This window comes from Pristiophorus japonicus, chromosome 18, assembly GCF_044704955.1.
Source record: "Pristiophorus japonicus isolate sPriJap1 chromosome 18, sPriJap1.hap1, whole genome shotgun sequence".
NCBI lineage: Eukaryota > Metazoa > Chordata > Chondrichthyes > Pristiophoridae > Pristiophorus > Pristiophorus japonicus.
This window is the reverse complement of record NC_091994.1, coordinates 14077529-14149617: the sequence shown is the minus strand read 5'-3', so window position 1 is coordinate 14149617 and position 72089 is coordinate 14077529. Positions and strand designations below refer to the sequence as shown.

The 72089-nt window shown below is 45.8% G+C and overlaps 1 protein-coding gene across 1 annotated transcript; it reads right to left on the bottom strand.

The window, feature by feature from the left end:
- Window positions 1–16316: 16316 nt before the first annotated feature.
- LOC139229385 (serine/threonine-protein kinase PLK2-like) lies at window positions 16317–66212 on the bottom strand. Its single transcript, XM_070861085.1, has 15 exons — window positions 66090–66212; window positions 65335–65442; window positions 64140–64256; window positions 59989–60118; window positions 59012–59093; window positions 56691–56786; window positions 51527–51725; window positions 47420–47564; window positions 46863–46978; window positions 41719–41872; window positions 38464–38544; window positions 36050–36209; window positions 30071–30200; window positions 27582–27692; window positions 16317–16885 (listed from the first exon to the last, which is right to left on the bottom strand). Exons 1-15 carry the CDS (start codon window positions 66210–66212, stop codon window positions 16700–16702), a joined length of 1938 nt encoding a protein of 645 aa, XP_070717186.1. The 3' UTR covers window positions 16317–16699.
- Between the last annotated feature and the right edge of the window lie 5877 nt (window positions 66213–72089).

The following is a 72089-nucleotide window of genomic DNA, read 5'->3' as shown; positions in this document are numbered from 1 at the left end:
AAGGGCAGCAGGTGGATGGGAACACCATCACCTCCAAGTTGCCCTCCAAGTTGCACACCATCCCGACTTGGAGATCTATCGCCGTTCCTTCATCGTCACTGGGTCAAAATCCTGGAACTCCCTCCCTAACAGCACTGTGGGAGTACCTCCAGCACATGGACTGCAGCGGTTCAAGGAGAAGATCCATCACCACCTTCTCAAGGGCAATTGGGGATGGGCAATAAATGCCCATATCCCAGGAATTATTTTTTTTAAGTTGTCTAACTACGAGTAGATTTAACATTAGCATGTATCTTGCAGCTTCCCAATTGTACTGTCACACCTGCCAGTTCTCAAGACCAATGAGAGACATGTGGCTGGCTTTTGGGGGCCCAGCACTCTCTGGGATCTGTAGCTGAACTTTCAAAGAAATAAGTTAATTTTACCGTTGTGAAAGTAAAACATATGATTCCAGGAAGTGGTGGACTTACCCAACAAAAGGAGACCTCAGTCACTGGGTAAAGGATACCTTAATCGTCACGCCCAAAGATCTGCTCGTATGGATATACTTGTCATTTAACAGGATATAAAGTAACTCATTTTACAAGTGGGAATAATGAAAAATATACTTGTGTGGTCCAAATGATAGAGAAAGTAACGAAGATCTACTGTTGTGTGGAACACGCTATAATCATCTATTTAGAATTGAGTGTGTTCCACTTGCGTCATAAAGGGAGTAATGGTTTGCAACAGCATTCTTTCTGCTGTACATCCCTTCATTACCATCTATTCCAGGTTCTATTATAACAGGACAGAAAGATATTTGTGGCTGTATCAAGAATTTCAAATATTTTCATTACTTTGTTGTGTTGATCACAAGGTACTGGATGCACCATCCCAATTGGAATGTTCTCTTGAATGGCTTGAAATAGTAAAATGCAAGGGACCGGAATTTCCTTCGAGGTTGTGCTTGCCTCCAGTGGGGATCTGGCAGAATGCATCGGAAAACGGCAGGGTCCCCACCATTTCCAGGATCCTCCAGTCAGTCCTGGAAGAGGTGGAATCTCCACTTGCCCCTTGCACGGCCAAGAACATTAGGAGGACGGTCCCAGGTCAGGGACAGGGGCGGGGACTCCCTACATTGGGAAGTTCCACCTTCCTTGGGGGCCAGCATGTTGAGTGAGCATGGGCACAAGTGGGCTCTTACTGGGAGGTGGAGGAGGTTTCAGGAAGGCTGCCTGGACACCCAAAGACTGGCAAATGTTTTTTTGCGAAAGATGAAGCAAGACCTGATCAGGCCCCTTTAGACAGGGGGCCAAGGCCAAGCGCGGTCCAGGGGAGGGGATACCGGGGGCCAGGGCAATACCTGCAGCGGCATGGGATTGGGTGGAGATGCATCTATAATGGCACGGTTGGCCCATGCACATTGGTGCCCTACCGCTGACCCAACAAACTCCGGAGGGTTCAATCCTGGCACAATGGCAGGGATCCATGGTTTTTCAGGACCAGGATGTTGTATATCTTCAGCTCGAGCATCTTCAAAGAGACAGTGAGCTAGACTTTCGGCACACAATCGCCCATTTAGGGCTGAGATTCAGGTTATCGCCCATATTTGATGATAAATGGAAACTAGCGCCCGATTATCACCCATTTATCGCAACTTTCGGCATGCAGGAATGAGCTGAATCACCCGGCCTATTTAAAAAAAAAAATGACCTCATTAGTCGTGCAAGGCCCAGAATACTGGTTATAATGGAAACTAGTGCCCGATTATCGCCTAGCGCTACTTTCGGCATTTCGTCCATAATTCGCCCAAATAATCACTCGCCCAAAAAGACGCTCAAGAAAAGCTGCACTCACCTGACCTTAACTCGGCACTATGGATACCATTTTTGTAACTTGGAGGAAGTTTAATAAAAGGCTGCTTGAAGTGGATGGGAGCATTGAACTAATTCTTGACTGATTTTAAGGACGTTTTTGAATCTTGCCAATCATCTAATCACATTGTGGCTAATTTCCATTTATATTGTATTTGCTGAGGATAATTTAAGAAGACAGATTAGGGCATTTATAGTGATTTATAGTGATGGGGTCTGTAATTTCTCAACCAGCATTGATGACTAATCACATGCTGCAGAATAGAGATGGGAGAAGGTTTATTGAAGAGCATTATGTGCCCAATCAAAGAGATGGCAGATTGCTCAAGAGGAGGAGATGTTACATCCAACGCATTTACAGGGATAAGCGATCATACCTGGACTTGTTCGATAACACGTGTGTTGTTAGAAGGCTGCGATTCAGAAAGGAGGTCATCAGTGAGATATGCCAGCTAATTAAGGGAGACCTGCAGCCTACCAGCATCATAAGGACTGCACTGCCCGTTGAGGTTAAGGTTACAGCAGCACTTTCCTTCTATGCATCGGGCTCTTTTCAGGCCTCAGCTGGCGACATTTGCTGCATCTCTCAGCACGCCACACATTGCTGTGGTCAACAGGTGACTGAAGCTCTTTACGCACGCAGGATGAACTTTATAAACTTCTCTATGACCAGGGAGGCACAGAGTGAGAGGGGTTCTCAAGAATAGCAAACTTCTCCAAGGTACAGGGAGTAATAGACTGTATGCACATTGCCCTGTGAGCACCTTTACAGGATGCAGAGGTGCTTCGAAACTGAAAGGGATTTCATTCCCTGAATGTGCAGCTCGTTGTCGACCACAAGCAAATAATCATGGCAGTAAATGCAAATTTTTCAGGGAGCATCCATGATGTGCACATTTTGCGTGAGAGCACTGTCTCTGACCTGTTTAAGAGTCAGCCACAAGGTCATGGTTGGATGCTGGGGGATAAAGGATATGGCCTTGCCAGCTGGCTCATGACCCCTCTGCGTAAGCCCCAGAGAGAAGCTGCGAAGCGCAACAACGAAAGCCATATAGCCACACGTAATATCGTTGAAAAAACAATTGGAGTTCTTCAGATGCTTGGACCACTTGGGAGGCAACTTACAATACCACACTGAGCAGGGCGCTGAGTTCATTGTTGTGTGCTGCATGTTGCATAACCTAGCTATCAGGAGAGGGCAACAACTGCCAGATGGGACTGCCGGTCCACCTCAGGAGGGAGACAGAAGAGGAGGAGGAGGAGGAGGAGGACAATCAGCCTGGCGATGAACCCATACCCCCACCCCCCCACACACCACTGGAAAAGTCCCATGGTAATTATGCAGCTGCAAAACTTGCTTCAGCAGCTCATAAATGAACGCTTTGCGTGAAGTTACGTTGGTGACAGTTGCGTTTCATCCTGGCCTGGCCAGTGTTTGCAACCCTTGTATTGATGTTTAACTTTACGTTATTAGAAAACATTGCACAACAATTGTAAAGTTCAATAAAAAAAAAATAATAATTTAACGTGACGTAAAAAGTTTCAATAAACTATAACAAACTATATAACACCCATCTCCCCCCCCCCCACTCCCAACAGTCAACAAATGTTTTCAAACAACAATAATTTTTAATTAACGATAATATCCTTCCACAACCCCCAACATTCAACAAATTTTTAATAACAAAAATACAGTAGGCCCCCCAGCTACCTGCGGCCATGCTTCCCTCCTCTACCTTTACCCCCCACTCATCATAACACCCTCCCCCCCCGCCCATTTCCCACTTAGTAACGGGGCCAAGTCGTCTTGCAGTAGAGCACCTCGAGGGCTGCTGCTGTGGGGGTGGGGGGAGCGGGGGGGGGGGGGGGTGACGTTGGCAGATTGACTTCAGGTGGCCGAGAAGATGTTTCCGAAGAAACTTCTTCCAAGTCAGAAGCAACTGCTTCCTCCTGACCCACATCTGTCCAAGTTGATGGTGGTACGGCACCTTGGGATGCAGTGCCTTATCCCGAAACTATCGCCTGCCGCATGGCATCGACGGAATCGGCCATTCGCCGCATTGCCACAACCATCTGCCCCAGGCCCTCCGAGATTGGCGCAGATAGTTCGGCAATGTTGCCGGTCAACCCACCAATCGCTTGGATGATCTCTCGACCAATGTCGACGCTCGCCCTCGACAGAGACACCATGTCTTCGTTCACATCTGCCTGCCTCAGCGCGTGCCTACCTCGTCGACCCCACCTCCGTGGGGTCGGCGTGGGCACTGGACGGCTCAGTGTGCCCTGCTGCGAGCCGCTTGGCCGCGCTACTTCATCCGTTGAGGATGACATGGCCGCAGGTACTACAGATGACCCTTCAGGCTCATCATCCTCCCCCGTCGTATCTTCTTCTTCCCCCGTGGTCGGCACGAACTGCAGCGATTGGGGTGGTGCTCCAGGGGCCTCCCGTGGAGCCTGGAGAGCCTAGGGACCTGGAAAACATAATTGAGGTTATTAGAAGAGAAGGGGAGACATGAGAATGCTTGGACTGGATGTACGAGGAGCAACACTACTGCAATAAATGTGAATAATTAACATGAGAGTACAGAAGCTGCATGCATAACATTACATCATTCATATATTATAATCAAATGGCGTTAAATTAATTAAAATTATCACTGGTTTACACATCACTCACGTGGTGCAACAATGGGATCTGCACCACCACGGGTGGCAGAATGATTACACTTGCCCACTAAGGCTGCGGCATGCTCCTTGAGATCGGTCAGCAGACCCTCCTCCGGTCCGCTTCCAGTCCGCCTGATTCTTAGATGTCTTTCTCTGCAAATGTGACAAGAGCATGGCATTAGCTAATTGCCTAGGTCCTATTATGGAAGCACAACAGATATTGTAATCCACAGTCACCCCACATGCTATTCATCATTAACGTTATATGCTAATACGGTTTGTATCCAATGGATGCATGGTTATAACATCTACGTTCAGAGAAAATATTTAATAAGATTGTGCTTAGGAACTAATGATTCACACCAACCCTCTCGCGTACAATCTCCAGGAAAGGCCCCATTCGGCACCTGAGGGGAGGGAGGCGGTTTATTGGAATCGACGGAGGTGCCCGAGGGGTGGGGGGGAAATCAGGACTGCTGTTGAGCTGGTGAGCTCGGCAATGACAGGACTGTAATGGGAGGGGGCACCGTGTCCCTGGTCTGTGCTCGGAGACTTCCGTATGGCCAGAGCTAATGCCCCAAAGTGTCCCAGGGCAGACAGTGAGCCAGGGCAGCTCTCTCCCAGTCCAGGCTGGGTCACTGTGTGAGTGACAGCAGCCGGAGAGACTCACACAGTCTGGGTAAAGGTGACCGGACCCTTCAGGGCTCAGTCGTGCCCCAATCCACCAATCTAACCAAAAAGGAGACAGTGCCCAAGTTGCTCACAGCACACAAGCAGCGATATAATTCAATAATTCTCCTTCTAAACATAAAGTGGTAGAAATGCCAAGTGTTTGTAGTCTGTCTGTTTCCAGTCATTCCTTTGGCCATAATTTTCGATCAAAGCGTTTAAATAATAATTAATATTGTCAATTAAGTTTAAGGCATCTCAGCAACATTAGAGTAAAAGGGCACAGGTTCCGACCCCAGTCCAAATCTTAACAAGGAAGCTACCCAAGATTACGCAGCTTAATTACAATCCGGCAGATTTACATTCTAATTAATGAGGCAGTGCGTCACTACAATTATAAGTTTAATAATTTAATGCTTACTCTTGCCGATGCAATAAGACTGTTCTGCCTCTCTTCTATCGTGGGCTACTGATGAGACTATCACGGCGATATCCAACCATATTCACTGGTATACTCTTGGGGGGGGTTTCACATGCCCACCTTGGGTTTATTGGACTCGCAGACTAAGGCCTCGTTCACCTCTTCGGAGAAGGTTTTGGCCCTCCTTCTCCCTGCAACCTCCTCAACACTCCCTCCTGACTCCTCTTGCTCCATCTTATCTGGTTATTCCTTGTATCAATTCCTTCAAATGCACAAGACTCCACAAACTTCCTTCTCTCTCTCTCCCTCCCTTTGCCTTCTGAGCATGCGCAGATGACCCCTGACCTCCCAAGTTGCGGGAAAAGTTCTTTGCCTGGAAAAAAAAAAGCTCATGCGCAGAACAACCATTGCTAAGGACGACAGCCTTGCATGACTGAATACATCGCTATAGCCCATTTCACATCGCTAAGGCTATCGCCCAAATTAAAAAGGCAAAACTAGCGGTTTTTAAAATGGGCGATAGTCCAGCGATCCTGAAAAGTAAAAAAAGCACTAACGGCGGAAATATGGCCCATTTTGGGGCGATAGCGGTCATAGTGGAAAGTCTAATCCATAACACCTCAACCTGCATTTGGCTGATATTACTTTCAAATTTAAAAGGCATCAAAGCAGATCTACATCAGAGAAAGAGACCAATACAATGACAAGAAAAGCAGTGAGCAGATGGCAGTAGAATTCTAAAACAGTAATCACATTTCAGGGCTGGAAACAATCCTCCCAATAACTCCCATTCCAGTCCCATGGTTAATGACTCTGTAATAGTAAAGCAGCTGCTTCATTCAAAATTTTTCAAAGAACTCATTTTGCAATGATAATTGTACAGATTTCTTGACTATAAAATTGTCCATCAATCAAATGAAGGATACCATAGATCACTGGGCTACAATCACAGACGAGCATCAGTTTTCTTTTATGTCAGCTGGGTGTCTGATAATCGAAGAAACCCATCTCAGGGGTGGACTTCTAAAAACATTTGTTCATGGGATGTGGGCGTCGCTGGCAAGGCCGGCATTTATTATCCGTCCCTAATTACCCTTGAGAAGGTGGTGGTGAGCCGCCTTCTTGAACCGCTGCAGTCCGTGCGGTGAAGGAACTCCCACACTGCTGTTCGGGAGTTCCAGGATTTTGCCCCAGCGACGACGAAGGAACGGCCGATATACTTCCAAGTCAGGATGGTGTGTGACTCGGAGGGGAATGTGGAGGTGGTGGTGTTCCCATGCGCCCGCTGCCCTTGTCCTTCTAGGTGGTGGAGGCCAGGGGTTTGAGAGGTGCTGGCGAAGAAGCCTTAGCAAGTTTCTGCAGTGCATCGTGTAGATGGTACACACTGCAGACACGGTGCGCCAGTGGTGGAGGGAGTGAATGTTTAAGGTGATGGGTGGGGTGCCAATCAAGCGGGCTGCTTTGACCTGGATGATGTCGAGCTTCTTGCGTGTTGTTGTAGCTGCACTCATCCAGGCAAGTGGAGAGTATTCCAACACACAAAATTACAGCACCTTTTCTTTCCTGGTGACAGCCGATAAATTACCAGATTTACAGAACTCAATTTCACAACTTGCAGTGGTGGGATTTGAATTTCTAACGCCGGGGTTTGTGGAAATGTATTTTTATCTAAGCTGATACCATACGGTATTTGTGTACCCTTTGCAATATATATATATATCAAAATGGAGTCCTGGTCCTTCCAGAACTTTCTGCACAAAAACAGTCAGCTTGCATAAACAGCTAAACCTGGTTTGAGATGGCTGATGGCCATCAGACAGCTAGGAGACAAGTCATGCTGAGACAAGCACCGCCCCCCCCCGCATGGTGTTCTCCTATTGTCTACACGACAAGAGTTCCATGTCACCCCACCCTTTTCTTTGTACTCAAATCACCAGCCATTATCTCTTGTAGAGACCTCATCCATTTGATACAAACAGATAAACTGACTAGGAAACTGAACAATCCTGACACAATGCAAGACAGGTAATAGCTCATTACCACACTCTCATGGAGTAATGGCCGGCTGGCCAACTAATAACCCTGACAAAAGGAAATATCTGGAAACCATGTCAGGACAAGGATGTAGTAATTAACTCTTTATCTGTATTCACTGACTGCGAGACAGAGCCAATACACAGGGAGAGGCCATAACTTGGGTTTTACTGTATAAATATCTTGTGAAGCTGTACCATTGCGGAGGTGTTCGCTTAGCCCTTGACTAAGTGTAACCTGCCCCTTGCTAGCAAGTAAATTAAAGAAACTTCTGCCGGAGCTGAAAGTGTCGGAGTCATTTATTTCGGAGGTCAAGATTTCGACAGTTACTTCTTGGAGGTTCCGCCGAGATTGCATACTCTCTGTCCTGTGAGTAAAACGGATACAGGCATAGTGCCTCTCCAGTGAAAGGCTTCAGTGGTCAAACAAGGTGAGCCTTTTGCTCACAAGAAGGTTTCTTCACTGTTGAATCGCATATGTAATCTGTTGTCCACAGGGGAGGTACTGCAATCTACAAGACTCGACATTTAAAAGCTAAAGTTATTTTTTTTTAACCATTTCTTTCTCAGCTTGCAAGCAGAAGGGAACGGGTTCTGTAAAAATCTCGAAACAGCCCGGGGAAGGTTTCAGTAGGTAAGGTAGAAACAGCGCTAGTCGATCGAAAAAAGTTCCTGAAGGTTCTTATGTGATAAGATTAGGAAAAAAAAGCGCTAATCGATCGAAGGTTCTTATGTGATAAGAGTTTTATTGTTTTTAATTAGGAAAAGGTTCTTATGTGATAAGAGTAGGAAAAAAAAGAGAAGCGCAATCGATCAAAGCTTCTTATGTGATAAGAGTTAAGGTATGGAACCATAAGTTTTATCAGTTTTATAAGTTTTATTAGGATAAGTTAAGGACTTGGTCTGTAGTGGCGTACAACGCAGATTGAGAATTGATTATTTGTTTAGATAGAGTGTAAGGTTATGATTTGTATACTCGCGTGAATATTGTTTGTCCTAGCTGTCCTTGTTATACTGTCATGTGCAATACCTTTGTGCGACATTGCCATTAGAGAAACGGGAAGAGTCACTAGGGAAAATTGTGATTCGGGGAAAAAAAACAAGAATTGATTAAGAAAAGAAACAGTAACTGATTGATCAACTACGGTTGGTTCGTGCCAACATCTCTCACACACCCAGACTGAGCCCGAATTAAGAGCCTTTTCAGGCCACGTAACGGCCAGGAGAAGTGGGCGTAGAGAACTCGGTTGGCCGAAAGGATTGTGAGATCAGAAACTGTGGAAAATCTTAATCATCCAGAATGGGGACTGGAGCAAGTAAACCACCACCAAAAGGGACCCCAGCCCATTTTATGCTCCAGAATTGTGGTCAGTCTTCAATTGACCACCTAAGAGAATGGGTAAAATGGACTAAGGGTGAAAACAGGCCATTTCCACCCAATGGTTCATTTAATTTAGAGAGAATAACCTGTCTAGAAGAATGCCTTATAGACAGAGACCCAGGTAGAAGAGGGGGAAAAAAAGTGAATTGGTCGGCGGTTGGAGATTGGAAAAGGGAAGCTGAGGAACGACACGAGAAGAGCCTAAGAGTTAGCAAGCAGTGTACTAGAGGGAGAAAGCAGGGGGATGAACGGGTAGAGCAGGTGAATCGCTCTCGACATAGCAAACATCCATCTGTTATGGTTGCTAAAGAGACAAAGACACACTCACCAAGTGCCCCTAAGGGTTGGGAAAAAGATGAGGATGAGGAATGGGACGATGATTGGACTCCCTACAGCCATCGACCACCGCCGTATGTTCCACCCCCGGGGGGTGCTCCAAGCCAACAAGGAGGAGACGATCCTCGGGCCGGAGCACAGGGAAATGGAGTAACACCCGCTCCCAACAATGCAGGTGCGGCTGCAGGAAAAATAGATCAGTCACAAGGGAATCAATACCATGACGGCCCTGCAGGTGGCACACGAAGTCTTACCTGTGGACAAGGGCCTGGTGCCCTGGAGCCATCATCATCTGCATACCCAGTAAGACTTTTTCCCAGTCCACTCTCTGGGGGGGCTCCGGTCCCTATTTATCGACCATGGTCACCAAGTGAGTTAAGAATAATTGTGGAAGGATTGGCAGACCCTAAAACCAATATTGAAAAGGCCATAGACCAGTTAAAAGTGATCATCTTGTGCCACGAACCCAGTATATTAGATGGTCAAATCTTACTGAAAGCATGGTTAAAGGACACGAAATTTGCCGAACTTGAGATAAAATTCAAAAATGTTAAAACCCATCGAGAGGCTCCAGATGCAGATCCCAGCATGAAGCCAGGAGAGGGGTTCTGGGAAAGATGTTGGGAAGCCTTGCATTCAGTGTTCCCAAGGAAAACGAATTGGTCCAAAATTATGGAAACTACACAAAGAAAGGAGGAGGATGTTGAGGATTATGTAGAAAGAGTGCGAGAGATCATGAACCAATGTTCAGGCATGAAAATAGAGGAGGTAGAAGCTCCTATGATCAGCGCCGTGGTAAACGGGCTACGACCCGAACTCAGAGATCCCTTTAAACTAGTTTGTCTCGGATGGCGACAGGAATCGCTATCCAAGGTTGTATCTATGTAAAAGGATATACAAGAGCGAAATAGAGAATCTAAAAGCAAGGTCACCGTGTTTGTGGAACAAGCAGCTGCAACAACACCCACCCCGGTGACACCGTCCTATGGCCCCCTCCCCCACCAGGGTAGAGGAAGAGGGCGAGGCAGAGGAGGAAATTTCAGGGGAGAGGGAGAGGAGGTGCAGGGCGGGAACAATACGGTACCTGTCACAATTGTGGTCAGATTGGACACTGGGCTAGAAATTGCCGGGCAAAACAGCAACAACCAAATTATGATTGGACTCAACAGGCAGGTAATAGAGCACCCCCTCCCCCTCCAGGACCCAACCCGAATGCGACCCAAGTCCAGGTACATGCTAGACCTCAGACTCATTTCTTTGTTCAAGATCCATTTGGATCACAGAATCAAAAGCAATTCGGCCAACAACCAAATTGCCCGTATAATGGTCAATGACGCCCAATCCCAGACCCGAGTGCTGCGAACAAACAGCTACCCGTCGTTTTGTTAAATGCCATAAGAGAACCTGATAGTGACTTATGGATTAAAAAAAAAGAGAAGCTTTATTGAATGGAGAGAGACTTTTGTGAATGTCTTGTCTTGTCTTGTCTTTGAATGAGGGTGCTTCTGTGTTTTTTTTCTTGTGTCTGGAAACCTGTTTGGAAAGGTTGTGGAGCTGCCTGTTTGTTTTAGTTCCACCCACTTTTTCAAACAAAGTGAAGTTTTTTAACCCTTCATAGTGTTGTCCTGTATGTGGGAAGTTTAAGACATTTTAAGTTAGAAGCGCAGGTGTGGATTTATTCGGATGAGAAGTTACGGAGCTAGGAAATGCACAAAGGATAGGTTTGTTGAGACATGGTCCCGGTGGTTAAAAGTTGTAATGCCTTGGGAAGTTGTAATGCCTTTTTTTTAAAAAAGCCTTTGTGGATCTCTCGAGGTGCAGGCTGGGGGAGTACACTCTCATTGTCCTTGGTGTAAAATCTTGGTACAAAAGCTTCTAGCTCAGTAAGAGGATTTGTTTTTTTTGATAAAGAGTGGCAGTACAATAGTTGAATTGGGATTTTGAAATATTTCAGGTGATCTCCTTGATCAACATTTTGGGTGTATTGGAAAAATCTTGGGTTTGGAAGCCTTTTAATAAGATTAGAAAACAAGTACTTTACGTTCTGTGATCTGTGAATCACTATAAGCATAAATGAGAAGTCCGTGTAACACACCGATTCTTCCGGTTCAGAAGCCCAATAGTGACAAATGGAGGTTTATCCATGACCTACGAGCTGTGAATGAATCTACTATATTCTCACAATGCTTAAAGAAGGATTTGGAATGAAGTATCCCAGAATGCTTTCCAGAGTCTTAAGCAGTCCCTCACTTCAGCACCAGCCTTGGAATTGCCAGATTACACTAAGCTATTCAACTTATTTGTGCATCACAAGTCGGGTTTTGCACAATCTGTTTTGACTCAGTTACATGGGGACAAGCAGCGACCGGTAGCGTATTTCAGTACCCAACTAGACCCAGTGGCACGCGGACTACTAGGATGTCTTCCTTCGCTGGCAGCAGCTTATTATGCTGTACAACAGGCTCAGACAATAACACTAAATCATCAGACCATTCTATACATCCCACACTCTGTTGAGATTTTACTTACTAAATGTGCCACCCAACACCTAACCTCCACAAGAACCACTAAATATGAAGTCGAACTGTTATCAAATCCGAACCTTATAATTGCTCAGACCCGCCACCCACTATTAATGACATGCTGACCTTTCAGACACAGGCCAGTACGGAGGAGGTGGTGACCTGGACGAAGGATCAATGTTATAAAAATCCAGAAGGAATATGGGTTCACCACGACGGCCGCGTGATGGCGCCCAGATCCTTACTTCCATGGATAGCCCGATGTGTTCATACATTCACACATGCAGGCAAAGGGGGATTGGCAGATTATATTTTAGCAACTTGGTATGCACCAGGTATTTCGGCAATTGCAAAACAAATCTGTGAAAATTGTGTTACCTGTCAGACAATGAATCCGGGTAAGACGGAAAAAGTAGAATCTGCCTCCCACCCAAATCCAGTCGGACCTTTTGTACATTTACAAATGGATTTTATTGAATTATCTATGTGTATGGGATTCAAGTATGTATTAGTTATTGTAGATGTGTTCTCTAGATGGATTGAAGCCTTTCCATGTAAAAAGGCCGATGCCACTACTGTTGCTAAATGTTTGTTAAAGGAAATCGTACCGCGCTTCGGAATCCCTGCTAAGCTTTCTAGTGATAACGGGTCACATTTCACGGGAACTGTTATAAGAGAAATGTGTAAAGCTTTACAGATTAATCAACGTTTTCATTGCAGTTATCATCCACAATCAGCTGGACTTGTTGAAAGATATAATGGAATGCTTAAAAATAAGCTGGCAAAACTATGCAATGACACTAGACTGAAATGGACAGAACTGCTGCCCTTAGCTTTGATGGTAATGCGATCTGCAACCAACAGAACAACAGGCCTGTCACCGCATGAGATAGTTATGGGACGTCCCCAACGACTACCTTTTACAGCACCATTTACTGCAAAACAAATGGACATCCACAAAATGGAGGAAAATATGTTGAACTATTGTATTGCACTAACCAAATGTATTTCCAGTTTTCATTCACAGGTAAAGGAAGCTCAAGTCAAGCCAGCGGAAGGGAAGTGTCATAACCTGGAGCCAGGGGAATTCGTTTACATCAAGATTTTTAAAAGAAAAAGCAGTCTACAGCCAAGATTCGAAGGACCATACCAGGTCTTGCTGGCGACCAATACTGCAATCAAGGTAAAGGAAAGACCAACGTGGATCCACGCATCCCATTGCAAACGGGCACCCGACCAGGAGGAAGGGAAGAAGGAACCAGAGGAACAGAGAAAGGAAGACTGAATAAGGAACTGTATGGACTATGGGGACTGATGGTGCTCGGCTTGACAGGGTTTTACTTTGCATTATTGATTACACCAGGGGTACTGACCCGCCACTGAAGGGAATTGCAAGTAAATGTATTTATGGCACTGAGTCATAGGTATGCTCAAGAAAGAAACTTGTCGAGTTGTTGGATATGTTCCCATGTACCTGTCCACTCTGAAGGGGGTATTCCCCTGAGATCTGTCCCCTTTAACGAATCAGAAATGGTAGAATGGTTGACAGTGCAAAATAGGACAAACCTAACTAAGGGGCCAGAAACGAAGGAACAAACAGAATGGAGGTCGGCAGGGTATAAACTTATAGCCTTCCGGGGATGGTACCAGCCCAATTATGATAATAACCATCAGCCTCCCTTCCTAAGCATTACTCCCAGAATAGGAAATCCTGAAGGTATATGTCTAGTGAGTAATGAGACTAAAGGACCAGAAATGGGACGCAGCAAGTGTTCCCAAATGACTAAATGGCAAGCCACAGCTAATCCCACTGATGGGAGAAAGATAGCAACCATTGGCTGGACAACGGTCCATAACAAAGCCCCAGGTGAAGGGTGGGAGAAGCTATGTTACCTACTGAGACCACGGCTAGAGTTATGGTAGCGACAACTGCTGAAGGCTCTTGTGTGGAAATGGAAATGGAGAGACTGTACAAGATCAGAATGGATTAAGTTGTCCTTGTGAAGGACAAAATGGGGGAATGTGGAAATGTATTTTTATCTAAGCTGATACCATACGGTATTTGTGTGCCCTTTGCAATATATATATATCAAAATGGAGTCCTGGTCCTTCCAGAACTTTCTGCATAAAAGCAGTCAGCTTGCATAAACAGCTAAACCTGGTTTGAGATGGCTGATGGCCATCAGACAGCTAGGAGACAAGTCATGCTGAGACAAGCACCGCCCCATGGTGCTCTCCTATTGTCTACACGACAAGAGTTCCATGTCACCCCACCCTTTTCTTTGTACCCAAACCACCAACCACCTTGTAGAGACCTCATCCATTTGATGCAAACAGATAAACTGACTAGGAAACTGAACAATCCTGACACAATGCAAGACAGGTAATAGCTCATTACCACACTCTCATGGAGTAATGGCCGGCTGGCCAACTAATACCCCTGACAAAAGGAAATATCTGGAAACCATGTCAGGACAAGGATGTAGTAATTAACACTTTATCTGTATTCATTGACTGCGAGACAGAGCCAATACACAGGGAGAGGCCATAACTTGGGTTTTACTGTTTAAATATCTTGTGAAACTGTACCATTTCAGAGGTGTTCACTTAGCCTTTGACTGAGTGTGACCTGCCCCTTGCTAGCAAGCGAATTAAAGAAACTTCTGCCGGAGCTGTAAGTGTCGGAGTCATTTATTTCGGAGGTCGAGATTTCGACAGGTTGATAGTCCAATGCCATAACCATAAAGGTTACCACAACCACTCCTTTCACTGGTTGCTGGCTGGCATCAGCTACTGTAGTCATGGCTTTTTGCGCCGCCCTCCCTCTTGATTAGGGGGGTATCCCTGACCAGGCAGCATGTGCCATAGAGATGTACCCCTGACTCCGGCCATATTTCCAGCCCCAGAGTCATTAACAACTGAGCGGCATACTGCCTGAACTCCGCCAAGGCAGAGTCTGTGTCCATCAGGCTTCCACCATAGAAGAATTTTATGATTTTGCCAGTGGAGCTGGTAGATGGCTGAGAGCTTCTATACAGACTCCTCCTCTCCAGGCCCCACGCCCCATCTGCTGACCTCTGAACTTCAGAGCCTCAACAGGCAGCCCCCGTGCCCGGCGCTCGAAGAATGGCAAGGAAACACGGTGAAGCATTCCTATTTTTATTTTAGAATTCCAACATTTGCAGTTTAGAAAAAAAATCTATTCACTTCACTTTAAAAAAAAATTTGTATGAAGAATTAATCGTAATGCATCATGAACCCCTACGAATGGTGCCCAATCCAGTGATTTCATCGGTGAGACAGAAGCTTTGTTTTCGTGAGCCAATTAAGTGGGGACCATAGAGATTCATGGACCAATTAGGTGGGACCATAGCGATTCATGGGCCAATTAGGACGGGACTATAGAGATTCATGAGCCACATATATGCTGTGATTTCGTGAGCCAATTAGGTGGGGCCATAGAGATTCATGGGCCAATTAGGTGGGGCCATAGAGATTCATGGGCCAATTAGGTGGGGCCATAGAGATTCATGGGCCAATTAGGTGGAACCATAGAGATTCATGGGCCAATTAGGTGGAACCATAGAGATTCATGGGCCAATTAGATGGGGCCATAGAGATTCATGGGCCAATTAGGTAGAACCATAGAGATTCATGGGCCAATTAGGTGGAACCATAGAGATTCATGGGCCAATTAGGTGGGGCCATAGAGATTCATGGGCCAATTAGGTGGAACCATAGAGATTCATGGGCCAATTAGATGAGGCCATAGAGATTCATGGGCCAATTAGGTGGAACCATAGAGATTCATGGACCAATTAGGAGGAGACCATAGAGATTCGTGAGCCATATATATGCTGTGATTTTTCTCAGAGGCTCTGTCGATCGCCCACAGTAACTTTGGTGGAAGATCAGCAGATACCCCCATTTATGTCTCCGCAAAATCCGACAAATCCCCTGGGATGACGGACGCACCAACATTAGCGTCCTCGACCAGGCCAACATCCCTAGCATTGAGGCACTGACCACACTTGATCAGCTCCGCTGGGCAGGCCACATAGTTCACATGCCAGACACGAGACTCCCAATGCAAGCACTCTACTTTGGAACTCCTTCACGGCAAACGAGCCAAAGGTGGGCAGAGGAATCATTACAAGGACATCCTCAAAGCCTCCCTGATAAAGTGCAACATCCCCACTGACACCTGGGAATCCCTGGCCAAAGATCGCCCTAAGTGGAGGAAGTGCATTTGGGAGGGCGTTGAGCACCTCGAGTCTCATCGCCGAGAGAATGCAGAAATCAAGCGCAGGCAGCGGAAAGAGCGTGCGGCAAACCAGTCCCACCCACCCTTTCCCTCAACGACTATCTGCCCCACCTGTGACAGAGTCTGTGGCTCTCGCACTGGACTGTTTAGCCACCTAAGGACTCATTTTAAGAGTGGAAGCAAGTCTTCCTCGATTCCGAGGGACTGCCTATGATTACACTGTGTAACAAGGGTGTCCGCACAAGTTAGGGCAGCTGATTCTGGGCGATAACCTTGAAATCCAGGTTCCCATTCATTTGAATATATCTAATGCTGCAGCAATCAAAAAACAGATCGTGAAGTTTTGATTCCTGAGTGTATCAACCAATAAAGCAACATCGCTCCAGTTCCAAACCTACAGGCCCAAGAAATTCAATCAGGCAAGGTAGCCAGCAACGGAAAGTGCAAATAGAACTGGGGGTTCAAGGCCTGGATCTTCCAGAATTATAGACCACGGGTCGCACTCCTGTTCCAAGGCCATGTTGGGTAACGGTCCATTCATTATGTCCTATTACAACTGCTGCAACATCCAGTATGTGTATTCCATGCGTCTGCGCAATTCTGCCGAACACCCACATAGCAGCAGTGTGCTCAGTCTGAATGTGGCATTCATCCGGTCCCGATTAATAAAGGTCAGTACGTACTCCTCCTCATGATTGCACAGGATAATCTTTGTGTGATCATGGTAGAAATTGACCTGGTGTAAAGATAAGGAAAAAAAGAATGTCATTGCACTGTATCTAGCAGGGTGGAATAAAAATGTCATTTATAAAATATATAGGAGCTCTTTAAATGCTGCAGCCTCCTCTTTGCTAATTGCTTGCGTGCCAACAGGTGAAGCGGGTCGTAGTCTCCACGCACTTTTAAAATAAAGAACTTAAGGGAACATATGTTCACTCAACGATACACAAGGTTAAAAATGCAGTGTTGCCAGGGTTTCGAGCAGGGAGAATGTTCACTGTATACAACCTAAATGGGACCCGATCGTGCGTCCGCCCTCTCAGGTAGATGTAAAAGATCCTGTGGCACTATTTCGAAGAACAGCAGGGGAGTTATCCGGTCATTACCACATTGCTGTTTGTGGGAGCTTGCTGTGCGTAAATTTGGCTGCCGCATTTTCTACATTACAACAGTGACTACACTCCAAAATGTACTTCATTGGCTGTAAAGTGCTTTGCGACGCCCTGGGGTCATGTAAGGCGCTATATAAATGCAGGTCTTTCTTTTTTTTTCTTCTTTGATGGCAGCAACAAGCTGTGAACACATGAATCTCTTCAACGGTGAGTTGGAGAATTGTCGATTCAAAGCCTTTTAGTATCCCATAACGCAAGGTGTCACTTCAGGGACAGAATGTTTTTTTTTTATTCATTCATGGGATGTGGGCGTCGCTGGCAGGCCGGCATTTATTGCCCATCCCTAATTGCCCTTGAGAAGATGGTGGTGAGCCACTTCTTGAACCGGAGAGGGTAGTTAAGAGTCAACCATATTGCTGTGGGTCTGGAGTCACATATAGGCCAGACCAGGTATGGACGGATTTCCTTCCCTAAAGGACATTCGTGAATCAGATGGGTTTTTACGATAATCCGATAATTTCATAGTCACCATTACTGATTCTAGCTTTTTCTCCCAGATTTATTTAATTAACTAAATTTAAATCCCCCCAGCTGCTGTGGTGGGATTTGAGCTCATGTCTCTGGATTAGTTATCCAGGTCCCCAGATTACTAATCCAGTAGCATAACCACTATGCTAATCCATGTTGAGAGGTGAGGGCCTAGAAATTAGTTTAGGCCAGTTTTTAAGCACCAGGTAGGTTCAGGGATTGTTCCCTGTGCCCGAGGATCGTGACAAATTGTTCCTCATGGCTTCATCTACAGTGCCTGTCGCACCTTCACAGGCAACTCGCTGGACTGAGGAATCCAATTTTGGCCCACCTGACCTCAGGTATGTCCCGGGGGGGGGAAAACAGCAGCAGGAGGGAGCCGATGGCAGTCTCCGCAGTGGCCACCAGGAGTGCTGTGGAGCCGAGAGGAGCCCCTGGCTAGGCCGCATCCACATCCGGAAAGCCTGAGCGGAGCAGGCCCGACTCCTGCTCAGTTGAGGGCAGCCCGATTTGGCAGAGAGGTCCTAAGGCAGACTTCAGGCTCTCACGAGCATATGCAAAGGATCTATTGTCTGCTTTAGGGAACCGGCAAAAAAAGTCGTCCAACCCAATTCCGGGACGGGGATCTGGGGGGGGGGGGGGGGTAAAATGATGTACAGGATCCGATGACATTATCGGGATGGTACTTTGCCATTTAAATTAGGCCCCCCCCCCCCCCCCCCCGTTCCTCTGAGGAGGGAGGCCCATGCCACGCATCTCTCCTCCCCACCCCCGCCCCACCCCACCTCCGTCTGCACTGTCCAGGCTGGTGGATCAAAGGAAACAAACATTAGCACATTCATATAAAATTCTTCTGTGTGCTGTTGCATTTGCTAATCCGTGGACTTTAAGTGGGTTAACAATTAACGTATGGGCGGGGGGTGGGGGGGGGCGGTTGGGAACGAGAATTTTATACCCTTGTTCATTACAAATATCACTCTTATGGGAAATATCAGTGATAAAGACATTTTCCCTTTAGCTACTCCTACAGCTTTGGTCAGACTGAAAGATAAACAACCTCACTCATTCGGCTAAAAATATCATCTGAGGCAAGACTGTCACTTCTAATCGAACACCACCTGCTCCTGTCATCCATTCCTGCCTGCCTGTCTGTTTATTTTCCTTTTGCTGCTGTTGACTCATAAAAGCTTTTGAGGTTTCTTTTCCGCCTGCGTCTGCGCACATTCTGAGGCTGAACTCCAGGATATAGTCGATGTATTTACTGAGGCATATGAAAGCATGGGCCTTACGCTAAACATCCGCAAGACAAAGGTCCTCCACCAGCCTGTCCTTGACGCACAGCACTGCCCCCCCCAGTCATCAAGATCAACGGCGCGGCCCTCGACAACGTGGACCATTTCCCATACCTCGGGAACCTCTTGTCAACAAAGGCAGACATTGATGCGGAGATTCAACACCACCTCCAGTGCGCCAGTGCAGCCTTCGGCCGCCTGAGGAAAAGGGTATTCGAAGACCAGGCCCTCAACTCTACCACCAAGCTCATGGTCTACAAGGCTGTAGTAATACCCGTCCTCCTGTATGGCTCAGAGGCATGGACGATGTACAGAAGACACCTCAAGTCGCTGGAGATATAGCACCAATGATGTCTCTGCAAGATCCTGCAAATTCCCTGGGAGGACAGGTGCACCAACATCAGTGTCCTCATCCAGGCTAACATCCCTAGCATTGGAGCGCTGACTACACTCGATGAGCTTCGCTGGGCAGGCCACATAGTTCACATGCCAGACACAGGACTCCCAAATCAAATGTTCCATGCAGAGCTCCTTCACGGCAAACGAGCCAAAGGTGGGCAGCGGAAATGTTACAAGGATACCCTCAAAGTGCAACGTCACCACTGACACCTGGGAGTCCCTGGTCAAAGACCACCCTAAGTGGAGAAAGTGCATCCGGGAAGGCGCTGAGCTCTTCGAGTCTCAACGCAGAGAGTGTGCGGCAAACCAGTCCCACCCACCCCTACCCTCAACGACTGTCTGTCCCATCTGTGACAGGGTCTGTGGCTCTCGTATTGGACTGTTCAACCACCAAAGAAGTCCCTTCAGGAGTGGAAGCAAGACTTCCTCGATTCCGAGGGACTGCCTATGATGATGATGATCTTCTCCAAAACAATATTTGGTTTAAAGACAAATCAGAATTGAGTCTGATGGCCTTGCTGACACATTTATGAAGAAGGTTTGAATTATGAATTGGATAACCCGGACTTCAAGGGTTAAGTTACGGTGGAAGATCACACAAATTATGGTTATTTACTCTGGAATTTAGAAGGTTAAGGGGTGATCTGATCGAAGTTTTCCGGATGTTAAGGGGAACAGATAGGGTAGATCGAGAGAAACGATTTCCGCTTGTTAGGGATTCGAGGACTGGGGGAGAAATTTCTAAAAACTAGAGCCAGACCTTTCAGGAGTGAAATTTGGAAACAGTTCTACACACAAAGGGTGGTAGAAGTTTGGAACTCTCTTCCGCAAACGGCAATTGATACTAGGTCAATTGTTAATTTTAAATCTGAGATTGATAGCTTTTTGTTAATCAGAGGTATTAAGGGATATGAGACAAAGGCCTATGGTGTTAGGTCGCTGATCAGCCATGATCTCATTGAATGATGGAACAGGCTCGAGGGGCTGAATGACCTACTCCTGTTCCTTTGTTCCTAACAGATAAGGAGGTGGGTTATGGCATTAGGGGTAACATTGGAATTGCTAGCCAAACAAAGACCAAGGTCCATCTAGTTTGCCTTCTATCATCCTGATGATCACAAGATACAACGATAATGGAGTTGTTGACTAATCATGGCATTCAATCTCTATCAATTAATCCACAACAGACCCAGCCATGACAGGAGGAAAACTCCATGGGTACAACAGGATAATCAACTCCTTGAGCCCGTTCCGCCAGTCACTGAGGTCATGGCTGATCTGTATCTCAACTCCATCCACCTGCCTTGGCTCCATATCCTGTAATACCCTTAGCTAGCAAAGATCTATCGATCTCAGATTTAAAACTATTCATTCAGCTAGCATCTACTTCTGGGAGAGAGTGCCACACTTCTACGAGAGCATGGGCCTTACGCTAAACATCTGTAAGACAAAGGTCCTCTACCAACCTGATCCCGCCACACAGCACTGCCTCCCGCTTATCAAAATCCACGAAGAGGCCTTGGACAACGTGAACTATTTTGCATACTGTCAGCAAGAGCAGATATCGACAACAAGTTCCAACACCACCCTCAGTGTGCCAGCGCAGCCTTTGGTCGCCTGAGGAAGAGAGTGTTTGAAGACCAGGACCTCAAACCCGGTATCAAGCTCATGGTCTACAAGGGCAGTATTGATACCCACTCTCCTACATGGCTCAGAGACGTGGACTTTATACAGCAGACACCTCAAAGCTCTGGAGAAGTACCACCAGCGCTGCCTCCGCAAGATCCTACAAATCCACTGGGAGGACTGACGCACCAACGTCAGTGTTCTCGCTCAGGCCAACATCCCCAGCATCGAAGCACTGACCACGCTCGATCAGCTCCGTTGGGCGGGCCACATCGTCCACATGCCCGACACGTGACTCCCAAAGCAAGCGCTGTACATGGAGCTTTGACACAGCAAGCGAGCCCCAGGTGAGCAGAGGAAATGCTTCAGTGGAAGGAGTGTGAGTCAACCCAGGCTCCCCGACCACCCTTTCCTTCAACCACTGACTGCCCCACCTGTGATAGAGACTGTAGGGCCCGCATTGGACTCCTCAGTCACCTCAAAACTCATTTTTAGAGTGCAAGCAAGTCATCTTCGACTCCGAGGGACTGCCTATGATGATGATGATGATCTACCACCCTTTGTGTGAAGAAGTGTTTCCTAACTTCTCTCCTGAATGGCCTGGCTCTGATTTTAAGGATATGTCCTCTTGTCCTAGACTCCCCCAACAACAGTAAAAGTTTATCTGTATACCTACCCTATTAATTCCATTCAAAATCCTAACAACTACAATCGAATCACCTCTTAATCTTCTATATTCCAAGGACTATGGGCTCAATTTTCCCCAGTGATTTGTGCTGTTTTTTTGGCGCCGGCCGCTTTTCTTGGCCTAAATTAAAAAACCCAAGTTTCCCCGATCAATTTGCACCAGCATAAATCAGTTAGTTATAATTTTTTTAGGCAAGTTTTTTTTTCAGCCAGAGGGGTTGTAACCTGCCACCCGCGCCAATTCTGGCCATTTAGGGAAGTTTGTCCAGCTGAGAGTTACTCCAGTTCTTCTTAGGCCAGCGTATGTGGCCTCTGCAGAAAAGCCTTCCGGAGCGTTAAAGAAATCGTCGCAGGTAAGTGCAGCAGATGCCCGGACAGCAGGAGCAGGAGAGGTAAGAGAGAGGGGGAGGGAGGCGGGGTGGGGGGGGGGGGGGAAGCTTTTCGGGTATAGTTGGGTGCGGGGACCGGGAGGGAGGAGGCCATTCGGCTTGGGCTAGGTGCGGGGGAGCTGACCGGGAGGCCCTTCGGCCTGGGGTAGGTGTGAGGGAGCAGAACGGGAGGCCCTTCGGCCTGGGGTAGGTGTGGGGGAGCAGAACGGGAGGCCCTTCGGCCTGGGGTAGGTGTGGGGGAGCAGAACGGGAGGCCCTTCGGCCTGGGGTAGGTGTGAGGGAGCAGACCTGGAGGCCACTCGGTCAGGGATAGGTATGGGACCAGGAGGGAGGAGGTCACTTGGCCAGGGCTAGGTGCGGGGGAGCAGACCTGGAGGCCCTTCGGCCTGGGATAGGAGCGGGGATCGGCACAGGCATCTGCGGGGGGGGGGGAGGGGGGAATCTTTCATAATTTAATGGAGGTAAGTTGCTGCAATGTATTTGTGCTTGCGAAGTTGCTGCAATGTGTAATGTGCTTGTGCAGGTTGTGAGCTGGCTGTTTGTTTCACTTTCCACCCTGGTTACGGCGGCAACCTGATCTTTTTGGCGCAGATCAAGGCTCCACCCCCAAAACTAAAGGACAGACTAGGTGGCGCCAAAATGAAGAAATCAAATGAGGAAACTTGGAACATATTTTTTTTGGCGTACTTGGACCCAAAAAAAAAAGAGCGGAACTCTTCAAGTATGCCAAAAAAAAAACGCTTTGGTGAAAATTGAGCCCCATAAACCTAATTTATGCAATCTCTCCTCATAATTTAACCCTCGGAGCCCTGGTAACGTTCAGGTGAATCTGCGCTGCACTCCTTCCAAGGCCAATATATCCTTTCTAAGATTCGGTGCACAGAACTGTACACAGAGGAGGTTGAGAGGAGACCTCATTGAGGTGTACAAAATATTGAAAGGCCTGGATATAGTGGATAGCAATGGATTATTTCCATTGGTGGAGGGGTCTATTACGAGGGGGCATAATTTTAAGGTGGTTGGTGGAAGGTTTAGAGGGGATTTGGGGGGTGGCTTCTTTACGCAGAGGGTTGTGGGGATCTGGAACTCGCTGCCTGGAAGAGTGGTGGATGCAGAAACCCTCACTACACTTAAGAGATGGTTGGATGGGCACTTAAAGTGCCGTAACCTGCAGGGTTACGGTCCTAGAGCTGGTAATTGGGATTAGACTGGATAACCTCTTGTTGGCCAGCGCAGATATGATGGTAAGTACTGCAGGGAATCGAATATGGCCAGGGTGATCTCCTGGACTAATTTTGATCACCTGGATGGGTCGGAGAGGAATTTTCCCAGATTTGTTTTCCCCCAAATTGGGCTGGGTTTGTATCTGGTTTTTGCCTCTCCCAGGAGATCACATGGCTCCGGTTGGGGCGGAGTGTAGAATGTTTCAATGTCGCAGTTGTGTGGGGCAGACTGATTGGGCTGGGAGCTCTTTACCTTTCCTCCGTTGTTCATTGGTTTATATGTAAGCTTCAGGGCTACTGACCGAGGGGCATGTGGCTCTTTGTCGGCCGGCGTGGACACGATGAGCCGAAATGGCCTCCTTCTGCGCTGTAAATTTCTATGTTTCTACTCCAGATGTAGTCTAACCAGGACTTTGTAAATCTGTAGCAAAACATCCTTACTGTTATATTCTAGCCCTCTAGATACAAAGGCTAACATTCCTTTATTTTTTGTACTGGACTACTACATTTTAGTGATCTGTGTATATGGACCCCTACATCTCTTTGGACCTCCATTGTTCTGAGCTTCTCACCATTTAAAAAATACTACCCTTTTTTGGACCAAAATGGATGGGCTCACATTTACCTGTGTTGAAATTCATCGGCCACAGTTTTGCCCATTGACTTAATTTTAATGGAGAGCTTTGGGGCCATAGTTCCAAAGTCACCTTTTCCCTCACAAGCACGCTACATTTACCACATGTCATGTCTCAAATTACTCATATACCGTGTCCCAAAACCTTACAACTCCTCATTGCTGGCCCAAGCCTCACCTGCTGCTAGTGCGTATCGGAAATTTGAGTGAGGTGCTCAAACCAAAATTAGACTCAAGATCCTGGGCAGGACTGAATTTCCAATGTGCACTGTTGGTGTGTGAGGCTCTCTCACCCATCTCCATTACAACGTTTCCCACATTACAACAGTGGCTACACTCCAAAAGTACTTCATTGGCTGTAAAGTGCTTTGAGATGTCTGGTGGTCGTGAAAGGTGCTATATAAATGCAAATTTTTTCTTTTCAACCAGTCCACCTACCACAAGCATGAACTCACTTTTAGGGCCAGACTCAAAAAAGAACCTTTCACGACAACCGGATGTCCCAAAGCACTTTACATCCAATGAAGTACTTTTGAAGTGCAGTCACTGTTTGTAATGTAGAATCCAGCTCAGACGCGATGAGACACAAGCTACCTCTATGACAATAATCATTGCAATTCAAGTTCTTACATGAAGTCCTTTGGGATGTTTCTGAGAGGTGTGTTTATAGGGGCTATATAAATATTTTTTTCTTACTGCTGAGTAATGCACTGTAGCCAAAAGGTTTATTCAGTATATAATCTGAGACACAGGATATCAAGCCTGACCAAATTTTTTCACAAAAATACTCTAATCCTTAAAGGACAAAGATGCCCCACAGGTAAGTGTCGCATCTCAAATTAGTCATATACTGTATTCCAAAATGTGCCGTGGCTCAGTGGGTAGCACATTCGCCTCTGAGTCAGAAAGTTGTGGTTACTAGACCCATTCCAGGCACAAAAATCTAGGCGGACACTCCAGTGCAGTGCTGAGGGAGTGCTCCACTGTCGGAGGTGCCATCTTTCGGATGAGACATTAAACCGAGGCCGCGTCTGCTCTCTCAGGTGTACATAAAATATCCCATGGCACTATTTCGAAGAAGAGCAGGGTAGTCATCCCCACTGTCCTGACCAATATTTATCCCTCAATCAACATCACTGAAATAGAATATCTGGGTCATTATCACGTAGCTGTTTGTGAGAGCTTGCTGTGTGCAAATTGGCTGCCAAGTTTCCTACATTACAACAGTGACTACAACATTGGCTCCAAGGTGATTTGGGGCATCCGGTGGACGTGAAAGGCGCTATAGAAATGCAAGTCTTTATTTTCTTACTCTTACATTGCTGGCCCCAGCCTCGCCTGCTGCCGGTGTATATCCCACAGCTACTTTGAATAGAAAGTACTTAACCCAGAATTGTTTCTCAATTAGCAAAAACCTCAGCGGGGATGGAGTTTTAAAAAAGACACAACTCTCAATTGGTCTGGAAACTGGCCAATTACATTGACAGCAGCACTGTGATGCAGATGTGTTCCATTGCGATCCTCTTGGCTGGCTTAACCAGAATTCGTCCCCTTGACGTTTTGATACAAGAAAGAGATGTACTTTGGCCTCAACGAAGGAGCCATTTAATTGAGATAAATGCCACATGGCACACATCCTAAGGGTAAATACTTGACATTCAAAGCGCTGACCCAGAAACGTCCTTCTCCTCTTAAAGCCCAAGTTTCAAAGCATTTTATCAGCGCTGGCCATATGGTCTTCTAGTTGATTGAGCACAATTAACATTTTGCAGCTTGTTTCCACCAACACTGGGAAGGACTGCGTGGCATTCTATGGTTGATGCTGGGGCTATACCATGGGTGCTGTTTTAAAGTGGTACCCGCTTTCCTAGTGCTACAGCGAAGGTTCACCAGACTGATTCCCAGGATGGCAGGACTGACATATGAAGAAAGATTGGATCGACTAGGCTTATATTCACTGGAATTTAGAAGAATGAGAGGGGATCTCTAGAAACATATACAATTCTGACGGAATTGGACAGGTTAGATGCAGGAAGAATGTTCCCGATGTTGGGGAAGTCCAGAACCAGGGATCACAGTCTAAGGATAAGGGGTAAGCCATTTAGGACCGAGATGAGGAGAAACTTCTTCACTCAGAGAATTGTGAACCTGTGCAATTCTCTACCACAGAAAATTGTTGAGGCCAGTTCATTGGATATATTCAAAAGGGAGTTAGATGTGGCCCTTACGGCTAAAGGGATCAAGGGGTATGGAGAGAAAGCAGGATTCGGGTACTGAAGTTGCATAATCAGCCATGATGATATTGAATGGTGGTGCAGGCTCGAAGGGCCGAATGGCCTACATCTGCACCTATTTTCTACGTTTCTATGTTTTACTAACTTGCAATGATGTCAAATTGGGGACTAAAGGAGAGCACCGAGCACGGACCCTAACACAGCATCGGTATCCCTGCTTGCCCGAAGTAATTTTGGCGGAAGAGCTGCGGAAAGTCTGGGAAAATGCACACCGGGAATTTCCTCAGGGCTTTTCCCTCTAACTTTGATGGAAGTTTCGCGAATTCACCCCGGTTTACGTGCATAAGGAAGATTTCTGACAAACTTCCCTCATAGCTACAATGATGGAGTGGGAGCGGTCCAGAGGAAATATACCAACCTAATACAAGAACATAAGAAATAGGAGCAGGAATAGGCCACTTGCCCTTCGAGCCTGCTCCGCCATTCAATAAGATCATGGCTGATCTTGTACTCCAATTCCACATTTCCGCAATATCCCCATATCCCTTAATTCCCTTCGTTAACAAAAATTTATCGAACTCTGTTTTGAATATACTCAACGACTGAGCACTCACTATATCAGTTAAAAAAATGATTATGTTATTAGCCCTTTGCTAACAACGCAACTTTAAGGACAGTCCAGTGGTAGAGGCAAAATCGCAAATGTTGGAAATTTGAAATAGAAAGAGAAAATACAGAAAGGCACAAGGGTCAATCAGCCTCTGAAAGAGAAAGGCAGGTTCATGTCTTCAAGGGGGAAGCTATATACATACATAAGGGAGAAGAAGTGGAAAGATATGCATATAGGGTTAGATGAAGTAAAAGAAAGACTTACATTTATATAGTGCCTTTCATGACCACTAGGTGTCTCAAAGCGCTTTACAGCCAATGAAGTACTTTTTGGAGTGTAGTCACTGTCACAATGTGAGAAATGCAGCAGCCAAATTGTGCACAGCAAGCTCCCACACACAGCAATGTGATAATGACCAGATAATCTATTTTTTTGTTATGTTGATTGAGGGATAAATATTGGCCAGGAAGTAGGGTGGGAGGAGGCTCGTGTGGAGCATAAACACCAGCATGGATCAGTTGGGCCAGATGGCCTGTTTCTCTGCTGTAAGCTCTCTGTAATTCTGTGTAAAGCTCCAGACTTACCCCTTTATCAGAACCTTTGATGGATTCTGTGCATTTCTACCATTTCGTGCTTTTGCTCTACTCTACTGACATCTGGCTGTCAGTTAAGGAAATGTGTGAGGTTTTGAAACGTACCTGCAAAGTGCCATTGCTAAACAGCATCATAACCGCCCAAGCAGACTTCAGCCACTGAAGTAGGTAGAGTTGGTTCGGAGATTCTCCAGGAGGTGTCCGTACATTCCCGCCCTACAAAGGTTTTTTTTTTTGAAAGTCAGTACAAAACTTACAGATTTAGGTCTTACGTCAATAATCTACTAATTTGTTCACAGTCCCTTCTACAAACAGCAATGACCAGTTGATAGCAGCCTGGAAATTATGTAGTGATATATTATCATACGAATGCTTAAGAAACAATTTGCATTTAATGCTGCCTTTCACAGCTTCAGTGCACTCCAAGAAGCTTTACAACTTTACTTACAAAAGGAATACTTCTTAAACTGTTGTAATGTAGAAAGTGCAGCATCCAATTTGCGCACAGCAAGGTCCCACAAACAGCAATGAAATAATGACCAAGTAATCTTTTTTAGTGATGTTGGTTAAGGGATAAATATTGTCAAGGACACTGGGGGAAAAACTCCCCTGCTCCTTATCAAGATAGTGCCATGGGTTCTTTTATGTCCAACTAAGAGGGCAGACAGGGTCTCGGGTTAACGACTCATCTGAAAGATGGCACCAATGGCGGTGTAACACTCCCTCAGCACTGCACTGGAGTGTCAGCCTGAATTACATTCTCAAGTCTCTGGAGTGAGACTTGAACCCACAGGAGAATCCCTACATTTCTGGGCCGCTAAGTTCATTGTAAGACCGTGTTAACTGCAGTATATCTTTATTTACAATGAATACACAATCACTTGTTGCATGCTGCATTTTTGTCCTCTGTTCCGAACTACATATTTTGTGTGCATTTTGGAGTGAAAACACACACAACCAAACGGACTCCATAACAAACTTTTTTTGATACAGCGAAGGGAAATGCAGGGACGGAATCTGCCGCTTTACGATCTTAACAAGCTGAAAAGAGCAGAATCCTTCATGCAGACCGTTCACTTACTCTTTTCATCTGTTCCAGATGACTGACCCTCACTGTCTTCCCAGCCTTCTCATTCTTCAGCCTAGCTAATTATGCAATTTGGAGGATGTCAATTTGACACTCCAAAAACCTGACAGCCAGGGACTGTTCATCTCTTACTCAGTCACCTCTGAACCAGTAAGGCATTAGTCCCGGATAAATCTCTATCTGTCTTCGCAGAGTGTGTCAGTTGTCAGTAGACATGTTATGGTACCAACGCTCAGATTATGGCACAACTTTTAATGAACAGACCTCTTTTTAAAAAAAAAAATACATTGGTAAGGTCATGCTGACTGTCTCTATCAGCCTGGAGAAGAGTTAGTGGTGGACTTTCTGTGGCAATTGTTTGCACAACTGAGTCGCTTGCTCAGCCAATTCAGTCGGCGTTAAGAGTCAACTATTTAATGGGGGACTGAAGTCACATGTAGGCCAGACCGGGTTTGGGATTGTCGATTCCCTTTCCTGACAGGCATTAATTGGAACAGTGATCCATCCGCTTTCACAATCACCGTTCTTCACAAATTACCAGGTTTATTAAATTCAATTTCGCATCTTGCCACGACGGGAATGTGAACACAAGGGAAGGAGGGGTGGGTTGGGGTAAATTTTTCAACCTCACCAGCTGGATCGTAACCTGGGCCAGCGGATTGCCCGCCTATTGTAGAACCCGCCCGAGTTTCAATCCGCTCCTCTCGGTTACCAGCCAGTTAAAAATGACCCCTATGACCTCTGGCTTTCTAGTCTAATTCTTTCCTACGCAGCCCTGATTACAGTCACTCCACCACCTAGGCCCTAATCTCCAGAATTTCCTCCCTACGTCTCTCTGCCACAGTCTGCTCCTTTAAGACGCTTCTTAAAACCTCCCTTATATCACCTTATGAGGTTCGGTGTCAAATTTTGTTGAATAACGTTCCTGTGAAGCGCCATGTGAGGCTTTACTACGTTAAAGGTGCTATATAAACACAAGTTGCTGTTGTTCTAGTGCCATAAGCACTATACCATACTCAGCATGGCAGAGTAATCATTTCTACCACTAATATTCCAGCACAAAACCAAGTGGCAACACAGAAAGGTCACCAACTTCTCAAACTGTTCCCTGTTGGCCACCTTCCACAAATCCAATCTCGATTTTCCACCCTATACATTCAGTGTGGACTACCCTACCACTCTCCATTTCTAATGTTCAAAATTGGCAACCAAGTTCCAGCAGTGAAAGGACAGTGTCCCACCCAATCCATCTCAGAGACAGGTGCTTTGCAATTCCCCTTTAATGTCGGTGGAATCATTTTGACAGAGCCGATGGTGCAAGTGTCCATTCACGTTCCCGCTAAGCTGCGCGGTCACATAGCGATCTGGAGGCACTGCGCAGGTCGCTCACCGACTGTTACAGAGAACACGAAAATTAGAATGGGCCGCGCAACCACTTAAAGGGACCATGCACCAAGGACAAAAGAGGGAACATTGGGGCCCACTGCTTTAAGTTTAACATTTTTACCTGCTTCAGGTGTTCTTCCATGTATTGCGTGAAGAACCGCAATACTGTCAGCTGCTCGCGGAGCTGCCTGGGGACATTGTTCATTGGGAAAACGGACCAGTGCCCAAGCTCTGTACAGCTACACACCAACCTGAAGAAAAAAGACTTGCATTTAAAGAGCGCCTTTCACGACCACCGGACGTCTCAAAGCGCCTTACAGACAATGAAGTACTTTTGGAGTGTAGTCACTGTTGTAATGTGGGAAACGCGGCAACCAACTTGCGCACAGCAAACTCCCACAAACAGCAATGTGATAATGATCAGATAATGGGGCAGCATTTCCGATGGCCCGGGTCCATACGAAGTTTCTACGGACCCGGGAGGGCATCGGAAAAGCCGTTTTTTAGCGCGCAATGCGCATGCGCTAAAAACCGGCTTTTCCGATCTGTCCAGCTGGAGCTGGACAGATCGTAGCCAGATCGGGAGCGAGGACATTTGTACGGGCAAGATTGGGCTATTTATCCATCTCTTGCCTGGCAAATGTCCTCAAAAATCTTGTGCCTGAAAAAGCAAGCGCATAGCCTAGTGTTACAGGTGCAAGTGTTTTAAAACACACTAAAACAATTGTAAAATAAAATTATAAACACATCGTTTATTGTTAAAAGCCCTCCACTCTACGGTAAGTTTATTTTTAACCATAATTAAAATAAAAATTTTTTAAATCGGGAAAATATTTTATTTTTATAAGATATAATAACTTTAATTTCAATTAATTTAAAATATGTGTAGTCTGTTTTTTATTTTTTGTGTGATTGCTTTTGTTCCTATTAATAGCACTGAGAACTCGTAATTACGCGCGTCTCAGTGCTATTAATGGGAACCTGTGAAATACTTACTTGATTGGCTGAGCAGTCTCACATGACTGCATCTTCTGCGTTGGGACCCTCTGCACGGGAGCGCGCTTCGCAACGCGGGAGGAGGAGGCCTCCCCATTGGAAATCAGGGCGCCTCCTAGACCACCAGGTAAATTTGTAAAACATATCCAGCGAGGAGGCAATTACCCACAGGAAGACCCCAGAGGAATTTCTGGGCTAATCTGTTTTTGTTATGTTGATTGAGGAATAAATATTGGCCAAGACACCGGGGATAACTCCCCTGCTCTTCTTTGAAATAGTGCCAGGGGATCTTTTACTTCCACTTGAGAGGGCAGACGGGGCCTCGGTTTAACATCTCATCCAAAAGACAGAACCTCCGACAGTGCAGCACTCCCCTGGAGTGTCAGCCTGGATTTTGTGCGCAAGTGGGATTTGAACCCACAACCTTCTGACACAGAGGCAAGAGTACTATGCACTGAGCCACAGCTGACACTGTGAACATAAACATGCAAAAATGATCTTGAATTTCACAAATTCAATACAAAATAACAGTGTTTCCTCTTGAAAATATTATCCTGTTAAATGGGTAGAAAAATACAAGCCGTGGTCATTTCAAATCAAAGTAGCAATACTGTTTCTTGGTCAGTCGACCAGAAGACGCACCTAAATGGCGCTGCAAAATATTCTTCCATGGCCATTTTTTCTCTCTCCCTCAGTTGATCCAACTGCCCTCCACTGAGTTTTTATAAGAACATAAGTATTCGGAGCAGGAGTACGCCATACGGCCCCTCGCGCCTGCTCCGCCATTCAATAAGATCATGGCCGATCTTCGACCTCAACTCCACTTTCCCACTTTGAGTCAGTTGGTGTCCCTTTCATCGGCAGTCCCTCGAAACGAGGATGACTTGCTTCCACGCCAAAAAAAAGGATGAGTTCACAGGTGTTTTGAATGAAGAACCTGAACTACATCCTCAAGGGTGGAAGATGCCTGTGCGTGGATTTTTTTTAACATGTGGTGGCCGTTGCACACCAGCCACCACACGGGCTTGACAGAGTTAGGTCTTGGTCCCTTGGCGAGGGTTAACCAAGACGATTGGAGACCTGCTCTGCTGCACGGACCTAGTGCGCACACATATCGCAGTGTGGGCTGGCCCGTGCTGCCCCTGGACCCCGAGCTCACACCTCTCCTGGGCCCCGATCATATCCCTCCAGTCTCTCACAGTTCCTTGGCCCCAATCTCGCCGCTCCTGCTGCATCTGCCCACGCTCCAATCACCGACCTGTGGAAGCCCCAACCTGCGAGAAACCATCAGGGACAGGCCGGGGCCATAAAAGGAGCAGAGTGCGGCCGTTGCCCTCCTGCACCAGCTTGCGCTGTACCTTGTAGTTGGTGTCCAACACACACAGAAATGCATCACCATTCTAAAGGGTCTCCAAAGAAAGCCACCGAGACATGTACAGATAGAATTTCTATTTGTCCAATATGGAGTGAAATTTCTCATCCCTCGGGACACTTCACAATTACCCAAGTCCACAAGGCTTATGCGTAGGTTTGCAAGGGCCTTAGAGTCCTTGAGCTCCCCCCCCCCCCCGCCCCTCCAAAGTGTGCATAGGGGGTACTGATAGAGTTCACCACACAAAGAAAGAACTTGCATTTATATAGCACCTGTCATGCCTTCAGGAGGTTCCAAAGTGCTTCACAATCAATGGACTATCTTTGTAAATGCAACACTGTTGTTATGTCAGCAAACAAGGCAGCTAATTTGCATACAGCAAGGCCCCACAAACAGCCACGAATCATAGAATAGTACAGCACAGAAGGAGCCCATTCAGCCGATCGAGCCTGCATCGGCTCTTTCGAAGAACAATCCTGCTCTTTCCCCATTACCCTGCAATTTTCTTTCCTTCAAGTATTTAAAAAACTGATTCAAGATTGGAGATGCCGGGGATTGAACCCAGAGCCTCATACATGTGCTGTACCACTGAGCTACAGCCCCAGTCACTGGATATCCAGATAATCTATCTTTGGCAGTAATAGCTGAGAGCGGATGTTGACCAGGACATTAGCCTTGCGCCCTGCTGCATGAATAGAACAAAACCTTGTCACTTCAAAGGTGGGGAGAGGTCCTTTATGGGTCAAAGATTAGAGTAAAAAAAATGATAACCTACCCGCAGGGAAACCGAGCCAGACATTATGACAAAATCAATTGTCTCTGGAATTACATAGGATATACAGCACAGAAACAGGCCATTTGGCACAATCGGTCCATGCCGCCTTTTGTGCTCCATTCGAGCCTCCTCCAGTCTTTCCTTATCTAACTCTATCAGCATAACCCACTATTCCCTTCTCCCTCAGATGTTTGTCTAGCCTCCCCTTAAATATATCGATACTATTCGCTTCAACCACTCCCTGTGGTAGCGAGTTCCCCATTCTCACCACTCTGTGTGTAAAGAAGTTTCTCCTGAATTCCCTATTGGATTTCTTGGTGACTATCTTATATTGATGGCTTTTAGTTATGCTCTTCCCCACAAGTGGAAACATTCTCTCTGTATCCACTCTATCAAAACCTTTCATAATTTTAAAGATCTCTATTAGGTCACCCCTCAGCCTTCTTTTTTCAAGAGAAAAGAGACCCAGCCTATTCATCCTTTCCTGATATGTATACCCTCATATTTCTGGTATCATCCTTGTAAATCTTCTCTGCACCCTCTCCAGTGCCTCCATATTCTTGTTATATTATGGCGACCAGAACTGTACGGTATACTCGAAGTGTGGTCTAACCAAGGTTCGATGCAGGTTTAGCATAACTTCCCTACATTTCAATTCTATCGCTCTAGAAATAAACCCTAGTGTTTTTTTTTTTATGGCCTTGCTAACCTGTGTTGCAATCTTCCTCAAGATGTTAAAGCCAGTGTGGAACCCAGGCCTGCTCACAGAAAGCGTGGATTCCAGTAGGCTTACGGAGGGCATACTGATCAGAATTTCTGGGATACCGTGGAATTTCTCCCAAACACTCACACAATCTGCCAACAGACTGGTACAGGTGCAGGACCTATCCATACACCACTGCCCACCGCCCCCCCCCCCCGCCCTCCATCCCCCCGCATCCCAGTTCAGAATTTGGATCACAGTGTAATCCAGGTGAATCTTAGTTTCGCCTCAGGTGACCCACCCCAGCTTCATGCCCTCCCACTTTGGGAAGTTTGGTCCCCTATAACTATTACATTCAAACAGATCATGTTGTACCTAGGACAGGGCGGGGTTAATGTGTCGGACACTTCTACTGTGGCTTTGCATTCGAGTTCCAGATCAGCAGGTTTTACCTGATCGAATTTTTTCTCAAAACTGTGGAACTTGTCACCTCTCTCTGTCTGTCGACAATCTGCAGGGTTTTCAACCCTAAATTTAGCAGCCCCATTCTCCATTTATCTTGTCTTCTACTCTTTTCACTCTTGGTGATGCTCTGCACTGTGAGCTTTGACCATTCACCTACCTTTCTCAACTTTAGAAGGCAACTATAAAAATGGACCACGGGAGTGAAAATCAATGGCTAGGATTTAGAATCCTGGCTCTAACTAGCCAGGGCCAGACACACAATGATCGAATGCAACTGAAGAAATGACTAATGGAGTTAACCATGACTGGCTGATTCTGTACCGTGTGATATGTTCCTCAACACACCTGAAGCCAAATCCTCAGAGGGGAAATCCCAGAGTATCGCACCATTTATGGTGGATTCTAAGCAACCTTTATTTGTTCAGGAATCTATATGTTTCTGTTGCAAAGCAGCAGCATGGATCATTTTCTGTAAATTCCCAATACTGAATTTTACCCTATAAAATGGAGAAATCCATCCGACTCGGGGTACAATTTCCACAGGGGTTTCCCGATTGTAGTGTATTTGTTTCATGGGTCCTTTGCTTAAGAATTCACAGCTACACATTTGCTGTAAAGAACAAGCTGGTTTATTAGCAAGGGTTTAACAATCAAACTGAACACTACCAGTTCATCCACCAGGCTCACAACTGCGCGCCTCATCGTGGAGGACCTGGGCTTAATTGACTGGGGTTTTATTGAGTCTTGTGAACATTACGTGACTGGCTAAGCCACTCATGCTGCAACTCTGGCAGAAGATTGGCAAAAAACAGAGAAATGGTGTGACTGGCCATCTACATCATTTCACCAGGGTTCCCGCTGCAGTTATGGCGGGAGATTGGGGATCCCCAAGGAAATTACGGCTGATGGTTTAACGTCCTGCAGATGAGATGTTAAACCGAGGCCCCGTCTGCCCTCTCTGGTGGATGTAAATGATCCCGTGGCACTTTATTGAAGAATTGCAGGGGAGATCTCCCTGGCCGATATTTATCCCACAACCAACATCATTAAAGCTGATTATCCAGTCATTATCATATTGCTGTTTGTGGGAGCTTGTGTGTGTGTAAATTGGTTGCTGTGTTTCCTACATTACAAAAGTGCATATACTTGAAAAAAACAGTACTTTATTGGCTGTAAAATGCTTTGAGAAGTCCTGAGGTTGTGAAAGGCACTATATATATGCAGGTCTTCCTTTCTTTAATTTATAATATTTGACGAAAAAGCAAGACATTTAAAATTAGAGAGGTTGTTTTGTGAGTCTTGCAATCATGCACAGAAAGAAGGATTTGCATTTATATAGCAGCTTTCATGACCACGGGACGTCTCAAATCACTTTAGAGCCAATGAAGTACTGTTGTAATGTGGGAAACGCGGCAGCCAACTTGTGCACAGCAAGCTCCCACAAACAGCAATGTGATAATGACCAGATAATCTGTTTTGTTATGTTGATCGAGGGATAAATATTGGCCAGGACACGGGGGATAACTCCCCTGCTCGTCTTCAAAATAGTGCCATGGGATCTTTTACGTTCATCTGAGAGAGCGGAGGGGGTCTCGGCTTAACGTCGCACCTGAAAGACGGCAGTGCAGCGCTCCCTCAGTGCTGCACTGGAGTGGCAGCCTAAATTTAAATATTCAAGTCTGGGACTTGAACCCACAGCCTTCTGACTCAAAGGCAAGTGTGCTACCCACTGAGCTACCACTGACACTACAATGCTGACATAACAGATCTGCGTCCCAGGGTTACTTACTTTGATTGAGGAAGTAGGGTCATGTGTGTTCCATTATTCAGGAGAATCGCAGTGCTGCTGTCAGACAGCTGGTAGCCGAAGCCATACTTGTTAGAGTAGTCAATCCACTTTGTGACCCGTAACAAGGAACAATTCATCTGGTCTTCAGGATTCTGGTCAACTGAACAACAGTATAAGAAAGATAATAAATTAACAGATAGAGAATGAAAATTGTAGAAATTACTATTGACATTTATAAACTTTGTATGGTCTGTTTAGCATTTAGTTTTAATTTATATTATGGTACCGCTATAATGATTAGATTCAACTTATGAGGGGTTAACAAAACAGATTATCTGGTCATTATCACATTGCTGTTTGTGGGAGCTTGCTGTGTGCAAATTGGCTGCCTTGTTTCCCACATTACAACAGTGACTACACTCCAAAAGTACTTCATTGGCCGTGAAGCGCTTTGAGGCGTCCGGTAGTCGTGAAAGGCACTATATAAATGCAAGTCTATCTCTCTTCTTAACTCCCAACACCAACAGACGTGGAATCCAAATGATTGCCATAGAAATTTGGAATGTTAATTAGGATACATTTGGGAATTGTTGAATTAAGACAATAGGAAGATGCCAAGGCTCAGATATCTACAATGTGCACATCATTGAGGAGTATCTTGTACCATCAATAAAGATGCTCTGCTTTGTTTTCAGTCAACCATGGTGGAATTATCCATTGTGCGTTAATAAGATCAGAAAAGACATGTGTATTCGCAGGCAGGACACAGAAAGATCAGACTGAGAATGCGAGGAGTCTGTGACAGAAAGATATTCTAGTTAGCTTCGGACCAACTAGCTTGAAAGGGGCCTCGTGTCTAGAACAGCAGCAGAGTTTTATCTTCATTGTTTATCATGGAATGAGAATCAGCAGAAGGTTGATGGATATGACTGTGAAAGCTTTATTCTGTTCATTCATGTGTATTAGCCAAGTTTGGTGGTTTAAAAATTTGATTTCAAAATTTTCATCCATTTTCAAAACCCTCCATGGCCTCGCCCCTCCCTATTACTGTAATCTCCTCCAGTCCCACAACCCCCCCCCCCCCCCCCCGAGATGTTTGCGCTCCTTTAATTAATTCTTGAGCCTGATTATAATCGCTCAACCACTGGTGACCACACCTTCTGTTGCCTAGGCCTTAAGCCCTGGAATTTCCTGCCTAAACCTCTCCGCCTCTCTACCTTTCTTTCCTCCTTCAAGATGTTCCTTAAACCCTACCTCTTTGACCAAGCTTTTGGTCACCTGACCCGATTTCTCCTTATGCAGCTCGGTGTCAAATTTCATATCTCATAATACTCCTGTGAAGCGTCTTGGGATGTTTTCACTACGTTAAAGGCGCTATATAAATACAAGTTGTCGTTGTTGATTTACAATCATGCTGCGCTCACTGGAGTGCATTTCAGTCCATTTTCCTAAAAGACAGAAGAACGCACATGGTGGCACATTGGAGATTACTGTAGCCAATAGGTGCCAACCAAGGGTTCTATGTTATCCCCAGGTCATGCTACTGTTTAACCAATATTGGCAGTAAAAGTGCTCTCTGGAATATAGGTGATGCAGCAAGAGAGTGACTGTTGACCTTGAACCCCAGTGCATATCTAGCACAGAGCCTCAACATTCTCAACAGCGATATTAACGGACCAATATTTAATGCGGTCATATGCCTTTCCTCTGTCGGCTAGCTTAACGCAGGCATTAAGCCATTAAAATAAATGAGTTTATGTCTGCATCCTAGTAGTGGACAGCCTGCACTCAATGCCATATTGTACGGCAAGGAAGGACTTTGCACAGTAAATCAATGAAGATTCTGGAAATGAATGGCTATATGGTTCACTATCTACATGGCTAATGCAGTGCAAAAATTAACTCCTTCTCGCTCAATTACCCCTCCTTTCCTGAATGTGCTGCTTCTTTCTTGAGTACACTTCAGCAGGCACCAGCACCACCATCAGGTAGAATGTCAATGAGTTATTCCACCAAGAGGGAGCCTCACTAACAACCCCGGTGCCATCTTCACTCGATGTCCACATTTTACCAGGGAACACTGGAAAATCACCAGGAGCAGGAACCCCGGCTGATTTTTTTTCCTACCTTACCCCAAAACCAATTTCAACACTTCCAGCATAGATCTGCTAAACCAGCACTGATTTAAAATTGACCTTCCTGCTCTGTGTGGCTCGGCCTCGAGACGCTGGGTCATGTGACCTCCTGGGAGAGACAGAAAAAACAGATGAAAAAACCCAGGCTAATTTGGGGAAGTTGACAGCAGCAACTGTTTACCCAGAAGGACCAGAAGCAATCGGGGCTACCTGTCAAGATCATGGGAACAAGAGAAAGTTCACATTTTTGCTCGTTTGAAGTATTTCCAAATGTCTTACCTTGAGGCATGTTTTCCAGGCACCCCTTTAAAACCCTGGCAACGGAGTCTACAATACTCTTCACCATACAGTCATCCTCATCTGTGAATGAGAAAGTCTCTTATATTGGTTTGCATCTTTCGTTTTTACATGCTACCCTGTGATTACAGATGCCAGGAGTGAGTCCTTAGCATGTATTATAAGCTCTAGTTATCATCGCCCCACCATACACAGTCCCCCACAATGCAAAAACTCACACAACCAGATGCAGTACATGTGCAGCATACAAGGTGTATTTATACAGCTATCTAAGATATGAGAAGTTTGCTGAATTCCTTCAAGCGAAAGCTGGATTTGTTTCTGGCTGCGGCGGAGATCACCTCTTACAGAAGATCAGTCATCAGTCAGTCACAGGCAGTCCCTTGGAATCGTGGAAGACTTGCTTCCACTCCAAAAATGAGTCCTTAGGTGGCTGAACAGTCCAATACGAGAGCCACAGTCCCTGTCACAGGTGGGACATATAGTCGTTGAGGGAAAGGGTGTGTGGGACTGGTTTGCCGCATGCTCTTTCTGCTGCCTGCGCTTGATTTCTGCATGCTCTCGGTGATGAGACTCGAGGTGCTCAGCGCCCTCCCGGGTGCTCTTCCTCCACTTAGGGCAGTCTTTGGCCAGGGACTCCCAGGTGTCAGTGGGGATGTTGCACTTTATCAGGGAAGCTTTGAGGGCGTCCTTGTAACGTTTCCTCTGCCCACCTTTGGCTCATTTGCCGTGAAGGAGTTCCGAGTAGAGTGCTTGCTTTGGGAGTCTCGTGTCTGGCATGCGAACAATGTGGCCTGCCCAGCAGAGCTGGTCGAGTGTGGTCAGTGCTTCAATGCTTACAGAAGGTAAGTACTGCAGCAAATTCAAGGCCAGAGGGATCTCCTGGACTAGTTTCGATCACCTGGATGGGTCGGAGAGGAATTTCCCAGATTTTCTTCCCCAAATTGGCCTGGAATTTTTTAATCTGTTTTTTTGCCTCTCCCAGGAGATCACATGGTATAGGGTGGGGTGGAGAGTATATGTTGTGATACACAAGGTCTCGTAATTGTGATGGACCAGGTGGCCTTTACCTGTCCGTCATTGTGCGTAAATGCAAAGTGGCTTCTTTATCATCAGCTATTTACAATCTATATCACTGACTGAGATGAGGGGACTGAGTGTAATATATCCAAGTTTGCTAACAATACAAAGCTAGGTGGGAAAGTAAGCTGTGAGGAGGATGCAAAGAGCCTGAAAATGGTTATAGACAGTTAACTGATTGGACAAGAAGGTGGCACATGGAGTATAAGGTGGGGAAGTATAAAATTATCCACTTTAGTAGGAAGAATGGACAAGCAGAATATTTTAAGAAAGGTGAGAGATTAGTAAACTCCAGAGGTGAGGTGAGAGTGACTGCCCTTGACATCGAGGCAGCATTTGACTGAGTGTGGCATCAAGGGGCCCTGGTAAAATTGAAGTCAATGGGAATCAGGGGGAAAACTCTCCAGCGGCTGGAGTCATACCTAGCACAAAGGAAGATGGTTGTGGTTGTTGGAGGTCAATTATCCCGGCCCCAGGACATCGCTTCAGGAGTTCCTCAGGGCAGTGTCCTAGGCCCAACCATCTCCAGCTGCTTCATCAATGGCCTCCCCTCCATCATAAAGTCAGAAGTGAGGATGTTTGCTGATGACTGCACAGTGTTCAGTTCCAATCGCAACTCCTCAGAAAATGAAGCAGTCTGGAATGTTGGCCTTCATTGCGAGAGGGATGGAGTACAAAAGCAGGGAGGTCTTTCTGCAACTGTATAGGGTATTGGTGAGGCCACACCTGGAGTACTGCGTGCAGTTTTGGTCACCTTACTTAAGGAAGGATATACTAGCTTTGGAGGGGGTACAGAGACGATTCACTAAGCTGATTCCGGAGATGAGGGGGTTACCTTATGATGATAGATTGAGTAGACTGGGTCTTTACTCGTTGGAGTTCAGAAGGATGAGGGGTGATCTTATAAAAACATTTAAAATAATGAAAGGGATAGACAAGATAGAGGCAGAGAGGTTGTTTCCACTGGTCGGGGAGACTAGAACTAGGGGGCACAGTCTCAAAATACGGGGGAGCCAATTTAAAACTGAGTTGAGAAGGAATTTCTTCTTCCAGAGGGTTGTGAATCTGTGGAATTCTTTGCCCAAGGAAGCAGTTGAGGGTAGCTCATTGAATGTATTCAAGTCACAGATAGATAGATTTTTAACCAATAAGGGAATTAAGGGTTACGGGGAGCGGGCGGGTAAGTGGAGCTAAGTCCACGGCCAGATCAGCCATGATCTTGTTGAATGGCGGAGTAGGCTCGAGGGGCTGGATGGCCTACTCCTGTTCCTAATTCTTATGTTCTTATGTTCTTATGCCTGAATGCAGCAAGACCTGGACGACATTCAGGCTTGGGCTGATGTGGCAAGTAACATTCGCGCCACAAAAGTGCCAGACAATGACCATCTCCAACAAGCGAGCGTCTAACCACCTCTCCTTCATATTCAATGGCATTACCATCGTTGAATCCTCCATCAACATCATCCTTGGGGTCACCATTGATACAAACCACATAAATACTGTGGCAACAAGAGCAAGTCAGAGACTGGGTATTCTGCAGCAAGTGTCTCACCTTCTGACTCCTCAAAGCCTTTCCACAAGGCACAAGTCAGGAGTGCGATGGAATACTCTCCACTTGCCTGGATGAGTGCAGCTCGAACAACACTCAAGAAGCTCAACATCATTGAGGACAAAGCAGCCCACTTGATTGGCAACCCATCCACCACCTTCAACATTTACTCCCTCCACCACCGGTGCACCGTGGCTGCAGTGTGTACCATCTACAAGATGCACCACAGCAACTCGCCAAGGCTTCTTCGGCAGCACCTCCCAAACCCGCGACCTCCACCACCTAGAAGGATAAGGGCAGCAGGTGCATAGGAACACCATCACCTCCACGTTCCTCTCCAAGTCACACACCAGCTTGACTTGGAAATATATCGGCCGTTCCTTCATTGTCGCTGGGTCAAAATCCTGGAACCCCCCTCCCTAACAGCACTGTGGGAGCACCTTCACCACACAGACTGCAGCAGTTCAAGAAGGCGGCTCACCACCACCTTCCCAAGGGCAACTGGGGATGGGCAATAAATGCTGGCCTTGCCAGCGATGCCCACATCCTGGAATAAATAAATAGCAAGATTATGAAAAAGAAAACATCCACTGAAAAGCTTTACTTACATTCACTACCAGAATTCCAACTTCCCAACGTCCCTCTTGCCAGCACCCTAACTTGATGTGTGTGGTTTAGTCGGTTGGTTGGGTGGTCTTGACCAATGGAAGGTTGTGTTTCTGACAGAGGATATACTGGGGAGATGGGCACCATTTTCTCTATCTGTGAAAGGAAGGACTGGAGGTTTACTGACATTATATAACACAGTTTTTTTATATGATACGGTAACACTGCGGCTGGGATCTTTTACATCTACAACCCACAGCCCGTGATTTCTTGCCCATCCATTTTAATAGATGGAAAATCACAGGCTGGAGAGCACAAAAGTGGAAAATTCCAATCCCTTTGTTATTTCGATGAAGTAATGAACTTACCCAAGTGGCCCAATTGGTAAAGACAGCGAGTATGGGGGAGAAATTGGGGTAGTTTGCACCTCCTGTTAGTGCCCCCGACTTATCGCCCGGGCGCGACGCCGCTAACGACTCCCGCTAAATTCCGCAGGAGTTTAGCGGTGACAGTAACCGGTAGCGCCCCGCTCTGTTGCACCGGCGATGACGTCACCGTGCCCAGTGACCCTGTTTCGCCCCGGAGCAAAAATTCGGGAACAACCCGTGAATACGCCGGGCGATGACGGCAGCAGCTTCAGGGGGCGCATCCATGGCGGCTGGCCGCTCGCAGGGCGCTAGGTAAAGGGGAGGCAGCGTGTGTGAAATTAAAAATCCTCCCACTTACCTGTCGCGACCCGTTGCATCCTTGAACACGGGGCCTGTGCCACGATCTGGCAGCCCGGCACTCCGCTTGAGTGCCGGGCTGATGGCACAGCCACCCCGCTCCCCCGTGGTCCAGGTAAGGACCCGCAGAGTCGGCAGCTTGGCCCTCCTCCTTGTACATGGCGGCACTGCCCGTCCCAGTGCACAGCGCTGTGCCCCTCTCCCTGTCCTTCAGCCCCCTTAGCACCCCACACAGGAAGTGGAGCGCATTACTTTGCACTCCCCTTGCTCTCGGGGGTGTCAACCCAAATATCGCAAGGGGGGGGGCAGGGCTTCCGTGCCTGGTGCGGGAACTCCCGCCTCGCGGATGCTGCAGTCCCCAAACGGGCCAGGACGAAATTTCTCCCCCTCAGTATACGGACAAATGATACCATCACATTATAATCACAAATTCGGCTTAGAGTCTCCTTCATAGTCACAACTGTCAAAGGGTCAAAGTGTTTCATGGACTCAAATTCCAAACTTATCAACTAAAGAGACAATTGCTGCATCTTGTTTGAATCTGGATGGTAAAGATAATTGTCCAGCTCACATGCTTTTAATGGCAATGGGGCAGATTTTGACTTTGACACTGAAGTCAATGGAACCAATGAGGGGGAGAAATTCACTATTGCCCTGTTTGGGTTGCTAATTTATAAAAGTTTGAAAAGTTAGTGCCAGGCGCTAACAATTCCGAACTTTAAAAAACTGCAGTTTGCGCTCCAAGACAGAAGTGGTGTACTAAATCCTTCTTGGAACGCAATAGGCAGCAGGCGGGGCGGAAACCCCAGCGGGGTTGCACACTGGGCCGGGCAGCACTGCCATGTTGAAAGGCTCCTTCCCTCCCTTGAAGGGAAGGGCCATCGCTGCAGGCTCTGCAAAGTACAAAGTACCTCCCTGGACCACGATGGCAGCTGCGATCCCATGCGATCAGCCCGGCGCTCAAGCAGAGTGCCGGGCTGATTGAGTTCTTTCCCGAGTTCCAGCCCGCGCTCAAAGAAAAAAGGTACTCGCCTTTAATCGTCGCCCCGGTAGCGGCCGGCCACCTGATGCACGCTTCCTGCAGCTGTCGGTGTTTTCGCCCGGCGCTGCTGCAGGGGGTGGAAGTAAATTTTGGATCTGTGGGGCTACCGGAGCGATGCGCGCGGCGATGACATCACGATCTCCGGGAGAAGTTGATTGGGGCGCAAAACTCCCGCCCAATGTGATGGGAGTCGATGTCATCGCTGCCTCCGGCTGCAAAGCCATTGGCGCTAACGTGAGGTGTAAAGGCACCAATTCCAGCCCCTGACAGATGTAAAACGTGCTACCGATTCACTATCGTCCCTTTTACACTCTCGGGCAAAGCCAAAATTACCCCGAGAGACTTCAATGCCTCCAACCACATTGGCCTAGAAATCCCGGCCGAGTTCTTCCCGCAGGCAAACGACTGAAAAAAGGAAAAAAAAAAATGCGCACTTACCTGTTCCTGCTGCACCCGCTCGAGATCCTGGTCCTGAGCCCTTCACTCCCTGCGCGTCGCCGTGTGTGCACGGCAGCACCCTTAAGCTGGAGCTGGAGTCACATGGCTCTGGCAGCCAATCAAGATACAGTATTTTCTCATTCATAATAATGGGAACTCCGTAAGTGGGAGTTCCCATTATTGTGAATGAGAAACACCCATAAACACTCAAAACATTAATAAAAAATAGAAAATATACACTACATATTTAAGATTAATTTAAATTAAAGTTATTAATGTCTTATAAAAAAATAGATTTATCTGACTTTTTAAAAAGTTTTTTAAATTATGGTTTTAAATAAACTTACTGTAGTGGGTAGGGATTTTAACAATAAAATGTGTTTGTTAAATTTTATTTTGTTATGTTATTGTATGTTTTAAAACTCTTACGCGTGGAAAAGTAAGTTATGCACCTGCTTTTATCAGGCGCAAGAGTTTTCAGGACATGCGCTGGGTAAGATATGGGTAAATCCCACAATCTTGGCCATGCGAATGTCCTGGATATGGAAATACTGATGATCTGTCGAGCTCCAGCTCCAGCTTGACAGATCGGAATAGCCCGTTTTCAGCGCATGCGCATTGTGTGCTGAAAACGGGCTTTTCCAATGCCTTCCCGGGTCCGTACACACTTTGTACGTGCCCGGGAGGCCACAATTTCTGCCTCATTAACTCCCGTTACCGTGTATAACAATGTGGAAAACCTTTACGGCGCCTGGAAGGGCCATTGTCCGAGTCAGTTTCACCAGCAAAACACTCATGGAGATATTGATCACATTAAAGCTGCTGGAATCTGGGAATACTCAGCTACTTTACTTCTCGAGGGGTTAACATGAAAAGGTTCCAGTGGACCATTTGATCTCACTCTTCCAGAATACCTTCTCTAATGTTTTACTCATTGCTGCTTTTTTTTTTTTTACTTCCACTCAGACAGGACTTCAGGTTAACTTCTCACCTGAATGACGGTATCCCTTTGCAGTGCTCCCTCAATATAGCACTGCAGTAACAGCGTAGATTCTGCATTCACACCTTGGTGAGGGACTTGAACTCACAACCTTCTGACTCAGGCTAGAGTACTGCTGGCTCTGCCAAGCTGACATGCTAGCTTACTTCAGTGTGATCTATTATGAATTAGTTGGGTAATCATAGCTTTGCTTCTAGTACATGTCCATCGTGGTCCAGAGCATCCAAAGTATGAAAAGAAAAAATCCGGTTAGTTCCAGCTGTTATTCCTGACCTTGAGGATGTAACGAACAGGGTGGATAAAGGGGAACCAGTGGATGTGGTGCATTTGGACTTCCAGAAGGCATTTGACAAGGTGCCACACAAAAGGTTACTGCACAAGATAAAAGTTTACGGGGTTGGGGGTAATATATTAGCATGGATAGAAGATTGGCAGATGAACAGAAAAGAGAGTCGGGATAAATGGTTCATTCTCTGGTTGGCAATCAGTAAGCAGTGGGGTGCCGCTGGGATCAGTGCTGGGACCCCAACTATTTACAATCTATATTAACGACTTGGAAGAGGGGACTGAGTGTAACGTAGCCAAGTTTGCTGACAATACAAAGATGGGAGAAAGAGCAATGTGTGAGGAGGACATAAAGAGGCTACAGGAGGACATAGACAGGCTAAGTGAGTGGGCAAGAATTTGGCAGATGGAGTATAATGTTGGAAAGTGTGAGGTCATGCACTTCGGCAGAAAAAATAAAAGAGCAAGTTATCATTTAAATGGAGAAAGATTGCAAAGTGCTGCAGTACAGCGGGACCTGGGGGTACTAGTGCATGAAACACAAAAGGATAGTATGCAGGTACAGCAAGTGATCAAGAAGGCCAATGAAATCTTGGTCTTTATTGCAAAGGGGATGGAGTATAAAAGCAGGGAAGTCTTGTTACAGCTGTATAGGGTATGTGAGGCCACACCTGGAATATTGCGTGCAGTTTTGGTTTCCATATTTACGAAAGGATATACTTGCTTTGGAGGCAGTTCAGAGAAGATTCATTAGGTTGAACCCGGGGATGAGGGGGTTAACTTATGAGGAAAGGTTGAGTAGGTTGGGCCTCTACTCATTGGAATTCAGAAGAATGAGAGGTATTCTTATAGAAACGTATAAGATTATGAGGGGGCTTGACAAGGTGGACGCAGAGAGGATGTTTCCACTGATTGGGGAGACTAGAACTAGAGGGCATGATAATAGAATAAGGGGCCGCCCATTTAAAACTGAGATGAGGAGAAATTTCTTCTCTCAGAGGGTTGTAAATCTGTGGAATTCGTTGCCTCAGAGAGCTGTGGAAGCTGGGACATTAAATAAATTTAAGACAGAAATAGACAGTTTCTTAAATGATAAGAGGATAAGAGGGTATCGGGAGCGGGCAGGGAAATGGAGCAGAGTCCATGATCAGATCAGCCATGATTGTATTAAATGGCGGAGCAGGCTCGAGGGGCCTTATGGCCTACTCCTGCTCCTATTTCTTATGTTCTTATCTCTCGTCAAGACCAGGGGCCAGAGATTTACAAGCAGCTGCCAATCTACAGAAACTTTCCTCAACAATCAGTTGAGGCATTGCAAGATGTGCCACTTGAGCAACTTTCCCCACAGGGAGCATCAGAGCGACGGCCTTAAAGGGACAGGCCAGGTCCCTTTAGCTCCACCGTGGCAGCTAAACGTCACAACTGTGTTTCAGAACCCAGTCTACTGGAGAGCAATGCCATGGGGAGTCAGCTGGTATCATAAATATGCGTTCGTCTTTAAACAATGCAATTTACAGTACTCTGACCACAATCTGATTGAATGCACTTTCCACCGCACGTGATCAGTAGATTTGAACCATTTAAGCCATAGTATGGTGGACATTATTCTTCTTGCAAGTCATATTTTAGAACTGGTTTTCAGCTGTAGCAACCTACCTCGCCATCTCCAACCTCACTGCCATTGTGGCTAGTTTTACACTGTTCATTCACTGTTAACTTCTCCAAACCTCTGCCCAGGTTCATTACTTCATCTTGTTCTACTGGGAAACTTTCTGCACATGAAGAAGTAAAAGATGATTGCGTCTGTCATAGTACATTTAAAATTCATTTTATATAGCAAATCTACATATTGTCAAAAATGCCAATAATAAACAATTATTCAATATGTTTTCAATTTATCAGCAACTTTACTACAACACAGCTTGTATTTATATAGCGCCATTAACGCAGTAAGGCACGGAGGAGATTACAGCGATAGGGAGGGGCGAGGCCATGGAGGGATTTGAAAACAAGGATGAGCATTTTAAAATTGAGGCGATGCTGGACTGGGAGCCAATGTAGGTCAGAGGGACTTCCAGACTTTAGGGCCCAGGCAGCTGAAGGCAGGGCCACCGATGGTGGGGGCGATGAAAATCAGGAATTCGCAAGAGACCAGAATTGGAGGAGCGCAGATATCCCGGAGGGTTGCAGGGCCGGAGGAGGTTAATGCATACCTGTATGATCAGGAAATCTCTTGTTGTACTTTTTCTTTCTGAAAAAGTATTTGCCAGCTCTTTGCAACAGGCTCTTTGTCTGGTTCGACGTGCTGATGGTGGGTGAGGTATAGCAGCTGGGTGAGAAGCTTTCAGGAGCGAAGCCCTAAAATGTGAGAAAAGACAGCCATATATTTACTTTTTCCAAGTATTACCGCTGGATTAACCTGCTGGACTGTTATGATAGTAGGATTGCCTCCCTTTGTCAGGTTAAAAACAAGCAAGATAAGGGTTGGGACTAAGGTTGGAGTTCTGGAATTGAATTTGCCAGGAAAGATATGATTGCACTGGAGAGGGTACAGAGGAGAAGTAGGAGGATGTTGCCTGGACTGGAGAATTTTAGCTATGAGGAAAGATTGGATAGGCTGGGTTTGTTTTCTTTGGAACAAAGGCTGAGGGGAGATTTAATTGAGGTATATAAAATTATGAGGGGCCAAAATAGAGTGAATAGGAAGGACCTGTTTCCCTTAGCAGAGAGCTCAATAATCATAGATTTAAAGTAGTTGGTGGAAGGATTAGAGGGGAGATAAGGAAACATTTCTTCACTGGAGGGTGGTGGTAGAGGTAGAAACCCTCATCACATTTAAAAAGTACTTGAAGAGCCGTAACCTACAGGGCTCCGGACCTAGTGCTGGAAAGTGGGATTAGGCTGGACAGCTCTTTTTCGACCGGCACGGACACGATGGGCCGAATGGCCTCCTTCTGCGTCATAATTTTTCTGTTCTATGATTTCTATAAAAATTCATCAAAAACCTTGATAATTTTAATAATTAATGTCTGTCGCAGAAGACAGAGAAATGAATGGAAAAACAGAATTTTGGCCTCGAATTTACCTTTTAAAAATTTCCATATTCCGCACATAAACCAGACACGCCGTAACCATAAAAGACAGTCTATCACTGAGACAATGAGACGGCAATAAAATTACTTCAGAACATTGCTGATGATACAAAACTTCGAAATGTAGTGAACCACGAGGAGGGTGGTAACTGACTTCGGGAGGGTAGAGGCAGATTGGTGAAATGGGTAGACACATGGCAGATAACATTCAATGCAGAAAAGTGTGAAGAATATAAGAACATAAGAAATAAGAGCTGGAGTAGACCATTTGGCCCCTCGAACCTAATCCACCATTCAACAAGATCATGGCTGATCATCTACCTCAACCCTTCCTTCCCGTATTATCCCCATATCCCTTACTTTCTTTAGTTCCCAAAAATGTAGCAACAAAATACATTGTGGTAGCAAGAATGAGGAGAGGCAATATGAAGTAAATGGTACAATTTTAAAGGGAGTGCAGGAACAGAGAGACCTGGAGGTGCATGTGCACACATGTTTGGAGGTGGCAGGAAGTTGAGGAGGCTGTTAAAAAAAGGCTTATGTGATCCCCGGCTTTATTAATAGAGAAATAGGGTGCAAAAACAAGGAAGCTATGCTAAACCGTCATAAAACACTGGTTAGGCCTCAGCTGGAGTATTGGCCCAGAAATTGCGGTCGGAGGCTTCCCGCGGGCGGATGCCTCTGACCTAAAAAATTTACACGAAATTACCTGGTGGTCCGGGAGGAGCGTGGGATTCCGGTGGGGAGACCTTCTCTTCCCGCGCCCATCCTCCAGGTTCCCACGCAGAAGGTGCAGTCACGTGTGACTGCTCAACCAATCAGGTACAGTATTCCACAGCTTTCTCATTAATAGCACTGGGAACTCCGTATCTGCCGAGTTCTCATTGCTATTAATGAGAAAAAAAACCACTAAACACCATAATAAAAAATAAAAAACACACCTCACGTAATTAAAATTAATTGAAATTAAAGTTAATAAATGCCTTAGAAAAAATATATATTTTCCTGATTTTTTTTTAAAGTTTTGTAATTAGGGTTAAAAATAAACTTACCCTAGTGAGCAGGATTTTGAACAATAAAATGTGTTTTTTAATTTAATGTAATTATATTTTTGTATGTTTTTAAACTCTTACGCCTGTAACAGTAGGCTGTGTGCCTGTTTTTATCAGGTGCAAGAGTTTTGAGGACATTTACTGGGCAAGATATGGGTAAATTCCGCAATCTTGCCCGTGCAAATGTCCTCGCTCCCGATGTGCGTTGGATCTGTCGAGCTCCAGCTTTGACGGATCGGAAAAGCCGGTTTTCAGCGCATTTGCATTGTGCGCTGAAAACCGGCTTTTGCGATGCCTTCCCGGATCCGTATACACTCCGTACGGACCTAGGGAGGCCGGAATTTTCAGGCCCATTGTGTTCAATTCTGGGCACCACGCTTTAGGAAGGTTGTCAAGGCCTTGGAGAGGATGCAGAACAGATTTACGAGAACGGTACCAGGGATGAGGGACTTCAGTTAAGTGGATATACTGGAGAAGCTGGGGTTGTTCTCCTTCAAACAGAGAACGCCAAGAGGAGATTTGATGGAGGTGTTCAAAATCATGAAGGGTTTTGACAGAGGAAATGTGGAGAAACTGTCATGTATGTAACACCACTGTATTACTGTACACACTTGACCTTGATGCACACCTTGACCACAAGGGGTGCATTTGTGGGAGACTGGCCCATACCTGGGCACCCAGGTATATAAAGGGAGGTCCCTCGCAGGGTTAGGTTGTCTTATTGCTGTAAATAAAGAGTTAAGTAACCTTATCCCCAGGATGTGCCTCGTGTGGTTTTATACTATAAGGACTTTACAGAAACTGTTTCCAATGGCAGAAGGGTCGGTAACCAGAGGACACAGATTTAAGGTGTTTGGCAAAAGAACCAAAGGCGACATGAGGAAACTTTCCTTTTACTCAGCGAGTTGCTGTGATCTGGAATGCATTGCCTGAAAGTGTGGTGGAAGCAGATTCAATAGCAACATTCAAAAGAGAATTGGATAAATACTTGGAAGGGAAAAAAAATATTTACAGGGCCACGGGGAAACAGCAGGGGAGGGGGATTAATTGGATAGCTCTACCAAAGAGCTGGCACGGGCACGATGGGCTGAATGGCCACCTTCAGTGCTGTATCATTCTATGATTCTGTGAGGGACTGGGGGGAGTCTTTCATGCCTTTCCAGTAGAGATACAATAGGGCTCCACCAGGTGGTGCTACCGAGACTCATATTTCAGTACATGGAGCATTGTGATTACACTTCAAAAGTACTTCATTGACTGTAAAGCACTTTGAGATGTCCGGTGGTCGTGAAAGGCACTATATAAATGCAAGCCTCTCTTTCATTCTGTGCATGATTGCAAGACTCACAAAGAAAACTCTTTCATTTTAAATGTCTTGCTTTTTCCTCAAATATTATGAATTAAAGAAAGGAAGACTTGCATTTATATAGTGCCTTTCACCACCTCAGGACTTCCCAAAGGGTTTTACAGCCAATGAATTGCTTTTCTTTCACCCAAGCACAGTCACTGTTGTAACGTAGGAAACACGGCAACCAATTTATGCACAGCAAGCTCCCACAAACAATGTGATAATCTTTCTTTCCTTCATGGGGGAGGTGGTTTACGCTCCAAGATGACATGGCACTATATTGCTAACACTGTGCTTTATTCGTACAGCTTCATTACTTCACCACGGCAAATGAGCCAAAGGTGGGCAGAGGAAACGTTACAAGGACACCCTCAAAGCCTCCCTGATAAAGTGCAACATCCCCACTGACACCTGGAAGTCCCTGGCCACGTACCGCCCTAAGTGGAGGAAGTGCATCCAGGAGGGCGCTGAGCACCTCGAGTCTCGTCGCCGAGAGCATGCAGAAACCAAGCGCAAGCAGCGGAAGGAGCGTGCGGCAAACCTGTCCCACCCACCCCTCCCCTCAACGACTGTCTGTCCCACCTGTGACAGGGACTGTGGTTCTCGTATTGGACTGCTCAGCCACCCAAGGACTCACTTGAAGAGTGGAAGCAAGTCTTCCTTGATTCCGAGGGACTGCCTATGATGATGATGGTGGTGGTGGTGAGTCCTCCTCTCCCCGCCCCCCGCCCCCCCCCCCCAACCCCGAGAATTAAAGAAATGTTTTAATGGTCCTGCAACAGGAAATTGAAGAAATAAAATTGTATAGAGATTATATAGGACACACACCTGTGTAAAAAAGTCATGTTGAATGATCTCATCGAGGCTCGGCCGATCCTCTGGGTTCCTCGCTAATAAACTGGCAGTCAGATGCTGAGCAGCTGGAGACAATGAATTTGCTGCGCTGTATTTTGTCTCCCCGAGGCTTTGGCGTGTGTCTTTGATGTCTGCGATTTCGAACGGCAAATGACCAGACAGCATTGTATAGCTAAAGAATGAAGAGAATGCCTTTTATTCTGGTTTGGGACATTCCATCATGTATCAGATCACAGTGTGTGAAAATACATAATGCATCCTCCCCTTTCGCCCTCGGGGTTTATTAAGGTTTGTCGTTTTTGGGAAACATTCAAACATTTGAAATTCTGCACAACATTCTAAAATAATTTGTTTCTTCTTCCGAATATAAATTTTACTTTTGGAAAAGAGGCAACCACTTACCTGTGCAGAGTATTTCCAGACTCCCCTTCTACCTGATTCTAATTACCTATCATGAAGAAAGCACAGGAAAAGGGTTTCTCCAAAGAAATCATTATTGAGCTAATTTTTGCAGAATCCCCTTCACTGATGTTATGGAGCGTTCTTCACACAAGGTGATTTTGAATAGTGATGGGCGAGGACTGGAGAATTCTGTTATACAGCAAATGATAACCTCAAAGCCTCCCTGATAAAGCGCAACATCCCCACCGATACCTGGGAGTCCCTGGCCAAAGGCCGTCCAAAGTGGAGGAAGTGCACCTCGAGTCTCATCGCCGAGAGCATGCAGAAAACAAGCACAGGCAGCGGAAGGAGCGTGCGGCAAACCTGTCCCACCCACCCTTACCCTCAACGACTGTCTGTCCCACCTGTGACAGGGACTGTGGTGCTCATATTAGACTATTCAGCCACCTAAGGACTCATTTTAAGAGTGGAAACAAGTCTTCCTCGATTCTGAGGGACTGCCTATGATGAACCTTATAAATTTTGAGTATAATACTACATCTTCTTCTTAGGCAGTCCCTCGTATCGAGGATGACTTGCTTCCACCAAAAAGGGATGAGTTCACAGGTGTTTTAGGTTGCGAACTACATGTTGAAGGGTGGGAGATGCCTGTGCGTGGATTTTTTTAACGTGTGGTGACCGTTGCACACCAGCCACCACACGGGCTTGACAGAGCCAGGCCTTGGTCCAGTGGCAAGGATTAACCAAGACGACTGGAGACCAGCTCTGCTGCACGGACCTAGTGCGTGCACATATCGCAGTGTGGGCTGGGCCCGTGCTGCCCCGGAGCCCCGAGCACACGCCTCTCCTGGGCCCCGATCACGTTGCTCTGCAATCTCTCGCCGCTCCTTCGCCCCGACCTCACCGTTCCTCTGCTGCTTGCCGCCTCTCCTGCTGTACCTGTCCCTGCTCTAATCGACGACCTGGACTATGGTGACATCTAATCCAGTCGCCCATTTCACGGTCGTCGCCCTCATCGACCGGCTTGCACTGTACCTTGCAGTGGTATGCTCTTTGCGTCATATACAGAGGCCAATTCCTTCTTGAATAACCGTCTCAAAACCCACCTCTTTTTGACCAAGCATTTGGTTACCCCTTGTAATATCTCCTTCTTTGGCTCGTTGTTCATTTTTTGATTCCTTCTACATCTACATCGATAACAATGAAACATAGCAGTGTTGGTTTAACCCCTAGTACGCCACGGGCGAGTTTTCTCTTCTCCCTGGGCTAAAGGGAAGTTTATTCCGAGTCAATGCGCACTTCCTGTTTGACACAGGAAAATACATTAAAAACTGACCTTGTCATACTAAAAAAGAAAAAGACTTGCAGTTATATAGCGCCTTTCACAACCACAGGACGTCCCAGAGCCATTTACAGCCAATGAAGTACGTTTGAAGTGTAGACACTGTTGTAATGTGGGAAATGCGGCATCCAATTTGAGCACAGCAAGTTCCCACAAACAGCAATAGATTTAAGGTGGAGATGGACAGATTTTTGAAAGATAAGGGAGTCAAGGGTTATGGGGAGAGGATGGGGAAGTGGAGTTGAGGCCAAGATCAGATCAGCCATGATCTCATTGAATGGCGGAGCAGGCTCGAGGGGCCAGATGGCCTACTCCTGCTCCTATTTCTTATGATCTCATGCAATGTGGTAATGACCACACTCGACCAGCTCCGTTGGGCGGGCCACATCGTCCGCATGCCCGACACGAGACTCCCTAAGCAAGCGCTCTACTCGGAACTCCTACACGGCAAGCGAGCCCAAGGTGGGCAGAGGAAACTCTTCAAGGACACCCTCAAAGCCTCCTTGATAAAGAGTAACATCCCCACCGACACCTGGGAATCCCTGGCCCAAGACCACCCAAAGTGGAGGAAGAGCATCCGGGAGGGCGCTGAGCATCTCGAGTCTCGTCGCCGAGAGCATGCAGGAACCAAGCGCAGGCAGCAGAAGGAGCGTGCGGCAAACCAGGCTCCCCACCCACCCTTTCCTTCAACCACTGCCTGCCCCACCTGTGACAGAGACTGTAATTCCCACATTGGGCTGTACAGTCACCTGAGAACTCACTTTTAGAGTGGAAGCAAGTCTTCCTCGATTTTGAGGGACTGCCTATGAATGATCAGATAATCTGTTTTTAATGATGTTGATTGAGAGATAAATATTGGCCACGACACTGGGGATAACACCCCTGCTCTTCTTCGAAATAGTGTCACGGGATTGTTTACGTCCACCTGAGAGCAGATGGGACCTCGGTTTAACGTCTCATCTGAAAGACTGAACCTCCGACTGTGCGGCGCTTCCTCAGTACTGCCATAACTGCTCAATTGGCTGAAACTAATGATTCTTCTTAAACTGGTTTCTAGCCAATCAAATAGCATTCTTTTTCAAATTTGCTCCCAGCTACAAAATGGGGGTAATTTTGACTTTAGATGATAGTGTAACAGAAGCAATATCGGCCATCAGTAAAACACTCTCCCGATTTTCGTTACGATGGGTGTCCAAGCCAATATCTGACATTTTACACTGTCATCCAACTTCACAATTACCCCCAATGCATGAACAATTTTACACCGTTGACAGACATCAACTAAGAACAGGACTGAGACATCCTCATATCATGCAAATCCTGTACCGTCGGCAGAAATATAAGACCATTGTTCTACAAGTTGGGACTGGATTTACATCCATGGGTTGAACATGAAAAGGTTAACCAACTGTGCCATCCAGTCCTGCCAGCAAATGCTTTAAAGTTCTGACTAATTATTTCAGTGTGGGTTTAAGTTGGATCCCTGCAGCAGAAAAAAATCCTGAAGCAATCTTGTCCACTGCTTCCAATTGAGCATAGAGTTTCCATCCACACTTGAAATGGATCCAAAAGGAATAAATAATAGAATGGCTTGCATTTATGTATCGTCTTATCACATGTCTCAAAGTGCTTCACATAAGACAATTGCTTTGAAAGGTACTGACCGTTGTTATGTAGGCAAACAGGTTTAAAGGTACATGAGCAATGCTGTGCAGCAATAGCTAGAGCAAATAGGGTGTTGGAGTGTGTCCATGGGACAATTGAGTATAAGACGAGGTTTACTGTTTTGTCCTTGTACAAGACCTTAGTCAGGCCGCACTTGGAACACTGTGCCCAGTTTTGGTCTGCTCACATGGTGGGTGATAGTGAGGCTCTGGAAAGGGTGTAGAAGAGGGCCACTCGACTAATTTCAAGTCGAAAGCATCTTAGTTATCAAGTTAGGGTAAAAAAAGTTGGGACTCTATACCTTAGAGCAGTGTAGACTTAGGGGGGAATCTGATTGAGGTTTATAAGGTTTATAAGAGGTTTATAATGAAGGGAATAGATGGTGTTCCAGCTGACAGTTTATTTCAATTAAATAGGTTGGGTAGCACCAGGGGTCAGAAATTTAAGTTGTCTCGGGCTAGATCTAGGTTAGACGTCCCAGAGAATAGTCGACCTCTGGAACACGCTGCCATTTCGTGTGGTGGATGCAGACTCACTGAATTCCTTCAAGCAAAAGCTGGATTTGTTTCTGGCTGCGGCGGAGATTAACTCTTATAGAAAGTAGGTGCTGCAGGGAATGCAAGGCCAGAGCGATCTCCTGGACTAGTTTCGATCGCCTAGATGGGTCGGAGAAGAATTTCCCAGATTTTTTTTCCCCCCCAAATTGACCTGGGTTTTTTCATCTGGTTTTTTTTTTTGCCTCTCCCAGGAGATCACATGGTTTCGGGCGGGGTGGAGAGTGCATATGTTGCGATACACAAGGTATCGCAGTTGTGCGGGGGCAGGCAGTGTGGGTGCCACTCAAGCTCACAGCAGCCCTCCCCTTTCACTTAAGGGGAAAGATGTTGCTACGTGTCAGTGCAACGCGACACGTCCGTGTCAAGTTGACGTGCTCAGCGGGGCGCTGATGGCACCGCCCACCTTCCGCCCCGCTGCTGACCCACTTCCAGCCTGCAGCCACCCGAAACACCGCCCCGACCGAAACCCAAACAGTCCCTCTATTCTCCGCCCCAAGAACAATCAGCTATTTCGAAAGGTGTGGGGCGGAGGGCGATGTTGGCCCCCTAATGTTGCCGTTAAGCTGCCCTCTGGTGCTCCCATGCAGCCAGCTCTGCGGCTTTTAAATGGGAAAAACTGCACAGGGGTGGTATTCTGAATGGGCTGCACCGCCCCTTAAAGGGTCCCGCACCCAAAAATAACTTGAAGGGAACATTGGTGGGAATCCTGGAGATATGGCGGTTTCCGCTGTTTCTTTTGGGTTTACCACCAAAGTTAGGACAGGGGAATGGGAGGACTCTGCGTAAATCCTACTCCAAAGGGCTTTTCTTATCTTTTTAATAAATTGCAGCTACCGCGATTCCCACAGGAATTCTGGCAATCATAATTTCCTTCAAAGCATCCCAGTGGTTTACGAAGACTGCAGATAATGAGTGTGTGAATAATTAATGTTTCACTGTAATCTCTCTCGTTAAAAGCCTGGATGATCAATAAACAGCATTGAAATTCTTTTTAACCTTTAGCCTGCTTAATATCCACTGAATACACATTGGAAACCTGGAAGTAATAATTTAAAAATGAATAATTATTTTGAGTGAAATTTCAACTGACTGCGGCTGAATATTTATTGAGCAACGGTTCAGGTCACTAAATACTCATATATCGAGCACATTGTGCAGAAGGATGACTTACAAAACACAGCCAAGAGCCCAGATATCTGACTTGTACACGTGTCGCTTCATGCTGATAACCTCTGGAGCTAAGTAACAGGGAGTACCACAGATAACCCTGTTAAAAAAAAAAAGAAAAAAGTTGGAAAAAAAACTTCCTCAATATCAATTGTCGTTTTAAAATAAAATTATGATCTTTTCATTTCAGATAATAGTGCATGGAATGGAATGAATACAAGTGGCAGAGTGAAAGGGATGGTTGTTACCTTGCCTATATCCTTTCTGTACAAGGTAGGTTTGACTTCGGGTGTATGTGCAGGATATCTTTGCTCAATTACCTGTTCACCCCTTCACGTGCAAGCACCCTGGTGTGCTCCACATGGTGGATGAGTTTCACAGAATCACGGAAGTTTATGGCATAGAAGGAGGCCATTCGGCCCATCGTGCCCATGCCGGCCGACAAAGAGCTATCCAGCCTAATCCCACTTTCCAGCTCTTGGTCCGTAGCTCTGTAGGTTATGGCACTTCAAGTGCACATCTAAGTACTTTTTAAACATGTGAGGGTTTCTGTCTCGACCACCCTTTCAGGCAGTAAGTTCCAGAACCCCACCACCCTCTGGGTGAAAAAAAATTCCCCTTATACCCCCTCTAAACCTCCTACCGATTACTATAACTCTATGTCCCCTGGTTGTTGACCCTTCTGCTAAGGGAAATAGGTTCTTCCTTTCCGCTCTATCTCGGCCCCTCATAATTTTATACATCTCAATGTCTCCCCTCAGCCTCCTCTGCTCCAGAGAAAACAACCCCAGCCTAACCAATCTGTCCTCATAGCTAAAATTCTCCAGTCCAGGCAACATCCTTGTAAATCTCCTCTATACCCTCTCTAGTGCAATCACATTTTTCCTGTAGTGTGGGTGACCAGAACTGCGCACAGTACTCGAGCTGTGGCCTAACTAGTGTTTTATACATTTCCTCTCTGAGATTCCTGCACCGCCTGCTGTGGGATCAGTGCTCTTAAATTTCCTGGCCGAGTGCCCTCTCAGCACAGGCCAGTCCCATGGCAGGCCCTTCTACCTCAACCGAGGTTGGAAACACAGGTGTAGTCGTAGACCGGAGAGGCTTGCAGCTGCACTTCTGGCCTTCAACATCAGGGCCTTCTGGCTGCTTATGAAGACCAGGAGCCAGAGGCGGCAAGGCCCAAACTTCATGCTGGGGGAGGGGAGAGAAAATGTGCTCATTTTCACTGAACTTGTGCCCCTGTGGACCTTCAATCCGCCCCAGGGCCTCCTGCAGACCCACCAGTCTGTGGAAGGTTCTGCCGCAAAATCAGCCAGCCACTCTTTGAGTTGGCCCTCTGTCTGGTCACCCCACCAATGTACTGAGAGGAAAGTGAGGAGGGAGGTCCTACAAGGTCCCATTCCACCTCCTTTTCATTCCTACTGGGCCTGTGCCTACTGCGGGTACAGAACCTGTTACGAGGGCTCTAGAAACCCTTGGAACTCGCAGGGCAGGGCAGTGGGGGTGGAGACCTGACACAGTGGGTATCTCCACCCACCCCATCCTCATTTCCTCTTTGATGCGGCCGGGGGAGGGGGGGGGGTTGGGGGCAGAGCATCCCAGGCACAATGCCGAGGAAATCCCAACCTCCTGAAGAATGAGTGCCATGATTACCACTTTTTAGTAAAGATTTATATAGCACCTTTCACGACCACCAGATGTCTCAAAGTGCTTCACAGCCAATGAAGTACTTTTCTTTTGAAGTCTAGTCAGTGTTGTAATGCGGGAAATGTGGCAGCCAAGTTGTGCACAGCAAGCTCCAACAAACAGCAATGTGATAATGACCAGATAATTCGCCTTTTTGTTATGTTGATTGAGGGATAAATATTGACCAGGACACCAGGGATAACTCCCCTGCCTTTCTTCGAAATACTGTCATGGGATCTTTTACATCCACTTGAGAAGGCAGACGGGGCCTCGGTTTAACATCTCATCCGAAAAACGGCACCTCTGACAGTGCAGCCCTCCCTCAGCACTGCACTAGAGTGTCAGCCTGGATTTTTTTGTGTGCAAGTCCCTGAAGTGGGATTTGAACCCACAACCGTCTGACTCAGAGGCGAGAGTGCTACCCGCTGAGCCACAACTGACACAGTAACAAAAAGAGCCAGTGAAGGGCCGAATGTCACCCAGCATCCAATGTGTTTTATCCAGTGCAGAGTTAAATGTGAGGCATATTCTGGGATTAGAACACCTGCAACACCTGCCCAAGTTTACTTCAGGCCAGCCGAGGGCGAGTCAGTGTGCAGTACATATTATTATTTCCTACCTGCTCTTTAATCTGCTTACCCTCTCTTCTGCTCTTCCAGCTTTGTAGCAAGCCCAAAGTCACCAATTTTAACTTCCATGTTTTTATTTACAAAGAGATTACCTGCAGAGAAAAGAAGCCATAATATGCATCTATTAAATAAATCAGTATCAATCAATTAATGAACACAGTGTCTATCCACCGACTGGGTCAGTTTCTATTAATGAATGAAAACAGTGTACATCCATTGAATGAATCAGTGCTTATCAACAACAACAACTTGCATTTATATAGCATCCTTAACATAGGAAATCATCCCAAGCCGCTTCCCATCTCAACTGAAAGATGGCAGCTCTGGCAGTGCAGCACCTCATCAATAGTCTATTGAGTAGACTAGGCCTATATTCTCTAGAGTTTAGAAGAATGAGAGGTGATCTCGTTGAAACATACAAAATTCTTACAGGGCTTGACAGGGTAGATGCAGGGAGGATGTTTCCCCTGGCTGGGGAGTCTAGAACCAGGGGTCACAGTCTCAGAATAAGGGGTGGGCCATTTAGGACTGAGATGAGGAGAAATTTCTTCACTCAGAGGGTGGTGAATCTTTGGAATTCTCTACCCCAGAGGGCTGTGGAGGCTCAGTCTTTGAGTATTTTCAAGACAGAGATCGATAGATTTTTTCAACATTAAGGGAATCAAGGGATATAAGAATAGTGCAGGAAAGTGGAGTTGAGGTAGAAGATCAGCCATGATCTCATTCAATGGTGGAGCAGGCTCGAAGGGCCGAATGGCCAACTCCTGCTCCTAATTCTTCTGTTCTTATGTTCAATACCGCACTGGAGTCAGGCTGGACTGTAGGTTCTTGAAGCTTGGTCTACAATCTTTTGATGTGTAAGACTTACCAATTGAGCCAAACTGACTCCAGTATTCATCGATCTCCAAACCACCAATATTTATTGACGGGTCAACATTTAATATTGAAATAACCAAAGGAGTCATTAGGAAGACCAGAACTACTTACTTAGCTTTAAGTCTCTGTGCACTATGCCTTTGTGGTGCAAGTACTTGAGTCCGGATATTATCTGTCCGAGATAATGGCGAGCTTCTGGCTCAGTGAGAACTTTTCTAGCTTTCAAGATGTGGGCCAGTGACTTGGAAAGAGAAAATGCAAAATAGCAGAACACCAGGCAATTAAATGGATTTCCGATATTTCAAATCACTACTAGAATCTAAATCAAAAGGTGTTAAGGTTCCCAATGTTGGTTCCATCAATGGTCTAGCATGTTGGGTATAGAAGCCAGCATAATCAAACCATCCCAAAGTGTGGCATCAATCAAACCCCCCATCCCCATCCTGCCCAGCAGAGAATTAAACCCCATAAATATTATTTTTAATAAGTTTAATAACAGCTTATAGCTTCTTCAAGAGCAAAGGCACCACCAGCATACTACTTCTTTCATGAGAATGCAAAAACTCACAATTTCACTAACGATTTACAGATTTTGCTTTAGTGTTAATGCATGCGGTTCATGGGGATAGATGGGAGGGAGATCATTTTGCTCTCCCTCCCTTCTACCCTAGTACATAAACATAACAAACACAATAAGGCAACACCAATAAATCATTAACAAAGTTGCATGTGTTGGCAATGGAGGTTTTTTTTTAAATAGAGGTCATAAGTTTCTAATATTAGAAAGTCCTAATTTAAGAATATTCATTCCAAGTGCTCACTTAAACAAAAAATGTAATTTTCGTTTATTTTGCCGTCCAGAATTACTAGAAATGTAATTATTTTTCACGTACATTCACAGTGCGTTTCGGTCACTTTGAGCTCCCTTATGACCATGCTTCCTCTACAGATTATTTCTCTCCTCGGCTAAGGCTTTTTAGCTGCTTAAAGGGTGCAACTAAGGCAGTAGGAATGAAAATGACTGCGGTAACTGCTCTTCAACTTTTCTCGGTCCACACCGTAAGTCTGGGAGCAGTCCAACAAACATCATAAAATACCTTGAACTATCCAAAACTCTTTGTGCTACCCACTTCATAAAGAATGGTGTCATTCTCAGCCTACCACAGTTATGCATTTCTCATTCATGGTGGGGGAGAAGATTCACTCTGACAGAATTATTAAAGTGCTGCTGAATAACACCAGCTTTTTGATGTTTTCTGTAAGCAGTGACACTTGTGGTATTGCTGATAATTATATTTTGTCTCAGTTCCTGTAAAGACAGAGAGTACCTGTACACTTCATGTTTTATCTTTTTTTTTTATAACTGAAAAGCAAGTCTAAATATGGCTGTCTGATAAAATTAAATGGGATTCTAAACAGTATTATAACAAGTGGTGGCTATTATGTGACCTTGCCACTTCACAAAAATTGGAGTTGAGTTCACTGGGCTTTAGCAACCAATTGTCAAGGCTTTCAATTAGATATAGAAACATAGAAAATAGGTGCAGGAGCAGACCATTCGGCCCTTCGAGCCTGCACCACCATTCAATATGATCATGGCTGATCATGCAACCTCAGTACTCCACCCTGCCTTCTGTCCACACCCCCTGATCCCTGTAGCCGTAAGGGCCACATCTAACTCTCTTTTGAATATATCTAACGAACTGGACTCAACAACTTTCTGTGGCAGAGAATTCCATAGGCTCACAACTCTCTGGGTGAAAAAGTTTCTCCTCATCTCAGTCCTAAATGGCTTACCCCTTATCCTTAGACTGTGACCCCTGGTTCTGGACTTCCCCAACATCGGGAACATTCTACCTGCATCTAACCTGTCCAGTCCCGTCAGAATTTTATAAGTTTCTAGGAGATCCCCTCTCATTCTTCTAAATTCCAGTGAATACAACAGGCCCAGTCGATCAGTCTCTCATCATATGTCAATCCTGCCATCCCGGGAATCAGTTCATGCACTATAATTTGGCAACCTTGTGTGGCTTCACTTTCATTGGAACATAGGAACAGGAGAAGGTCATTCAGCCCCTCGAGTCTGTTCCACCATCCAGTGAGATCATGCCTGATCAGTGATCTAACTGTATATTCTTTGCCCCTTATCCCTTAATACCTTTGGTTAACAAAAATCGATCAATCTCAGATTTAAAATGAACAATTGATCTAGCATCAATTGCTGTTTGCGGAAGAAAATTCCAAACTATTACCATTCATTGTGTGTAGAAGTGTTTCCTAATTTCACTCCTGAAAGGTTTGTCTCTAATTCATTAGAGTATGCCCCCTAGTCCTAGACTCCCCAACCAGCGGAAATAGTTTCTCTCTATCTACACTTTCAACTGCGATTAGGGCGGAAAACTGTCAGCCGCCCGCTACATGCCCCGCCCGATATTCAGTTCTGTTAACATCAATGGACAGAAAAATCGGGCGGAGTGTATACTGGGCGGCTGATCTGATACCTCCAGCTTTCCGCTCCTGCTGAAGTTGAAAGTTATCTCCATTCACTCACAAACAGCTCTATTTTCCACCCTATTCCATTAGAGAGTCAAAGATTAATTGAAGTGAATAGTATAGATGTAATTAATGGGAGGCTAGACAAGCATATGTAGGTGAAGGGAATAGAGGGTTATGCAGATAGAGTTAGATGAGGAAAGATGGAGGAGGCTCGAGTGGAGCATAAATGCCAGCATGGACTGGTTGGGCCGAATCACCAGTTCCTGTGCTGTATATTTAAGGTGGAGATAGATTTTTGAGCGATAAGGGAGTAAAGGATTATGGGGAGCGGGCAGGGAACTGGAGCTGAGTCCATGATCAGATCAGCCATGATCTTATTGAATGACGGAGTAGGCTCGAGGGCCCAAATGGCCTACTCCTGCTCCTATTTCTTATGTTCTTATATGCTATGTAATCCTATATAATTAAATATATTCCCATTAAATAAGCAAGGGCTTAACCTTATTTCAGTGCAGGGCTGTCAAAGCTTGTGTCTGCATGGACTGCTTAGATGTGTATCATGGAGCCTTGCTGGCTAATTATGAAGTTTAAATCAACGTTCCCCTTAATTTGCATATATCACAAGTTTAACCAGTCTTGGTGCTCGGAGCTAGGATTTTTCCACCAATCAGGCACAGCCTTTTCCAAACCTCCAACCTCACAATACTCAATGGGCCAAACCAATGAGAAAGATGAGCAGAAATGGAGCGGAGTTCCCAGGGCTTTACTGGCCGGATTGCCAAGGCTTTCAGATCAGATATGGTTGACAGACCTTAATTTGGAGACCTCTTTTCATAAAGACAGATTAGTAACAAAACTACACAGAGGCTGCAAGTTGTGGTGGTCGGATCATTATACTCTCTTTACAACTAGCTTTTAATTTATCTCTCTGTATGTATTTAATCAAAGTGAACGGATTAACTATGTCGCAATTATATAGGATGTGATGATCCCACAATATTTTAAAGGAACATTAACAATAATATATTGAGCATTACACTTATTTTGACTGTGGCTGATGGTGTAAAATGGGTGATATACAACTGGGGCTACATGGGCAAAGTGAGACAGGAGTAAATGTAGGTGCATTAGAGCACATTGCTTAACAAACTCCTGGGACTAGACATTTGGTTGGTTAGCACCCAGAGAGTCGCTAACGGGGCATTAAGCTCCTCCCACTGTGCTGTCAGCGCCTGCCGCAAACATCAGTGAAGGTTTAGCGGTGACGCCGACAGTTTGCGCTCACTAGCCCCGCCCACATGGTGACATCACCGAGTGTGCAACGCCCCCGTAGCCCCCAGTTTACAAAGTTCACTCTTTCGCCTGTCGTAGCGCCTGCCGCTGAGACCAGCCGGAGAAAGCAACCGGTCCAGCAACAATCACAGGGCAATATCGTCCGGAGTGCTGAAATTTCACTTTTTCAACTTTTATTTATTTATTGCAGCAGTGGGGAAGCATGGGTGAGGTTTATTGAATTTTTCAACAGGATTTTTTTTTCATTTTTAGGCACTAGAATGCTGGCATCAGAGTGGCAAAAAACTGAGTTGGCCTCCTGCGCTATGGCTCCGTTAGCACTCGAGGAGGAATGTGGAACGCTTCTCTTAGCACTCTATTCTCCTCTTGGGGTGATACAACTGAATATCCCATTTTGAGGTGGTAGACATCGTCTCGGCGGCATCACTGCCTCAAAGTGGGCGATAGCGAATTCCTAGCCCCTGGGCTCTTACCTTCCTGCTGCAGTATTCCAGTAGGATATAAATATTCTCGGTGTCCTCAAAATGGTGATAGTAGGAAACAACATTCCTGTGATGGAGAGCACTGTGGAGCTCAATTTCCTTCTCAATCTGAAAAAGAAAAGCTTCCTTTTTTAATATATATTCACTGTCGATATAACAATACCCATCATTTATGCTTGGAATATAACCACGGCAATAAAAATTGCAGAGCTAAATCACACTGAGCAATATCAATAACAAATTCCTTTGTTGGCCCACATTAACCCATTTATTTTAAACAGGTTAATGCCTTCATTGAAATCGTGGACTGAGAAACTTCACAAACTCATCAATATGTTCATTGCCCAATACATTTTTAATCTACATGTTTCTGTCACCTTAAGCCGTGTCAGCCAAGGCTCAGTTGGTAGCAGTGGCACCCTCGCCTCTGAGTCAAAAGGTTGTGGGTTCAAGTCCCACTCCAGACATTTGAACACAAAAATCTAGGCTGACACTCCAGCGCAGTACTGAGGGAGCTCTGCACTGTCGGAGGTGCCATTGCTCGGATGAGACGTTAAACCGTGTCTGCTCTCTCATGTGGACATAAAAGATCCCATGGCACTATTTTGAAGAAGAACAGCGGAGTCATTCCCCGTGTCTTGGCCAATATTTATCCCTCAATCAACATCACTAAAAACGGATTATCTGGTCACTATCATATTGCTGTTTGTGGGAGCTTGCTGTGCGCAAATTGGTTGCAACACTTCAAAAGTACTACATTGGCTGTAAAGCCCTTTGGGATGTCCGGTGGTCATGGAAGACGCTATATAAATAGAAACATAGAAACATAGAAAATAGGTGCAAGACCATTCAATAAGGTCATGGCTGATCATTCACCTCAGTACCCCTTTCCTGCTTTCTCTCCATACCCCTTGATCCCTTTAGCCGTAAGAGCCACATCTAACTCCCTCTTGAATATATCTAACGAACTGGCATCAACAACTCTCTGCAGTAGAGAATTCCACCGGTTCACAACTCTCTGAGTGAAGAAGTTTCTCCTCAACTCAGTCCTAATCCTTAGACTGTGACCCCTGGTTCTGGACTTCCCCAACATCACATTTATCCACCTCTTCTGCCTCATCCACTAACCCTGGGAGTGAATCCACAGCCTCACAACTCACTGTGGAAATTCGTTTCTTTGTTATACCTTCTCTCTTTGATGTGCTCCGGGTATTCTTGAAAGTGGCAATACTTTGACAGCCTGGAGTCTGTTGGTTGTTACTTCGGTCAGTTGGTAGGATTTTGCAAATGCACCCTGGTATCACACACACACAAATAAATATATATGTTGTTTTAAATCGCTACAAAATGTATCAGTGCCTTTTAAACCAAGTGAAACCAATCATCTTCACCTCTCGCTTGCCAATCAAAGAGAAAGGGGCGGGCATTGTAATTTCACTCGGTGTCCGAACGTGTACAGACAAGTCCCAGGACCAGGAACACATGTCTGCAGATTTATGTTAGCATGTTCTTGAACCTTGTCTAACATTTTATTAACATGGTATATATAATATATATATAAATAAATCTTAAAATATTCTCCAGAAAAAATGTATATCACTTGGGGACTTCGCTTTAAGTCTAAAATCTGCAAGTTGATCAAACTAGGTGCTCCCCAGTTTTATTAGAACTGTCATTTTCCCAAAATAATGCAAAAAGAACATTGCACAGGCATCTCGCGGTTCAATAAAACGTGCCTCTTTATGTAAATCCATTGTGTGCATTAAACATTTAAGTAAAGGCAGTCTTCGAATAATCTGAAGCTTTTAAAGCACGAATCCTGCAAGCACACACCAGCGTTAGACACTGGCAGATTTCACAAATCACACATCTATGTTTAATCGGACTGCACCCGCTATTTGCAGCTCCCCTCCCCACTGTGAAACATCTGCAGAAACACACCTTTCCGAGACTTTTGCCCCTGTAGTACAGACTGCCTGTGCTGGGATCCCGGATCAGTCGGTTCACATTAAAGCGGTGCTCCCTTGCTCTGGGAGTGCAATCCCTGCCCAGGGATGTGGCCATTTGTCTGCTCGGTGTTCTGATTGCGTGTTGGCTGCTGCCAATGTGAATGGATCTCCCTTTATATTTCTGTTGTCTCCCTGATCCTGATCTGTCCAATTCACAAAACTCCCGATGAATCACTGGGAACCTCCCTCTCCCTCTCCCTCCCCTGCAGGGAATCCCAGTGACTCCGATATAAAGGTGCTCAGTGAACCGCCCCTAGTCCCCTGTAATTCGGTCATGTTAGTCTGCCGTTATACTGCAACTACCGGTTGAAAGAAAGACAGACTTGCATTTATATAGCGCCTTTCATGACCACCGGACGTCTCAAAGCGCTTTACAGCCAATGAAGTACTTTTGGAGTGTAGTCACTGTTGTAATGTGGGAAACACAGCAGCCAATTTGCGCACAGCAAGCTCCCACGAACAGCAATGTGATAATGACCAGATAATCTGTTTTAGTGATGTTGATTGAGGGATAAATATTGGCCAGGACACCTCCCCTGCTCTTCTTTGAAATAGTGTCATGAGATATTTTACGTCCAACTGAGATGAGAGAGCAGACGGGGCCTCAGTTTAATGTCTCATCCGAAAGACACTCAGTCAGCACTGCACTGGAGTGTCCACGTGGATTTAAATGCATAAGTCACTGCCGTGGGACTTGAACCCACAACTTTCTGACCCAGAGGCAAGTGTGCTGCCCACTGAGCAGCTGTGAAGAACAGATAACCATGCCTGAGTTATACTGTGGGCTGCGAGTGGCATTCTGCTTCTGTAAATACTTTTTTATTTGGGACAATGAGGCATCGGGTTGCCCTAGTGTCATTTAACACAAAAACACCTAAAAGTTCCCCCTGTTTTAGAGGGGCACAACTAATAAAACGGCAAAAGAAAGAAAATTTAATGAATTAAATAATATTATTTCCAGTGTCAACCACGCACTCCTGTCCCCGAGGACATTTTGCTTCTCAGGGAGAGCTCTGAACACGCAAGCAGAACTCTTTTACTGTTAGGAGTGTGTTTGTAGGAAAGAGAGAAGGAAGAACTTACATTTATGTAGTGCCTGTCACTACCTCAGGACGTCACAAGGTGATTTACACTCAATGAAGTACTTCTGAATTCCAATCACAGTTGTAATATAGGATACGGTAGTGGTTATATTACTGGACTAGTGAGACATGGACTAACGATCCAGGGTCACAGATTCAAACCTCACCATGGCAGTTTGTGAATTTGAGTTCAATGAATTAAATAAATCTGGAATAAAAAGCTAGCTTCAGTCATGAAGCTTTCAGATTGGCGTAAAAACTCAACTGGTTCACTAATGTCCTTCAGGGCAGGACTTCTTACCCAGTCTGGCCTATATGTGACTCCAGACCCACAGCAATGTGGTTGACTTAATTTGAACCGTTGAAATGGCCAATTACTCCATTGGCTGTAAAGCGCTTTGAGACGTCCGGTGGTCGTGAAAGGTGCTATATAAATGCATCAGGGTCTTTCTTTTCTTTTAACAATCCGCTTGGTTGTATTAAACCACTAAAAAAAAGTACAATAAGAATAAAACCAGATGGGCCACCTGGCATCGACCTAGGTATCGGATACAGACACGACAAGCTCACACTCTGCTCAGTCCACCTTGGAAAGTCCTCCTCACGAACATCTGGGGACTTGTGCCAAAATTGGGAGAACTGTCCCACAGACTAGTCAAGCAACAGCCTGACATAATCATACTCACAAACTCGCAACCATCTTCAGTCAGAAGTGCCGAATAAATGATCCATCTCGGCCTCCTCCTGATGTCCCCACCATCACACTTGCCCCAGTCTTCAGCCAACTCAATTCACTTCACGTGATATTAAGAAATGGCTGAGCTCACTGGATACTAGAGCAAGCGGCACTTGCTCACCAATGCTCAATTTGTGTTCCGCCAGGACCTCGGTTAGAGACCTCATTACAGCCTTTGACCAAACATGGACAAAAGAGCTGAATTCCAGAGGCGAGGTGAGAGTGCCTGCCCTTGACGTCAAGGCAGCATTTGACTGAGTGTGGCACCAAGGGGCCCTGGTAAAATTGAAGTCAATGGGAATCAGGGGGAAAAACTTGCCACTGGATGGAGTCATACCTAACACAAAAGAAGATGGTTGTAGTTGTTGGAGGCCAATCATCTCAGCCCCAGGACATCGCTGCAGGAGTTCCTCAGGGCAGTGGCCTAGGCTTAACCATCTTCAGCTGCTTCATCAATGACTTTCCTTCCATCATAAGGTCAGAAGTTGGGTTGTCCGCTGATGATTACAGTGCAGAGTTCATTGAATTTCCTACATTACAAATGTGACTAAACTTCAAAACCACTTCAATGGCTGTATGCTACCCACTAAGCCACATGGCAGCTGTAAAGAATTTTGACCCAGCGATGATGAAGGAACAGCCGATATTTTTCCAAGTCAGGATGGTGTGTGACTTGGAGGAGAATGTGGAGGTGACACTGTCACGATGTCATGAAAGGTGCGATATAAATGCAAGTCTTTCTTTTTTTCTTATATTCATAATTCCTCAAATAATGAAGCAGTATTTGCCCGCATGCAGCAAGACCTGGACAACATCCAGGATTGGGCATATAAGTGGCAAGTAACATTTGCGCTAGTGCCAGGCAATGACCATCTCCAACAAGAGAGAGTCTAACCACCTTCCCATGAAATTCAATGCTATTACCATCGTTGAATCATCTACCATCAATGTCCTGGGGGGTCACTACTGATCAGACACTTAACTGGACCAGCCACATAAATATTGTGGCTATGAGAGCAGATCAGGAGTTGGGTACTCTGTGGTGAGTGACTCATCTCTTGACCAATGCTCCCTTTAAGCTGCATGGCCATGCAGTGCTCTGGAGTTCCTGCGCAGTCGGCTCACTTGCTTTTAAATGGTAAAATCGCACCTGTATGGAATTTTGAATGGGCCGTTAATGGGGCCGCGTGGCCCATAAATAAAATTAGAGGGAACATTGCTCCTGACTTTCCACCATCTACAAGGCACAAGTGTGATGGAATACTCTCCACTTGCCTGGATGAGTGCAACTCCAACAACACTTAAGAAGCTCAACACCATCCAGGACAAAGTTCTCCGCTTGATTGGCACCCCATCCACCACCTTCAACATTCACTCCCTCCATCACCGGTGCACCATGGCTGCAAGATGCACTGCAGCAACTCACCAAGGCTTCTTCGACAGCACCTCTCAAACTCCGCTACCTCTACCACCTGGAAGGACAAGGGCAGCAGGTGCATGGGAAAACCATCACCTCCAAGTTCCCCTCCGAGTCACACATCATCCTGACTTGGAAATATATCGCCGTTCCTTCATCGTCGCCGGGTCAAAATTCTGGAACTCTCTAACTAATAGCACTGTGGGAATACTCTCAACACACGGACTGCAGCGGTTCAAGAAGAGGGCTCACCACCACCTTCTCAAGGGCAATTAGGGATGGGCAATAAACACTGGTCTTGCCAGTGACACCCACATCCCATGAATGAATAAATAAATAAAATGCGCACAGCAAGGTTCAACAAACAGTGATATAATAATGGCCAGTTATTGTAATCTGTTTTAGAGATATTGGTTGAGGGATAAATATTGGCTTGGAAACCAGGATGAACTCCCTGATCTTCTTTGAAAAGTGGGTCTGCTTTCTTACAACACTAATAAAAAGGCACTGCAGTAAGTTTATAAAGTGCCCGCGACGTCCAACAGGCAACCTGAGTTCTTCTTAAAACTGACTTCACAATAGTTCCCTGGGGCTTTATTTTCCACCAGCGCTGTTCTACAGCAACAACTTGTATTTATATAGTGACTTTATTGTCGTAAAACATCCCAAGGCTCTTCAGAGCAGTCCAATAAAACAAAATTCAACAGCAAGCCATATAAGGAGATATTAGGGCAGATGACTAAAAGTTTGGTCAAAAATGTAGGTTTTAAGGACCATCTTAAACGAGGAGAGTGAGGTACAGAGGCGAAGAGGTTTATGGAAGGAATTCCAGAGCTTAGGGCCCTGGAAGCTGAAGGTACACCGCCAGTGGTGGAGCGATTAAAATCGGGGATGCTCAAGGTGCTAGCATTAGAGCAGTGAAGATATCTCAGAGGGTTGTAGGGCTGGAGGAGATTACAGAGATAGGAAGGGGGCGAGGCCATGGAGAGATTTGAAAACAAGGATGAGAATTTTAAAATCGAGGCGTTGCTTAACCGGGAGCCAATGTAGGTCAGTGAGCTCAGGGGAGATGGGTGAACTTCACTTGTTGCGAGTTAGGACATGGGCAGAAGTGTTTTGGATCACCTCTAGTTTATGGAGGGTAGAACGTGGGAAACTGGCCAGAGTGCACTGAAATAGTAAGCCTAGAGGTAACAAAAGCATGGATGAGGGTTTCAGCAGCAGATGATCTGAGGTGAGTCAGAGTTGAGCAATGTCCCAGAGATGGAAATAAAGGAAGATTTGCATTTATATAGTGTCTTTCATCACCGCAGGATGTCTCAAAGCACTTTACAATCAATGAAATACTTTTGGAGGAGGAGAGTCACTGTTGTAATGTATGAACACAACAGCCAACTTGCACACAGCAAGCTCCCACAAACAGCAACGTGATAATGACAAGATAATCTGTTTTTTTTTGTTATGTGAATTGAGGGATAGATATTGGCCAGGACGCCAGGGATATCTCCCCTGCTCATCTTCAAAATAGTGCCATGGGATCTTTTACATCCACCTGAGAGAGCAGACGGGGCCTCAGTTTAACATCTCATCCAAAAGCCAGCACCTCCAACAGTGCAGCATTCCCTCAGCACTACACTGGAGTATCAGCCTATATTTACATGCTCAAGTTCCTGGAGTGGGATTTGAACCCAGAACCGTCTGACTCAGAGGCAAGGGTACTATCTACTGAGCCACAGTAATGGTGTGGAGATGTGGTCGGAACTCATCTCAGGGTCGACTATGACGCCAAGGTTGTGAACAACGTGATTCAGCCTCAGACAGTTGCCAGGGAAAGAGATGGATTCTGGTGGCTAAGAAACAGAGTTTGTAGCGGGGACCGAAGGCAATGGCTCCGGTCTTTCCAATATCTAGTGTTGTAGCAACACTTGTACTGAACCATTGAAACACATGGTGGAGGGGTGGGATTAACCAGCACCGGTCAGAACATCCATAAACAGCAAGCATCAAACCAAGTTCTGTGAGATTCCCTCGGGCAGGAAAATATGGGATCAGATTGGGACCGGCAATATTTCACATTGAGGCAAATGTGAGAGTATAGAGACAGCCTATACAACTCTGAAAGGTGGTGCTAAAATGGCATTTATCTAAATTGCAATGTCTATTTGAGGGTGACATTCATCTTTTAACAGCAACGAAGGAGTTTTGTCACTCTATTTTACGACTTGGTATTGAAACCATGTAGTTTTGAGATGTGTGATTTCTGAGAAGGTGATGTGTATTTATGAAGATATCAGGACATTCTTCTGCTTTTTTTTGTTATCATGGTTGTCTTTTTTATTATCACGATTACGAAAGGGAATTGCCACACAAATAATGGTTTTACAAGTAGAACCAATGAGAGGTCAGTGTTGGATCGGACCATGTGATGTATAGGAGCGGGTTTGGAAACTTCCTAAATATCGACAAGGCACCAAAGTATGGCTTTAGAATAAAAGTCAATTATTTTCCCCACTTCTATGTCTTACTGCATGGTTGCATTTGGCACTGAGGTTATTGATATTCAGCAACAGTAAATAAAACATCCAAGAGCTGGAATGCCCAAGTCTGCCACTGTGACACCAATTGTGTGTCAAGACCTACCCACTGCTACCAACCAATGCAAACTACCTCCAACAGGCTCATGTTGAGCAATGAAGC

Excerpts from the sequence above, each read along its gene's own strand:
- LOC139229385 (XM_070861085.1), bottom strand. The coding sequence starts at position 66,212 with ATGGCCACATCCCTGGGCAGGGATTGCACTCCCAGAGCAAGGGAGCAC. Across the intron at positions 65,443-66,089 it reads GGGGCAAAAGTCTCGGAAAG|GGTGCATTTGCAAAATCCTA; the intron begins GTGTGTTTCTGC and ends GTGTGATACCAG. Across the intron at positions 51,726-56,690 it reads TGGGCTCTTGGCTGTGTTTT|CTATACAATGCTGTCTGGTC; the intron begins GTAAGTCATCCT and ends TTCATTCTTTAG.